The sequence below is a fragment of the Mustela erminea genome, chromosome 7 (assembly GCF_009829155.1).
Source record: "Mustela erminea isolate mMusErm1 chromosome 7, mMusErm1.Pri, whole genome shotgun sequence".
Lineage (NCBI taxonomy): Eukaryota > Metazoa > Chordata > Mammalia > Carnivora > Mustelidae > Mustela > Mustela erminea.
The window spans coordinates 27,541,015-27,604,161 of record NC_045620.1 but is presented as its reverse complement, the minus strand read 5'-3'; the positions used below and the strand labels follow the sequence as shown (position 1 = coordinate 27,604,161).

General features: G+C 44.4%; 1 protein-coding gene and 1 long non-coding RNA gene across 5 annotated transcripts; one reads left to right on the top strand and one right to left on the bottom strand.

The window, feature by feature from the left end:
• Positions 1 to 4,938: 4,938 nt before the first annotated feature.
• On the bottom strand, positions 4,939 to 53,312 carry PSMF1 (proteasome inhibitor subunit 1). Of its 4 annotated transcripts, none has more exons than XR_004287531.1 (9): positions 53,138 to 53,312; positions 50,200 to 50,343; positions 43,222 to 43,374; positions 41,384 to 41,466; positions 29,525 to 29,710; positions 8,500 to 8,553; positions 7,618 to 7,776; positions 5,820 to 5,953; positions 4,939 to 5,217 (listed from the first exon to the last, which is right to left on the bottom strand). XR_004287531.1 is itself a non-coding variant. In XM_032351147.1 (8 exons), the coding sequence occupies exons 1-8, from the start codon at positions 53,141 to 53,143 to the stop codon at positions 5,926 to 5,928; spliced, it is 813 nt and encodes a 270-aa protein (XP_032207038.1). In that variant the 5' UTR covers positions 53,144 to 53,312; the 3' UTR covers positions 4,939 to 5,925. The 4 variants fall into 4 exon arrangements, 2 of the variants coding, with proteins under 2 accessions (XP_032207038.1, XP_032207037.1); XR_004287532.1 differs by having other exon boundaries at positions 5,875 to 5,953; XM_032351147.1 differs by having other exon boundaries at positions 4,939 to 5,953.
• On the top strand, positions 37,707 to 41,389 carry LOC116595137. Its single transcript, XR_004287533.1, has 3 exons — positions 37,707 to 37,777; positions 38,328 to 38,443; positions 41,140 to 41,389. It is a non-coding gene; the product is annotated as an uncharacterized LOC116595137 (long non-coding RNA).
• Positions 53,313 to 63,147: the final 9,835 nt, after the last annotated feature.

The following is a 63,147-nucleotide window of genomic DNA, read 5'->3' as shown; positions in this document are numbered from 1 at the left end:
CCCAGAGCTCTGGATCAGTCAAGAGCAACTTGGGCATCTGGACATTGTGGGTAAAAAGAACCTCATAGGGATTATCCCATGGCCTGAGAATTGTAAGGCAACACTGAGGACACAGGAGTGTCTGATGAGATGCTGCCTGCTGGGCTCAAATATTCACCCCCTGCCCCCCGTCCAGGGCTTACTAAGTCACTCTGAGAGATAGGTACACCCTCATCAAGTGGACTGACCTCTGTCTCTTGTCTGGAGGCTGGAAGTACAAGGCCTGCAGACCACCCGAGTGCTGGCCATCCGAGGATCCTTCTTCGTTCATTCTTTTAACAAAGACTTGAGCATCAATTCTTTGCTAGGTTTGGAGATAAAGTACTGAACAGATGAAAAACATAGAGAGTACTCTGGAGAGGGCTGGAGATATATCTTCTGGAACTCAGGAGGTGTTCGTGAACAAGGAGATGAGGTCTGTCTTTGCCCTGGAGAACTTTGGACGTTAGAGTCCATGGAAATGGCCAGTGCTGGCTTTAAGGGAGAGTGGTGTTGGGAAGGAAGGGCAAGCCTGCTTTCCCTCCTGGTGTTCTGAGGTCCAGAAAGGTAGGCAAATGGAGGACCCTGTGACTGGAAGGGACCCAGTTGTTGGTGCAAGGAGGGGAGGGGAGGCTGGAGCTGTGGGGGGCACAGTGCCTGTGCAGCTGGCACATGAATTCAAGAAGCAGATGGGCTGTGAGCCTCTGGTGGACTGGACAGAAGCCCCTATCCTCTCTGAGGGTCCAGGACAAAGCTCTCATCAGCCCCCCCTCAAAATTATGCCTGTTTACTAGGGACCCAGCATCAAAAAACCCACCCAAATCACCCTGTATGAACTAGAGCAAGAGCATCTCTCCCCCACCCCCACATCATGCCAGGGAAGAGATACTTTGCTTTTGTTTTCCTTCTCCTCACCCTACCACAGAGGAAAAGCTAAGGTCTAAAAGGTCAGGGGAGACCTCTTGCAACTCCAGTTTTAACAGGACGAGACCAAGTCTGTGAGTCAAAAGAGATCAGTTTGTTATTGCCTGAGCTGTAGATGTGGAGATGAGAAAGGGGGCACAGGCAGAGGTCAGCTGGATGAAAGAAAACTTTGTGTTTCATTTCATTGAACTGGCTATGCATTACACGACGTCAGTTATCCCATTCTTAAGTGAAATACCATGTTCTCTTTATGCCAGGCCCTCTTCTAAGCATTTGCCTCTAACAGCTCATTTAAACTTCACAACCATCTTGCAGAGTAGGCGCTGTCATTCCTTCCATTGTGCAGATGAAGAAGCTGAGGTTAAGTGACTTGCCCAGGGTCGCACAGGGTGGTACCCTTCAGAGTCAAGACTCAAATTTAATAATATGCTATCATGCCTCTTACTACATTTAATAACATGCAGGCAAGGGCATGTTGGTAGGTGGATCTGGGCTGTGGGCTGCCACCTTGAGGCCTGTAATTTCAATGTGTTGGGAGCTCTGTGGGGGAGAGGATGAGGGAGTACTGGAGTACTGGCATGCGCGGGAGTACTGGCATGCGCGGGAGTACTAAATTGGGCCAGGCCCGTGGCCCACTTGGAATCGTGGATTCTCACAGACGGGCAGGATCTTAGAGACAGTCAGGTTGACCTTTAATTCCATTTTACCTATGGGGAAAGACAGAGAGGGGCAGAACTTGTCCAGGATCACCATGGCTCAGGCCCAATACCTGTCCCTCTCTTCTTCATAGGCTTCTTACTTGAATTTATGTCCTGGGAACCAAGAAGGCTACAGGATGAAACTGCGATCCCATGATTTTAGTCTGAAGGAGGGGAGGGCAGGACTGTCTAGAAGGGAGAACACCTAGCTCCAGGTCCCTTTCTCCTAGGGATGTCTGCCTGCCTGCCCCAGGAGTCTGCCATCCCAGGTTGGAGAGCCGCTGCCAGTCTGGCGTAATTACCCTGGCCCAAAGGCAGCTGTGCAGGATGGTGCTGACCAGGGTGCTGAAGCTGGATAGGCCCCTTCCTCAAACACTCAGTCTAGCTGAGGGGAGAGGGAGGTTGAAGGTAAGAGACTTATTCTTTTTCCCTCAAGGATAAAAATTACTGTTTTGGGCAGTTTAGTGGAGCTACAGTTTCTGTAGGTCTGAGGCTGTGGGAAGGGCACTCAACTGCTCTGGACATGCTTTTTCATCCGTTCAATGGGGAGAGCAGCTCCTATCCTACTAAACTTAGAAGGCAGAGGTGATCATCTCTTGGGGACAGGTGACAGAGCCCTGCACAAACCCCAAGCCTATCTCTGGGGCCTGGTGACGGCTCTCAAGAGCTCACCCTCACAGAGGGGCTTCATAGGCCGGTTTCTTCTTCTGAAATGGGGGTTGTGCTGGGTAACTTAAGATGCTCCCAGTCTGGGTGCTCTGGGTGCTGTGACTGTAGGTGGAAGTGGTCAGGAGCATGATACACATCGCAGACCTGGCAGTCTTAGCCCATCCCGGGGCTTATGTTGCATTGTTTCCTTTTCACACAAGTCCCTGACAATTTTCCAGCTTCAGGAGTGAGTTTTGCACAGGGATCCATGCTCCTCCCCTGGAGAGGGTGGGGGGCTCTGAGTATAGCAGTTCTTCAAAAAGAGCACTGGCTTTAGAACCAGGCTGACCCAGGTTCCCATCTTGGTTCCACCATCCCTAGTGGGGAAGCCGAGCACATCAGCCACTGCTGTTAACAGTTTTCACCCTGCAGGGCTAGAGTCCTACATGAGGCTAGGAAAAACCAAGTACCCCGTGGGCACCAGATAAATGATTGTTTCTTGCATTGGAGGGCAGCCTTATCCTAAGCCCTCGGCCTGATCCATCCATATGGCCTCAGTAATAACTACTGGTCCCCACTGAGCTCCAGGTATCTGTTTATAAGACACAAAGTTTGGTAGGACCCTGCAACAATCCTGAAGATAGAAATACAGCTGACTTTGCATAAAGCCACGTACCAGCGAAGGGAAGTCTGTGAGTCATACCCACGCTTGTCTGATTTCTCAGACTCCTGCTTGGCTTTGAGCATGGTGAGCCTATTAGACCTTTTCAAACCCTCTTTTTCTCGTCTAGAGAGTGAGGACACTACCTCATTATGGTTGTTATGTTCTGAAGATATAGTGTATGCTATTTTAAAAGGGTACATGCATATTTAGATGCATACATGAAACACATATTAGTGACCCATAGAGGCAAGGGAATGGAGTGGGTACAGGGAGCAAAACTTGAAAAACAAAATGAGGGAGTTCTTGCGTGCATGAGTCATCGTGTGTCATGAACCAAGAAGACTGGCTGAATTCTTTGCACCTGACAGCCAGGTGAAAGGAAGCAATGCAGGTATTACACCAGTGCGTCTCAAACTTTGCATGTGCATCACCTAGTGAACTTGATTCTCATTTATTATGTCTGGGGTGGACCCTGGGATTCTGCGTTTCTACCAAGTTCCCAGGTGAAGCTGCTGGGTGCAGCCAGTTTGAGCAGCAAGGATATAGAGGGTCTTCCCTTTCCTTCTTGGGAATTCTTAAACTTGTCTGATCATACACATCTGAGGAACTCATAAAACAAAACAAAACAAAACAAAAAACAGATTTAAAAGCCTGACTGAAGAGATCTGGATCCATGTGTTGGTTGGAGCAGGATGTACTGTGTACTTGGAGCAAGCACCACAGGAGACTGTTAAGTTCCTGTTCAGCCATGGTACTCCTCTCTACCCTGGCCCCTGGTACAGCTGGACCCAGGACACAGAGTAGACAGAAGCAAAAAGAAACATGTCCAGCTCTAGAAGTGGGAAGGAAACAAGGCAAAGGAACAGAAGATGGGGATGTGGGGGCTGCCAGAGGTAGGACAAGTGATCTATGGCATGTCACCGTTAACATAAAGATCTGGAATCAAACATTTCTTTTCCTTGTAAGCCACTGGGTAAACACAGAAAGTTCAAACCATGCAAAAGTAGTGCCGTGAACTACACTAGACCTGGAAAGGTCATGAGAATTTCCCTATAGCTCATCCTGACCAGAACCTTCCCAAATCAAACCCAACCCCTCTGTGGCATTCCAGCCACAGTACACCAAGGTGGCTACTACCAAAGCCATGCCCTGCTCCCTAGGGGTGACTGGTTCTGGTCCCCATCTTGCTCGGCCTAGGTCAAATTCTTTTTTTTAGAAAACAAACAGAAGACAAAACCACAATGAGATACCACTTCGCACCTACTAGGATGGTTCTATGCAAGAAGAACAACAAGTACTGGAGAGGATGTTGAAAAACTAGAACCTTCCTACCCAGATGGTGGGCATATAAAATGGTGCAGCCAGTTTGGAGAAGTCTAATAGTTCTTCAAAAAGTTAAACTGAATTGCCACACAATCGAGCAATTCCACTCCTAGGTATGTACCCAAGAGAAATGAAAATGTAGGTCTACACAAAGATCTGTACACAAATGTCCACAGCAGCATTGTTCACAAAGATGAAAAGTGGAAACAAACCAACAATTGTCCCTTAACTGCTAAGTGGCTAAAGAAAATGTGGTATATATTCACACAATGGAATATTATTTAGCCATCAAAAGGAATGCAGTGCGGACAACCTGCTACAGCATGGGTATGAATCTTGAAAATGCGAAGTGGAAGAAGCCAGGCACAAAACGCCACACATTGTGTGATTCTACTGAGAACTGTCCAGAACAGGCAAATCCTTAGAGAGAAAACAGACTATTGGCTGCCTGGGGCTGGAAAGTGGAGCCGTGGGGATGACCCTTAATAGGTACCAGGGGGTTTCTTTTTGAGGTGGTGAAATGTTTGGGAATTGATGTGGTGATAAATGCACAACATTGTGAATACACTAAAAACCACTGAATCGCACACTTTAAAAAGGTAAACTTTATGGGTATGTGAAGTGTATCTCAATAAAGCTGTTATATATAAAAAAAGGAACAGGTTATTAAGTGCTGATTTTATTGTTAAGGCTCCCACTTTCAAATTCCACAAGACATACCCGCAACCACTCCTGTTGGCTGCCTGGCGATTGCTGGCAGTTGGGAGGAGTGAAGTGGCCCAGACCACGAGCACAGACAACATGACCTGAAAGTTCCTGAAGGCCCCGTTCACTACCCCCGGCACAACTAAGACATTGTCTGTGTTCCTCAGTGTCCTTGATACAAGGAGATCCATGCAAAAAATGGATGGCTGATTCTGCAGATGACAGTCACTGAAGTTTCTGTTTTCAGAAAAGAGAATTATGTATAAGACCATCCTTTTGACCTTTGCTACTAGAAAACCTAAGTGGCAAATTCATTGTTCCAATCTTCTTTTCCTCGAATCATGGTTCTAAAGTGATCTACTTTCCCTGCTTGTCTGATGGTTTCTAGTATGGTGTTTCTTTAGATGCTTCCTTTCATGATAAAGGATGCCTGTGTGACCAAAGTGCCCCACGTCCTTTCCACAACAGGAAAAATCCAGTTCCAAAACAAAAACGTTCCACCCATGTGCAGGCCCGAGGAAGACTATGACTGATGGCTGCATCTGTAGCTCTGCCAAACCTCTGCATCTCTCTCCAGAGTAGAGACGTTCTAAAGCTGCCGAGGTGGTCTTTTAATAACTCGGTGCTTGAGATGGGGTCTGCCAGAAATGCTCACACTAGCCTCCCCACAGGCCCCAGCTCAGTTTATCCCTGACCCACACTCGGACAGGCATTCCCCAGCTAAGCATATTAGCAGACACCTCAGGAAGTCTCTGGTAGCCTACCCTCTGCCCATAGATAAACAGTATGCCCTAATATCAGGGAAAGAACCCAAGGAGCTGAGAAGTAAAAGGACCCACCCATGGCTGAAATGCTAGTTGTGGAGGGAAAGTGACTAATGCCTTGATCTCTTGCCTATGAGCCTGGTGCTCCATGGTGTTCTTTCCACTCCAGCACAGGGGTTCATCACTGACCACGTCTGTCAGGTCTCGGGCTGAAAAGGATCCGGAGAACACCAGAGGTCAGGCGGGCCTGGACAAAGGACACCGGCTTCCAGAGGCTGGGCTCCCTGCTCTTGCCAGAGTTCAATACCATACTCAGACAGAGCCCATGCTCCTTGGCTCTTCTTGGCCGGGCCCTGAGGGGCACAGAATTACTCTGTAGGTAAGTACCAGACAGAGCCTCGAAATTTCATTCCTTCCTTTGCCCCCATTCCTAGAGGTGGCCACACACAGAAGCAGACACCAGAATGTTTTAGAGTATGAAGGGTCCCCTCACATTTCATAGACAAGAAGAAGGCCCCGCAAGGGGAAAGCCCTTAGGGTCAACTCAGTAAGTTAGCGGCAGAAATGAGATCAGCCTTCAGGTCTGTTTATTCTGCTTCAAGGCTTCCACTGTCTAGGTACAGATGGACTGAGGACGCACACAGGCGGAACTAGGTCCCTTCTCGGAATGACGCAGGCTTTTTGCAATATGCCTGCCCTTGTGAAAGTCATCCTTGTGGCCCTACGGGGTTTTCAATCCCTCATTTTCGGCCTTGCAGCCACACTGGGACCCACCTGAGTGATGTCAGGAACCAGAAAGCAATTTATGAAGGGATGGGGCCTAAGAAACAAGAACAGACCCTGGGTAGGAGAAGAGTCATTTAGCCCCACAAAGATTTAAACTCTAAAGTCTCAGAAATGGAAAGAGCTGGGCAGTAAAGAACAGTGGGAGACTGGCAACATGATTTTTGTATTGACATTTGGTTCTTATAATAACATCCAAAATGTGTTCTGTTCTTATAGCGCTGCAGCTGGGACTGCATCGGGCTGAGGGCAGATGTTGCCGGAGTCTCTCTTGAGAAGTGTGGGGGAGCTGGTGGGGAGAGAGACGCACACATTGGTTTCTCTTTGGGACCTATATGCAGCTTGGTGGAGAGCTGCAGCAGGTGCCTTGGTTCTGACAGGGGGTGGGGAGGCAATCCCAGCCGGCCCGCAAACACATGGGCAGAGTCCCTCGCCCCCAGCCCTCAAGAACACAATTGCTGATGGGGCGGCGGTGGCAGCTCCAGGACAGTGGAGGGAAGGCTGGGATGTTACATTCTTGAGGCCTTCACAGGTACATGTCATCGAAGCCCGGCGGGGGGAGATGGTCTGGGTTGGGTCTGGAATGGAAAGAGGGGCTGGTGAGTTGGGAGTGATAGAGGGGCTGGGGCACACGGGCAGATGGGCCCTAAGAGCAGAGGGAGCCTGTCCTCCAGAACGAAGTGCTCTGTGGGCCGGAAGAGCATGTGCTCTACAGTCATGGCTTGAATCCTGACTCTCCCACCTGGGAGAAGTTAATTCATTTTTCAGGGCCTTGATTTCTACAGGATGTGAATGGAGTGTTGCTATCAGGATCCAGCGAGTTCCCGACACAGACTAAACTTCAGGAAGCGTGAGGAGCTCTTCCTCCTCTGAGTGCTCTCTGAAGGGGGCTGGAGGCAGGGAGGCACTGAGGGATGGGGAGCTCCAGGGAGGCATCAGGCAGGGGCCTGGATGAGGCCCCACTCCCTTGGATGGAAGGGGGATGGAGCCAGGGGCACCTCTGCGCCTGCAGTCAGACCCCTTGTTCCTGCAAAGCTGAGCGGAGCTGCCATCAGGCCCTGCTTCGCAGCAGGCCCGAGTAAGTACCTACCCAGATGGACTGGTCCCAATGGGTCCAAAGGGGTCAAAGCGTGCTCCTGGGGGCACAGCGCCTGGAGGAAGACGGTTTGGGAGGCCTGAGGATGGGTCAATGAGTGCTCTTGGGAAGCCAGTTCTCAGGGGATCCACAATCATGCCACCTCTCCGACACCTGAGGCAAGAAGAAAAGACAGGTGAGCAGGTGTGGCAAGAAGCTGCTGAAGAAGAGGCGAAGGAGGTGAGAGTGGACGAAGAATGCCCCGACAGCTCCTCTGGACAGCTCAAGCAGACAGAGACAGAGGTGGCTGGTTACCTGAGTGCCAGCAGGAAGCGGGCAAGAACAAGAGCACACCAAAAGCACACTTTTCCTGGAGCACGCGGCCTGTCCTTTGAGATCTCCAGGCTCCCTGAACCCACAAAACAGAGATTGCTGCCATACCCTACATCTAAGGGGGACAATTTGAACAAGAACAGGTGCCAAAACTTGCCAAGGTCAATGCAGAACATCTCAAGGCTCTGCAGGGCACTACTTTAGGTCTACAGACTAGTAGTAGCAGTGAGACGATTCATGACGCTGGCTTTCCTGTGGTTTCCTTAGAGGGCCTCCAGGTGATCCATAGATCACTCCACCACTAGGGCCAGGGGGGCCAGCAGGTGACAGAAGAGACTTGCCTGCCCAGCTTGCTCGGCCCTGCCCAGCAGCAGAGATCTCCACAAACCTCCAGGTACGGCAGAGCCAAAACAGGAGCAGGGACTTCACAGCTGCTCAGCAACAGTGGCCTCCTTCACCCCAAAGGAAGACTGACACAAAGCTCTAAGATTAGAAGATGAGCCGGGGCTGAAAAGTCACAACAGAAGTAGGGTGTGTTGCTGCCCCCTCCCCAGCAGCACTCACCCGAAGGGGTCCAGGTCCTCTCCCCCGACAGCAAACGGGCCCAGGGGATCACACCTGAAACAAACAAGGGGCAATTACCACAAGTCCCAAAGCAGTCAGGCGCCTGGGTTCCCAGGGGCTTAAAGCCAACGCCTGTGGGGTCACAACGACACTCCCAGGTATGAGGACAGGGGACACCCCTACCTGAGACCATTAAACAAGGGACACTTCAAAGTGGTCTTCCACACAGACTAACGCTGATAATGAACACAAAGCGAGGAGGATCCGCTTATAAATAATTAAATAAATAAAAATATTAACCATGGTATCCTCCAGATAAATTTTGTTTACACTTTTCTCAAGTTCCTAAACTTTATGTAAAGAACCAAGAACTTTTAGCTCAGAAAATACCCGAACACTAAAACCAGAGCTCCAAGACTAAGATTTGAGAGCTTTCAGGATGGAGTAAGATGGGTGACCACAAAGCCAGAACAGGGCTCCGCAGCCTTTTTCCTTGATGGCCTCTATGTGACACTTCAATCCCACAGACCCCGTGTGTCTGCTTACACATTGCAGTCCATGGAGGGCAAAAAACCACTGCCCCCCGAAGAGTTTTTCACCCCCACATCAAAAGCCCATTTTTGCTCTCACTGGGAATGCGCAGGCTAGGATCATTAAGCGAGGGCGTGCTTTCTGGAGGCTATTCTATACTGGCTAACATATAGATCATAATAAGCATCTTTCAAAAGTCTTAGGTATCTTTACACTTTTTGACACAACAGTTTCATATCTAAGTCTCCATCTCAAAGAACACATCATTCAAATTAAAGTATCACCACAGACTTTAATCAAGGGAACTGGAATTGGCCTAAATAGGGACCAGTTAGACACGTTAGTTTATCGCTGAATGCAATTATGGAGACAATGTTCTTAGTTTTAAACTGATATGAAAAAATATTTATGCTCTAGTGTTAACTGCGTGGGGGAAACGGACAGTCTAGGAGTAGCCTAGGAAATCAACCATGAGAAATGTGTGTGTGGGTGTGTATGTATAAATAAAACTAGAAAGAAGCACATAGAAAATATAAACAGCGATACTTACTCCTGGAATGATTATCTTTACTCTTTCCTGTTTTTTTCTTTAAAGGATATGGATATAATAAAACAAAAAAGATTTAGAATTTGCAGAATTATGCTTTGAAGTCTGATGGAGTCCTAGAGAGTGATATGAGCCAGGCAGTTCTGAGGTTGGTGGGGGGTAGGGGTGTTTCTGCCAGACCTTTGGAGCTAAACAGCAGCTAATATATGCTTACAGGTAAGGGACCATTATTAAAGAACTGGGGGAAAAAATCCAAAAGGAGGTGTTTCTTCAGTTGGTTTTGCCTAATACGCTGGAAGGGATACTGTGATTTAGGTAGACATGGCTAGGTTTCCAAGGGAAGTAATTCTTCCTGACCTAGATGACTGTTCCCAAGTCATGGTTCATGGAGCTGATGGTGGAAGTTTCTGGTGACCTCTGTTACCTGCCACCCTGGATACACCCGTGTGCTAGAGAGCTGTGAGCATCTTACCTACTATTCCCATGCCCTGCCCTGCTACAGAACAGCAAACAAAAGGAGCCTCTAATGACCACAAAAATGCCTGGCAGAACACAGCCATTATTCTTCTCGTACTTCAGACTTCTCTCTTTCTGTCCCTGGGCCACAGAGCGTGGGGCAGGGAGAACAATGGAGGCTGGAAAGGCAGCTGCTGGGCCCAACCTGATCACTGGGTACTTGAAATTGTCACAACACTCATGCCTCACTTCAGGTCAGGTTTTGCTAAGGAACAAGGTTTGGCACCAGTCTCATGGGAAAAAAAAACAAAAAACAAAACAAAACAAAAAACTTTGGTTTTCAGAGCTCTTTTGATATCAGAATTGTACATAAAAGATTGTAGGCCCACAGAAGTAAAAATTCTCCTTCTCATCCCTGTTCCCCAGGCTCCTAGGTCTTCTACAGATGACTAAGGTATCAGTTTCTTATATGTTCTTCCAAGGACACTCTGCATACAGAGTGAGCAAATATGTATCTCTCCTACTTTTTTAACAAATGGATGTGCCGAGCTCCTTACATACATTATCTTATTTCGTCTTTGCATCAGGCCTCTGAGTACACATATTTTTATTCTTATTTTACAGATGAGGAAACAGGCTCAGAGAAGCAAGGCTTCTTATACAAGGCCACAAAGGTAGTAAGGGCCAACACGATATTCATGCCAGGTCTGCCTAACTTCAAAACCCATGCTTTTTAAACTAATGTGTTGAGACCATTTATATTTAATGTGATTTTATGTGAGATGTTTAGATTTATATCTACCATATATTGTTTTCCAATCTTCTGTTTTCCTCTCTCTTTTTATTCAATTTGAGTGTTTCTGACTAGATCTCTTTGTAGACTTTTTTCCCAAATAGTTGCTCCAAGGATTGAATACACATACTTAACTTCTTCAGTCTACTTAGAAATAGTATTTTACCATTTCAAGTAGAAGGCTGAGACCATACAGCATATATAGGTCCATTTATCCTCCTCCCTTTATGCTACAGTTGATCCATATTACACAACATACATTGAGATGCCACGATTTTTGCTTTCAACTTTAACACATTTTTGAGAATTCAAGAGGAGAGCGGTCAATTACATTACCCAGACATTTACCATTTTTGGTAAATTGCTTTTCCTTCATTCCTGATGTTCCACGTCTCCATCTGGTATCATTTCCCTTCTATCTGAAGAACTTCCTTTGGCAGTTCCTTTTGCGAAGAGTTGTTGACTATGAATTCTCTTCGTTTCCTTTCACTGAGAATATTTTAATATCCTTCAGAAATAAAGTAAAATATTTGCTGGATACAGAATTCTGGGTTAACAATTCTTTTTTCTCCACACTTTAAGAACACTGATCTACTTCTTCCTGGTGTCCATGATTTCTGATGAGAAATCGATATTCAAGTTCTTGTTCTTCTATAAGCAAGTCATTGTTTTTCCTTAGACACTTTCATTTTTTCTTGGTTTTTAGTTTTCAGGAGTTTGATTACATTTCCATGCATGGAATTCCTTGGGTTTATCCTATTTAGGGTTTGCAGAGTTTTTTGAATTTGTGGGTTTATGTCTTTTGCCAAATCTGGCAAGTGTTCAGGCATCATTTTCTTCAAGTAATTTTTCTGTACTATACTCTTTCTCTTTTTCTTAGACTCAAATCATCCCAATGTTAGACCTTTCATAATTCACTCACAAATCCCTGAAACCTCATTTTTAAATCTTTTTTTTTTTTTTCCCCTCTGTGTTCAGACGGGATAATTTCTAGTGCTCTATTTTCAAGTTCACTCTTTCTTCTATTATTTAACCACTCATCCAGTGAGGTTATTTTGATTATTTTATTTTTCAATTCTAAAATTTCCATTTGGTTCTTCATCATATCTTATTTCTTCACTGAGACCAATTATTCCACTTATTTCAAGACTGTTTGCCCTCACTTGGAACATTTTTATATAGCTGCTTTGTATCTTTGCCAAATAATCCCAACATCTGTGTCATTTCAGAGCTGGCATCTGTTGTCTTTTTGTCCGTTGAAGTTTTCTTGGTTCTCTGTATGCCCAATAATTCAGGATTGCATCCTGCATAGTCTGAACATTTGTTATGAGGCTCTGGAGGCATCCTGCTATTTTTATTTTAGCAGGCAACCAACATAGCTGGGTTCAGGATCCAAATTCTCATTTTAATGTCAGTTGTTTTCAGAGCCTTTTGCTGTGCCCTTTAGTTCTATACCACGTATGTGCTACACTGTCTGAACCACCTTGGCAGTTCTACTCGAACTTTAATGTGCAGATGAATCAGTGTGGGATCTTGCTAAAGTGCAGGTTTTAATGCAGAAGACCAAGAACGGGACTTGAGATTCTGCATTTTTCACAAGTTCTCAAGTGACCCGATTTTGTTACTCTGGGGAACACAAATGTCTAGGCCCATCGGGGTACAAGTTCAGCTGGGAAATTTTGGTGTGTTGTATGTATTCTGTTCTGTTAAGTGTGGAAACCTAGGATTGGGGACATGGGGATGCTGAGAAGTGTAGAAAAAAGTGCGTATACATGCTCATGTGGAGCACAGTTATAGCATTCTAAGCAAATGGGCCACTAACCCTTTCCTTTTCCCCACCCTGAGGAAATCCCGTGAGTTTAAGGATGAACTGGGAACTGATACTGCATTTAGGCTAGGTGAACAAAGATTTTAAAAACAAAACAAAAAAAATGCACAAATTATACTAACAAACTTAGAAAAATGTTACCATAATCTAACGCAATGATTCTTACTGCTGTTTTTCTAGTCTTCTTCCATAAATATGCTTTTATGAAATTGTAATTTTAGACCCTACTGTTTTCCTCCACTTACGTCCTGTATTTCCCAAGTTGTCTGTCTTTGCTATTGACATTTTTAATGACCAAGTAATAATCATTCAAGTGAAGCAAATTTTTAAAAATTTATGCTTCTACTGTAGGTACTGGTATTGCTTCTGGTCTGTGTAACTATAAATAATGGTGTGAGTAATAATTTTTCTGTACATGTTTTTTTCCTGTCAGAAATCAGTAACTGTTATCCTCTGCCTGTCACACCACTGTGTGGTGGGGGCAAATCTGTTTCTCTGCTCAAAAGATAGAGGAGTTGTATTTAGGAGCCTCAGCTGCATCTGACTTAGACAATTTAGAAGGTGAGATCTGGGTCCTGCAAGCTGAGGAGATTCAAGTAAGATCTGACATTGAGCTGATGCAGGAATGGGGAACTCTTAAGAATCCTAGGGAAGGGAAGATGTATACTGCATTTGGGAGGCCAAAAGGTAGGCTGTGGTAGTAACATTTCTAGAAATGGCCCCTTTCAGTATTCCACACTGCCTAATCCCCAGAACCCGTGTTATGAGATGAGGAATCAATCTTGTGATTGTGTTATGTAAAATGGCACAGCTGACTTCAAAATAGGGATGATCTGAATGGGCTAATGTACTCATATGAGCCCTTAAAAAGTAGAAAACTCTCTCTAGCTGGCAGCAAAGGAGAAGTTGGAGGGGGAGAGTCAAAGCATGAGAAAGGCTTGACAAATTATTGCTGGCTTTGAAGATGGAGGAGGCCATGTGAGAAGAGATGTCGGAAGTCTTCAGGAGCTGAGAGAGAGGCCCTCAGCCAACAGCCAATGTTGGGGTTGGAATGGGGACCTCAAGTCATACAAAACAAGGAACTGAATTTGAGTTCAGTCAGCTTACAAATGTTATTGGGATCATGCATTTCTAATTAATTTGAAAGAAAATGGAGACTAATTCCAGCAATATGGCAAGGATAGGGAAACATCAAAATATAGCGGAAATGCCAAGTAGTTACAACTGTTTAGGAGGGCAACTGGGCAACATCAAAATCTTGAAAAACAGGCTTAGTCCTTAATGGAGTAATTCTACTTACAGCAATATATGCTATGGAAATAATTCAGAGATGTGCTCCAAGTCTGGAAGTACGTTCACTGAGGTGTTAGCTGTGGTAATCCCAAATCAGAAGTGACTTTGGCAAAAATACCCCAGATGCATCATCCTTGATTTGTCTCCCCTTTGTTAAGCCAACCCATCAGCAAATCCTGTCAGGTGTAGCTCCAAATATACCCAAGATCATCTGCCTTGTCTGCCATTTACTACCTACCACCACAGTTTCTTGCCTGAGTGCCTGTGTCAGCTCCTGACCTCATCTTCCTGTTTCTACTCTTGACCCTTTGTGATCCATTCTCTACAAAGGAGCCAGAGAGATTAAAAAATAAAATGTAAACAGTATGAAGCCTCTCTATTGTTAAACACACCCAGGGGTTCCTACTGCTTCTGATCTTGCCCCCAAGGCTCTGCATGCCCTGGTCCGTGCTTACCCCTACAGGGTCATCACCTATCTCTCTACCCCACCAATTTACTGAGCTCCAGCCACACTATTTTCTCTTTGTTCTCGGAACAGTCTAAGACAAGACTGTTTCTTTTGAAATGACTGCTGACATGCATGTTGCAAGGAGGAAATACTAGGGCTGAATCCTGCTCCAATGTCTGTGCTGTGTTGGTTTGGGTAAGTTAATTAACCTCTCTGTGCCTCAGTTTTCTTCTCTGTAAAATGGAGGAATTTCATTATGAGGAATTAGGAGTTTCATTAGGAAGAATAAGACAGATTACAAAGTAAACTTAATGTAACTACTTGGCACATAGTAAGGGCTTATTAAATATTAATAGTTGTCAGAACCTAACTTCTTCCTCAAAAGCAAAGTCAGTGGTTCAAGGGGTCCCAATCAGAATGCTTTCCACCCCAAATGTTCTGACGGCTCCCATTACCCAGGATCAAATATAGCTCCTTAGCCCACAGGGGCCCTCGTAATGTGTTCCTTACATTCCCCTATTCCTTCCACATGCCATTACAGGTAAATATAATGGCCCTATTCCCTCCCTTGCTGCCCCCCAACACACACACACACACACACACACACACACACACACACACACGAGATGATTTCATAGCCTCATTTATACCCACTGTCCCCACAACAATGCATGCCAATTACTCCCAATACCACAAAATTTGTATTAGTCCTTAAAATTTAACCCATCAAGCATTATCTCTGTGAAACCTTTACTTCTATCTTGTACCAATCAGTCCTTCAGAATAATCACCTTTTTCTGTGCTTCAGCAGACCTCAGAAATATGTCACTGTTTTTAAAAGACTTATGATCTGGAATGAACAGGGCCATCAGCCCGGATTGACTGTGAACTCCTTGAAGGCTGGGTCCATACCTCGTCATGTAATTCCAGTGCCCGGTACAGTGCTCGACACACAAGCAACATTTAAACAGACCTACTCGGAAATGAGAAACTGTGAGAAGGTCAAAGGAAAGGTTTTAGAGTTAGACCCAAGTTCAAATTCTGGCTTCACCACCTAACAGCTGTTTGATTTAGGGCAGGAAATGAAACTTCTAAGCCCTAGCTTTCTCTCCTGCGAAATTTGACAACACTATTTCTCAAGGCTGTTTTAAGTATTAAATGAGAATGTTTACAAAAGTGTAACACCTGGTACATAATGAAGAGTTTAATTAAGTGGTATCTAATATTCTATTATTATATCACAACTTCTGCTTTATACTGGTTATGATCAAGTTACTTATTATACATGAACATCAGTTTCCGTACTTGTAAAATAGGGACAGCCCTTATCAATCTCTCGGGATTAAGAGGATTAAATAAGAGCATATGGATGTTTCATATGGACGAAGGCCCAGCTTATTGCTTGCAATAGCTGACACTCAACTAGTAGAGGCTGTATAATTATTATTGAGCTAACCTGACCATCCATGGGAAAAACTGAAAAGATCAAGTTTATTTGGCTCTAAGAGGAAAAGCAAAGAAGGCAAATTTTAAGAACAGGAAATAATAGCTTCATGAGTAGTGAAAAATGAAAATTTAATTATTAAGGTGGCATAGGTAGAGGATAATTCTTTTCAAAATATGGTGCTGGATCAACTGGATAGCAATACAGTAAAATATCAACCTATCTTGTTCCACACATAAAAATTAATTTCAAATGGATTATAAATCTAAATACAAAAGGTAAAACAAAGCATCCAGAAAATATGAGAAATACTTCATGACCTTAGGGTAGGGCAAAGATTTCTCAACAGATAAAAAAAATTACCACCAAACTTTAAAGGAAAACATTGATAATCTAGATTACATAGAAATGAAAAACATTTTAATTTAAAAAACCACTGACAGGGTGAAAAGGCAAGCTACACAGGGAGGATATTTGTAATACATTTATCTGACAAAAGACCTAAAATCCAGAATATATAACCAATGCCTACAAATCACAGAAAGACCAAACAACAAAAGAGAAAAATGAGCAAGAGATGTGAAAGACTCCTCAGCAAAAGGGGATGGCTAAAAGAGCTTATAAACATTTTTTTAACAAGAAAAAGAAAGGATGCAAAACGTCCTCCATAGAATCCTGGGGGAGTGGTCCCTGAAACTCTTTCACTTCGGGGGGTCCATGAGATCAAAGCTATTTCATCTTAGAAGCTATGTACTTTTTTCCACTGTGTTGAATCTGCACTGATGGTAAAAAAGTGGTGGTGAGGAAAACCACTGAGGCCTTAGCATAAATCCCAGCAGTGGCCCCGAACTAGCTGTGAGTGTGCGCTCCCTGGTCAGCCATCAACGATGCACTATGCACATCCAGTGTCACTTTAGAATGTTCTCGATGAGGTAGTAAAAAATTACCAAGTGTTCTAAAACTGCCATCTTTGAACACACCTCTTTTTCCTATTCTATGTAATGAGATGGGAAACAGGCATAAAGCACTTCTGCGGCATAGAGAAGTACAATTGTACTTATCAATACTTTTGCACTTAGGCTGCCAGCTCAACTGGCCATTTTTTTTCACGGAAAACCACTCTTACTTGAAAGAATGACTAACAGAAAAACCATGGCTATTCAGAGTTTTTTTGTTGTTTTTTTTAAATTTAAGACATTTCTTAAAACAATGTGAGACTGTTACCGCAAGGAAAGCAACTGACATTATTACTAATGATAAAACGAAGCTTTCAAGTGAAAATCAGCAATTTGGAAGTTTGTATTAAAATCTGATGGCCTCCCAGTACTGATGGTGATGAGACGGGTAATATTAATAAATGTGATTTGATATTGGATAGTGGTCAGCCTTTAGCAGAACTATATAACTCAGTGAACCAGTATTTCCCAAATGATCAATATACCATCTTCCAATATCATACCTGGGTTAAAGATCCACTCAAAGGACATGACAGAGCAGTGGATTTAATTTTTTAGTGTTTAAGATTTCATTTATTTATTTACTTATAGTGTGAGTGAGCAGGGGGAGGGGCAGAGGGAGAAACAGAGAGTGAATCTCAAGCAGTTTCCGCACTGAGCACAGAGCCTGACATGGGGCTCGATCCCATGATCCTGAGATCATAACCTTGAGCCAAAATCCAGAGTCGGATGCCCAACTTACTGAGCCACCCAGGCACCCCTGAAAACATTATTAAACCACTCTTTTATCTAATAACTATCTTGATAAGGCTTCAACAAAAACGTCACTGCCTGCAAACTAAATGCAGAAGCAGAAATGAGAATCTTGTCTTCCATGCCGATGATAAAAAGGTCTACAACAACGTGAAAGTCATTCTCACCAAATTTTTATGTTTGAGGAAAAAAATAGGTATTTTTGTAAAAACTTGTAATGGGTTCATTATTGTTACTTTTAAGTGAATGAATAAATGTGTATTTTTAACATTTTAGCTATAATATCAAATATGGTAAAATGTTGACTGATAGAACCCAAACAAGAACTCTCTTTTTTAAAAGATTTTATTTATTTGAGAGACAGCAAGAGAGAGAGAGAGAGCATGAATGGGGGTAGGGGTAGAGGGAGAAGGAGAAGCAGACTCCCCACTGAGCATGGAGCCCAATGCAAGACTCGATCCCCAGACCCCAGGATCATGACCTGAGCTGAAGGCAGAAGACACTAAACCAACTGAGCCACTCAGGTGCCCCAAGAACTCTTTAATAATTCAAAATTTAATAATTCTTCCTCAATAATTCAGAATTCAAGAGGGTTTTCTGAGATGAAAAATGTTGAGATCTGCCACTATGGAAAATATAACTCAAATGAAGCAGAAGAAAAAACTATATACAGATGCATATAGCTTTACTATTTAAAATGAAAAATTGAACATGCTTAAAATATCCCATGGAAGTTAGGCAAACTATAGCATATCAGCAAAATAAAATATCAGATACTAAAAAAGATAGATTCAGCACTTTAGTAAACAGGTTATGAAATTTTAAAAAGAAAATGCAGAACACAAAATACTGGAAACATTAAAAGTATGTAAAGACAGGCTGATTGGTACTGAAAATGAATCTTGAATGACAAGAGCTCTGTATCTAAGGATTTATTTTTAGTGAAGCCTGTTAAGCGTAGGAAAAGCTGGTTTTTCAAAAGAGCGAATAGGATTTGGGGCATACAGTCTGCCTGAGGACAGATGGAGTAAAGGGAAATGGGTTAGAATAGCAAGACAACAACAACAAAAGTTAGGCTTAGATTAAAAAAAAAAACAACCAAAAAAACCTTCCCTTACAGATGGGCTGTTTTCAGTAATTCTTCCCCCTAGAGATCTCAGGAGTAGGACAGTCCTACTTTTCACCATCAACTCTCCACCACAATGGAATGTCCTCTCCACCTGTACTGCGGGCTGAGAAGCAGCCTGCGTCACGCCCAGTATCCTCTGACAAACTCCGGGTACACATCTCCACACATTTAGGGAAGCAGATCTCTTTCTGTCCCAAGATGGACACCCTATGTGTTTGCTTTTGGAGATTTCCAGGGGTGGGCTACACAAGATGGGGTGTGGAAAGCAAGCAGGGAGACATGGAACCGTGTCCTCTGTGAAGGAGGCAGAGGCTGACTATTTCCCACTCCGAGTACAAGCCTCGGCTGTTCCCGTGATGGGCTAATTAACACCCTGCCGCAGCCAGATGGGCCGGCTCCTGTGCCGCTCTTTCCCTCCTTCCTGCCCTACAGCCCCACCCCCCGCCAAATCCTGCATTTGAGGAAAAAACAAAAAGGTGAAAGTGTGAGTGCTGGTTGCCCAGCAACCTGGTGGGGGGGGCTCTAATAAAGGAATCGGTGTCATCACAGACATCTGTGCCAACAGAGGAGGAAGGGGGCTGGCAAGGAGGGCGGGTGGAGGGGGGTGAGCGGCTGACAAAAAGCCTCCTAAACATTCTGCCTCTTCTCTGACCATCTCTCACGTAATGCAGTGTCCCAGTCCTGGGAGAAAGACTGGCTTGAGAAAGACCTAATTGAGGGATGGCAAGGGGATGGATTTCTCTCCACACTGTGCACTCACTATACTGGATTTGTACATAAATTGATTATCGCATAAACTAAAACTGAAGGGTACAGTGGGGAAAGCACGGGCAGAGTTAGACCCACAGAAGGCGCAGACTGGGCCCAGCCTTCCCCCTTCCGGTTAGGTAAGGCTGGGAAGCCACGCTACTTTCTTATCTACCGACCCCTCCCGTGTAGTGCACGGATGCTACGGACCTTCTCACGGGCCTGTCTGGAAGATGAGTCACCGTAAATGAAAGCACCTGGTTCGGCGGTCAACACGGCCGACAACCAAGAAATGGCAATCACCACTCTCCTTGATAAATGCAGCCAATGTTGATGATAAAGAGACCATGTCTGTTAAGGGGCTGGGCCTAAACGCAGTCATCCCACACAACCCCAGGTCCATACTCTCACAGCTTAAGTGGCTCCACAGCATCAAATCCTTTTGTGGGGGTAAGATGCTAGGTATTTGGGAGGACCGTCCACTCATTACACCTTCAGTCTGGTTTTGATCTCCACTTGCTATCTGAATGGGGTCCACTGAGTATTTAGCTAACCTTTACTATATTCTGAGCAATGAATTCAACACATGACATCCATTACATATCAATCCTAAGAGACCCTGCAGACTGGCATAACAATTCTCAAGGCGCAGATGAGGAGACCAAGGTGCTCCCAGAGGCTACATGTGCTCACCAAGGGAGAGGTCAAGCTACAAGGTCAGGGTTTGAATCTAGCTGATCGACCTCCAAAGCCTGTGCTCCAGACTGCCATATAATATTCTCTCGTTGATATGGGGGAGGTGGGTGGGGTGGCAGGAAAAAAGGGACCAAGTCCCACATGCTAAGAGTGGCATGTGGAAACAATGAGTCTCAGCTTTCTGTCTTACTGCTGCCCCCCTCCCCACCCCCACCATTCCATTTGGCTCTACTCACTTCTTACCTTTCCAGGGCTCTGCACAGGCCAGGCCTTCATGCTGGGACACCCTCCCTATCCCACTCTGAACTGGCTAACGCATCCTCCTCATTCTTTAGGAGCCTGCCGAGAGGTCAGCCCCTCCTTGGGGAAGCCTTCCCTGAACACCAAGTGTGGTTCAGGCTCCTCTTCTATGTGCTCCCTAGTACGCTGTCCCTCCCTGATGAGAGGACAGCAGGAGCAGATGGCATCACGGGTCTTCACGAAGCACCTATGGCTGGATCTAGTGTCACACACCTAGTGAGCTCAAGAAATACTCTGGACTTAAGAACCTAAGTGGTTCCTTAGCATCTACATTTTCAAATACCTTTCATTTTAAAATAAAGAGTCATGAGAAGTTGGAAAAAGAGTGCAGAGAAATCCTGCGCACCTTCACCCAGTTTTCTCCAAGTGATACCACCGCAAAGCTCCCCTCATGCTACCTCGCCCACCTTCATAGTCGCACCTAGAGCCTGCCCCCATCCCTAGCCTCCTGCAAACACGGATCTATTTAGCACATCTACTAATAGTGTCATTCTGAAAGTTTTGTGAAGGTGGAATCATACAGTTTGTAACCTTTTGGAATTGGCTTTTTCTTACTCCTTTCTTTACCTTGTGGAGTATTCCTCGGGCAGCACCACAGCGTGCGTAACCTCTCACCAACTCAGGGACATCTGAATTGCTTCCAGTTTTTGATTATTACAAATAAAGCTGCTATGAACATCTGTCTATAGGCTTCTGCGTGGGCATAATTTTTGTTTCTTGACGATAAATGCCTAGGAGTGCAATTCCTAGATCTTCATAGGAAGTGTTTGCTTAAGAAACGGCCAATGTTCTTGAGTGGCCATACCATTTTACATTCCCACCACCTCAGTAAGAGACTGAGATTCTCTGCACTGTCTCCAGCATTTGGTATCATTTTTATTTTTAATTTTAGCCAGTCTAATAGGTGTGAAGGATTTCACTGCTTAATTTCCATTTCCCTAATGGCTAATGGTGCTGAATACCTTTTCATGCTTCACATGCTCTGTGCCATCTGTGTATCCTTTCAGTGTGCCATCTCTTCACATCCTTGTCCCATTTTCTTTTTTTCTTTTTTTTTTATTTCTTTTTTATTTTTTTAGATTTTATTTATTTATGGACAGACAGAGATCACAAGTAGGCAGAGAGGCAGGCAGAGAGAGAGAGAGGAGGAAGCAGGCTCTCCGCTGAGCGGAGAGCCCGATGTGGGGCTCGATCCCAGGGCCCTGGGATCATGACCTGAGCTGAAGGCAGAGGCTTTAACCCACTGAGCCACCCAGGCGCCCCCCTTGCCCATTTTCTGATTGGATTTTTTTTTTAAACCCATGGAGTTTTGAATGTTCTGTATCTTCCTAGACACAACTGCTCTGTCAGATGTGTGGTTTGTAAACATTTCTCCCAGCCTGTAGTTTATGTTCTCATTCTCTAACAGGGTCTTTCATAGAGCAAAAACATTTTTAATTTTGATGAAGTACAATTTAACCATGTCTACTACAGATTGTGCTTTTAGTGTCTTACAAATGCTTCAGCAAGCCCTATATCCAAAAGAGTTTCTCCTGTGAGTTCTAAAATGTTGTAGCATGAAGTTTCACATTTAGATCTGTGATCCTATTTGAGTTACCAGCTCAAATTCATTCTGAGCTCTGGGCTGGTAACCCTTGCTGAACTCATGATTATTACTGTTGCTACTGCTATTATTTGGTAGATTCCCTGAGATTTTCTATGTAGACCACGGTCATCTGCAAACACGAACCGTTTTATTTCTTCCTCTCTTATCTGTATCCTTTTATTTAATTTTATTTCTCATCTTAATGTGGTAGCAAAACTTTCAGTACTATGATGAGTAAGACTGGTAAGAGTGGATACCTATGCCTTGTTTCTAACGGGGGGGAAGTATTCAGCAGTTTATTTTAAATAAATCACTTCTGCTGGTATGATGATGAACCCATAAAATACAACTTAGGTACTAACAAACTACTCTCTAGTTGAAGGTAAGACACAAAAGTCTCAATCATGAGCAATTATCAATTTTCTTGTAGTCTGAACCCAGAGACCTCATTTCTGTTGTTATATGTTCACATTTCCAATAAAGCCAAGGCAAGGCTAGGACTTTTTTTTTTTTTAACAGTTTACTGAGATAATATTTCACATATAACAAAATTCACCAAGTTATATTATACAGGGAAATGGCCTTTAGATGTTCACAGAGTGTGCAAATATTCTTATTAGGATATTTTCTTCACCTGGGCGCCTGGGTGGCTCAGTTGCTTAAGCGACTGCCTTCCGCCCAGGTCACGATCCTGGAATCCCAGGATCGAGTCCCACATTGGGCTCTCTCCTTGGCAGGGAGGCTGCTTCTCCCTCTGATCTCTGCTCTCTCATGGTCTCTCTCTCAAATAAATAAACATAATCTTTAAAAAAAAAAAAAAAAGAATATTTTCTGCACCCAAAAGGAAACTCTGTACCAATTAGCAGTCATTCCCTATTCATGCCCACCAATCCCTCCACCTCGGTTCCTGGCAATGACTTATCTTCTTTCTGTGTGTATGGATTTGCCTATTCTGAACAATTCACATAAAATCATACAATATGTAGATCCTCTCACTCAGCAAATGTTTTCAAGGTTCACACGGGTTGTGACATCCATCAGTAGTTCATCCTTTTTTTACTGGTGAATAACTTTCACTGTACACACTTGTCACTTTGTAGATCTGATCATCAGCTGATGGGTATTTAGGCTGTTTCCACTTTTTGGCCAATATGAATATACTATGGACATTCACATACAGAAGTCGTACATGTTATTTCACTGTGGTGTGGAGTTCCATTTCCCTGATGATTAATGATTTTGAGCATCTTTCACATGCTCATGGGTTACTTTAGCTATTCTGAACCACTTTTAAACTGGGCTTTTTTATTACTGAGTTGTAAGGCTTATGTATTCTCGATACAAGCCTACAGTCAACTATGATTCATAAATGCTATCTCCCATTCTGTGGGTTATCTGTTCACTTTCTTTTATTTATTTATTTATTTTCAGCATAACAGTATTCATTATTTTTTCACCACTCCCAGTGCTCCATGCAATCCGTGCCCTCTATAATACCCACCACCAGGTACCCCAACCTCCCACTTCCCCACCAATTCAAACCCCTCAGATTGTTTTTCAGAGTCCACAGTCTCTCATGGTTCACCTCCCCTTCCAATTTCCCCCAACTCCCTTCTCCTCTCTATCTCCCTATGTCCTCCATGCTATTTGTTATGCTCCACAAATAAGTGAAACCATATGATAATTGGCTCTCTCTGCTTGACTTATTTCACTCAGCATAATCTCTTCCAGTCCCGTCCATGTTGCTACAAAAGTTGGGTATTCGTCCTTTCTGATGGAGACATAATACTCCATAGTGTATATGGACCACATCTTCCTTATCCATTCGTCCGTTGAAGGGCATCTTAGTTCTTTCCACAGTTTGGCGACCGTGGCCATTGCTGCTATAAACATTGGGGTACAGATGGCCCTTCTTTTCACGACATCTGTATCTTTGGGGTAAATACCCAGGAGTGCAATGGCAGGGTTATAGGGAAGTTCTATTTTCAATTTCTTGAGGAATCTCCACACTGTTCTCCAAAGAGGCTGCACCAACTTGCGTTCCCACCAGCAGTGTAAGAGGGTTCCCCTTTCTCCACATCCTCTCCAACACGTTGTTTCCTGTCTGTTAAATGTGGCCATTCTAACTGGTGTAAGGTGATATCTCAATGTGGTTTTAATTTGAATCTCCCTGATGGCTAGTGATGATGAACATTTCTTCATGTGTCTGATAGCCATTTGTATGTCTTCATTGGAGAAGTGTCTGTTCATATCTTCTGCCCATTTTTTTATATGATTGTCTGTTTTGTGTGTGTTGAGTTTGAGGAGTTCATTATAGATCCTGGATATCAACCTTTTGTCTGTACTGTCATTTGCAAATATCTTCTCCCATTCCGTGGGTTGCCTCTTTGTTTTTTTGACTGTTTCCTTTGCTGTGCAGAAGCTTTTGATTTTGATGAAGTCCCAAAAGTTTATTTTCGCTTTTGTTTCCTTTGCCTTTGGAGACATATCTTGAAAGAAGTTGCTGTGGCTGATATCAAAGAGATTACCGCCTATGTTCTCCTCTAGGATTCTGATGGACCTGTCTCACGTTGAGGTCTTTTATCCATTCTGAGTTTATCTTTGTGTACGGTGTTAAGAGAATGGTCGAGTTCCATTCTTCTACATACAGCTGCCCAGTTTTCCCAGCACCATTTATTGAAGAGATTGTCTTTTTTCCACTGTATATTTTTTCCTGTTTTGTCGAAGATTAATGGACCATAGAGCTGAGGGTCCATATCTGGGCTCTCTACTCTGTTGCACTGGTCTATGTGTCTGTTTTTATGCCAGTACCATGCTGTCTTGGTGATCACAGCTTTGTAATAAAGCTTGAAATCAGGTAACGTGATGCCCCCAGTTTTATTTTTGTTTTTCAACATTTCCTTAGCGATCCATACAAATTGGAACCAGCGATTCTGGTTCCAATTTGTATGGAACCAGAAGATTGCCTCTTCTGGTTCCATACAAGTTTTTGGATTATTTGCTCGAGCTCTTTGAAGAATACCGGTGGAATTTTGATCGGAATGGCATTAGAAGTATAGATTACTCTGGGCAGTATAGACATTTTAACAATGTTTATTCTTCCAATCCAAGATGGAATGGTCTTCCATCTTTTTGTGTCTTCTTCAATTTCTTTCATGAGTGTTCTGTAGTTCCTTGAATACAGATCCTTTACCTCTTTGGTTAGGTTTATTCCCAGGTATTTTATGGTTCTTGGTGCTATAGTAAATGGAATAGATTCTCTAATTTCCCTTTCTGTATCTTCATTGTTAGTGTATAAGAAAGCCACTGATTACTGTACATTGACTTTGTATCCTGCCACGTTGCTGAATTGCTGTATGAGTTCTAATAGTTTGGGGGTAGAGTCTTTTGGGTTTTCCATATAAAGAATCATGTCATCTGCGAAGAAAGAGAGTTTGACTTCTTCATTGACCATTTGGATACCTTTTATTTCTCTTTGTTACTGCTGTTGCTAGGACTTCTAATACTATGTTGAACAAGAGTGGTGAAAGTGGGCATCTTTGTTTTGTTCCTGATCTCAACGGGAAGGCTGCAAGCTTTTTCCCATTGAGGATGATATTTGCTGTGGGTCTTTCATAGATTTTATGAAGTTCAGGAATGTTCCCTCTATCCCTATACTCTGAAGCGTTTTAATCAGGAACGGATGCCGGATTTTGTCAAATGCTTTTTCTGCATCTGTTCACTTTCCTGACTATCCTTTGATGCACAAAAGGTTCTAATTTTGACAAAGTCCAATTTGTGCTTTTGGTGTTGTATCTAAGAAACTACTGTCGAGGTCATAAAGATTTATTCCTGCCTTCTTCTAGGAGTATTACAGTTCTCTTATGCTTAGGTCTATGATCCATTTTAAGTCCATTTCTGTGTGAGGAAGGGGTCCAACTGCATCCTTTTGCCTGTGGACATAGAGTTGTTTCAGCACCATTTGAAAAGACTATTATTCCCCCACTAAACTGTTTTGGCGCACTTGCTTAAATCAATTGCCCATGGATGTATGGGTTTATCTCTATTTTTTTTTAAGATTTTATTTATTTATTTGACAGAAAGAGAGAGATCACAAGTAGGCAGAGAGGCAGGCAGTGGGGGTCGGGGGAAGCAGGCTCCCTGCTGAGCAGAGAGCCCCATACAGGCCTCCATCCCAGGACCCTGAGATCACGACCTGAGCCAAAGGCAGAGGCTCAACCCACTGAGCATCTAGACACCCCTAGTTTATTTCTAGATCTCAATTCTATTCCTTTGGCTTTACATTTCTATCCTTATTTCAGTACCACACTGTCTTGACGACTTGTAGCTTTGTAATAAGTTTTAAAATTGGAAAGTGTGAGTCTTTTTTCTTTTTCAAAATTGCTTTGGTTATTCTGGTTCTCTTGGATTTTCCATATGAATTTTAGGATCAGCTTGACAATTTCTGAAAACAAAAACAAAAACAAAAACCCCAGAAAACAAAAAACCTACAAACAAGAAACTCTGGGATTGGGATTGCACTAAATACGTATATCAATTTGGAGAATATTGCCTATATTGATTCTTCTTATCTATGAACACAGATGTGTTTCCATTATTTAATCTTAATTTCTTTCAAAAATGCTTTGTAATTCTCAGTGTACAAGTTAATTTTTGTTAAATTTATTAAGTATTTTTTTTCTTTTGGGGGTTATTATAAATGGGATCATTTCCTTAATTTTCATATTATTCCTTACTCATGTACAGAAATACAACTGATTTTTGTTTTTTGATCATGTATCCTGTCACACTGCTGACATTGTTTATTTTAAAAGTCTTTTAGAAGATTCCTTCGGATGTCCTATATATGAGATTTCAGGTAAAATAGTTTGTTTACATCTTCCTTTTTAATCTAGATACTTCTCCTTTTTCTCAAGTGATTGTCTTGACTAGAATCTCAAGTATGATGTTGCATAAAAGTAACAAGAGCAGACATTCTTGTCTTACTCCTGATCTTTGGGGTAAAGCATTTAGTCTTTCTTCCTTAACTAGGATATTAGCTGTGGGTTTTCTGCAGATGCTATTTATTGAGTAAGAAACTCCTTCTATTGCTAAATGCTTTTATTCTGAAAGAGTGTTGGATTTTGTCAAACGCTTTTTCTCTACTGAAATGAACATGTGGTTTTGTCCTTTGCTCCATTAATGTGGTATGTTACACTAACTTATTTTCAGATGTTAAACCAACCATTTCTGGGATAAATTTCTTTTGGTCATGGTATATAATCCTTTTTCTACGTTGCCGGATTTATTTTGCCAGTATTTTGTTGAGGATTTTAAAATCTATATTCAAAAGGGATACTGGTTTGTAGCTTTCTTCTGAGGTCTCTGGTTTTGGTATCAGGGCCCCACAGATCCAGACAGACAAGGTCAAACACTGTATTTAGTTGATATAACTCTTTTAATAACAGCCCTGCTCTCCCTTTTTTCCTCATGCCATTCATGTGACAATGAAAACAAGGTTAATTTATCCTGTAAAAAATGTTCAGTTTTTTAAAATGTTCCAGTTTTGGCTGCAACACATGTATCCTCAGGTGTCTATTTAACTCATTCTTCTATCTCTCATGCTTCTTTTCATCTGAGAGTTAGATCTAAACCCAGGTTGCTGTGTACTTACTGCTGCATCATATCAGAAAGCACTTAATGTCTGGCTACACCATTTTTAGTGTTAAGATTGATCTATGGGCTCAGGTGTTATCAGCCTGGATCTATTCTTTATAAAGTTCTCCATCAGCCTGCTACCTAAGGGTTTCAGCAAACGCTGATGATTTGTGCCTAGGTACGTTCTTTCAGGAGATGTTGCAAAATGGTTATTTTTGATTCTTTCAATTCTTCCAAGGTTAGGAAGTTTTATCTTCACAATTAAAAACTCCAGGTCTGATTCCTAGTTAGGGTGGCAGAGCCTCGAGGTGCTGCTGTGGAAGCCCTGGGGGGATTCTTGCTTGCCTCTGTGGTTGGAGGATCCTCACAGCACTTGAGGTGGACGCCAGAGACAAGGCACATTCTACATAATGAGTTCTACATTAGAAAAATGACCTGCATCCCACACAACTTTCCAAAGTCTTGTTAGGTGTTCAGGGAAGTATAAAGCCTTCATAAAGTATCCAAGTCTAATGAGACACTCTCCATCTAATATTTTGTTTGCCATTCTCCTAAGAACTGTTCATCATTTCAGAAGAGTCATGTTAGTAATAGCAATGCAGTTTATAGTATTTGAATTTGGCTTGAATACATGTGTATATGCCAGCTTTTGTTGCTGTCAAATTCTACATAATTCCATATACAAGTGCAAATGTCTGACTTTATTTTCCAGTGTAACTCTGCTTAAGCATCTACATGATCAAACAGACATTATCTTATTAATTACTCTCTATTTCTCATTTATATTATAGTTAGGACTTTATACTGATTCCTTTTGAAGTGTGCATTCAGTTAGATTATCTATGAATATCATTTCAAGAAAAGTAAAGGAGATTTCACGAAGTATTTGTTTTGACATGGGCAGTGAGTCTGAGAGAGCTGAGAATTACTATCTACTTAAGGTGTAAAAATCCACCCCAACCTCTTGATTGCCATCCAGGGCTTGTTCTTAAATCTTGCCACCATATTTGGCCACATCGTAGCCACAGCACTACACTGGGATTTGACAACTGAACTGCAGCCCTGGCCCTGTCTCTTTATTAGTGGCTGGTGACCTTAGGCAGGTCATCTTACCTGTGGTCCTATCTATAAAATAAGGAGGTTAGATTAGACAAGCTGTTCCCAATCCTTCAACTACTTTTTAGTATTCACCCTCCCCACAGGATTTCTGAAGAGTGCCAAAGAGACTTACCAATTATTATTCATTGTAATAAATTAACTTCCCATTTTTTAACTAAACAAGGATACGTTAATTGCAAAACAGGATAAAATAACAATGGCAGTGAACACTTACTGAGTGCTTATTATGGCCCCATGGTGAAGCCCCAGGCCCCCATTACTGTTACACTGGGGATTCCAAATTGGGAAAAGCACTGTCTCAACCAGACACTAAGGTCTCCCACTGGTTCTCGTCTCCATCCTCAGAGCATGAGTCTCCTGTCGTAGATGCTCCCACCCTAACCTGGTAAGATCTTGGATGAGATATACTCATACCTCATGTTGCTTTGGAAAAGTTCTGAAGCTGTCAGAGGTTAGGTGGCTACCATGAATGAAATGGAACGGGAAAGACAGTTGGCCTCCAACCCTCTGGGAAGGTACTTCTGCATCTCTGCGTTTCCCTGAAATGCCCAGCCCCAGTCCCTGCAACCCAAAGAAGCTGGGTAGTAAGGGTGACTAGGAGCCGTATCAGAACTCAATGCTCCACTTCTGTCTCCAACCACCAAGACTCAGACAATCTGTTGCAGACACATGGAGGCCAGAGAGGGGGCCACGTGGCAGGATGGTTATGGCTAGAACCCTGCAGAAGCATGGGATGGCTGCCTGCTGGGGGCTCTGTACTCACCAGGGAGGCTGCCGGCTCGTGTGTGGGTGGTGTGGGTGAATCCGGAGCGGGTCCACCTCTCTGGCAGTGGCAGGCGGAAACTCCCGGGGGAGACTGCTGACACTAGCCTTGTCCCAGTGCTCATGGATAGGTGTGATGATTCCAGACACAATGCGAGACCGAAGTTCCTCACTGTTCTTGTAGGTCCTGTAGGAAGGAGACGAGGTGTCAACTGCTTGCACCTGGCTGGCAACCCCGTATACACTATTCTGGCAGCGGCGGCGGCGGCGGCGGCAGTGGCGGCCCTGATAGCTCTTCGCTTTGCGCTTGGACTGTTTGCAAGGGTGGGGACAGGCCGCCCGGCGGACCTGTGTGAGGGGGGCAACAGCCCGGTGTCGTCTCCGAGATTTGGGCCTAAGCTTCTTAGGCATCTGAGTTGCCCCTCCTCGCTTACCACCCCATTAGAAAGAGGTGACAGTGCAGGGGCACAGGGCCTGGACTGGCTACTCCTCTGTACCTGCCCAACCCTCTCCTCAGCCTCATTGTGTGTTCATCAAGGGTCATGGGAAGGGTCATGGACAGCCAAGGCTCTTGGGGAGGATGAACCAGGTTCCTGGTCCAGGTAGGCGGGGCTCTAGGGGCTCAAGGTCAGTTTTGTCACCAACTCAGAGCCCTTGGAAGGCTACGCTGGGCCTCTTTTCTCTGCCTGTGACAGCTAAGCATGGTGGGCTGTAGCTGAGTGTTGAAGCAGGCTGAGGTAGCAATGAGTGGGTAGTGCTCCAGAATTCCTAAAAATCTGAAATTTAAAATGAGACATATTCTGGGCCAAAAAGCAAATCTTACAAATTTTAAAAAACTGAAACTATATAGAGTATGTTCTCTGACCATATGGAATGATACCAAACATCAAAATAGAAGGAAGTCTCTAAATAATGGAAATTAACCCAATTCTAGAAAACCCTCAGGTCACAGAGGAAGACATGAAGAAAAATACAAAGCACTGAATAAAAATAAATATATAACATATTATATGGGGTAGGTGTGCCTGGTGTGTCAGTCAGTTGTGTGGCTGACTCGTAATTTTGGCTCAGGTCACGATCAGGGTTGAGAGATCGAGTCCTATGATGGGGCTCCCTCTCGGCAGGGCATCTGCTTGGGATTCTCTCCCTCCCCTTCTGACCCTCCCCCTACTTGCATACTCTCTCTTAAAATAAATTTTAAAATCTTAGGAAAAAATAGGCAGGGATATGGCTAAAACAGTGTTGAGAAGAAACTTCATTGCACTAAATGCTCACATTGGAAAAGAGGAAGGAAATCGATAATCAAAATTCTGACCTCAAGAACCTAGAAAAAGAGCAAATAAAACCCTAAACAAGGCGGCACCTGGGTGGTTCAGTGAGTTAAAGCCTCTGCCTTCAGCTCAGGTTGTGATCTTGGGGTCCTGGGATGGAGCCCCACATCAGGTTCTCTGCTCAGTGGGGGGAGCCCGCTTCCCCCACCCTCTGCCTGCCTCTCTGCCTACTTGTGACCTCTGTCTGTCAAATAAATAAATAAATTTTTTTTTAAAAAAGCCCTAAGCAAGGCTGAAGTAAGGAAATAATAAAGAATGAAAATCAATAAAAAACAGGAAAATGAGAGAGAAAATTAATTTAAAAAAAAGTTCTTCCAAAAAATGAATAAAATCAACAAACTTTTAGCAAGATTGGCAAACACAAAAAGAGAGAAGACACAAATCACCAATAGCAAGAATGACATGGGATATTACAACACATAGTATTGTCACTGGAAGGATAATAAGAGAATACTAACAACTTCAACTACTTAGAACACACCAATTCTTCAAAAACCACAAACTAACACTCAGCCAAAATAAAATAATTTGAAGAGTTCTATTACAGTAAAAAAATTCATACTTAAGCACCCAAAACAAGAAATCTCTAGAGCCAGATGATTTCAGTGGAGAATGCTACCAAACACTTAAAGAAGAATTAAGACTAATTTACAGCTATTTCCAGATAATAGGAGAGGAAGAAACATTTCCCAACTCATTTTATGAGGCCAGGATTGCCTCACATCAAAGCCAGACAAAAGAGCACAAAAAACAAAACTACAGACCTGCATTTCCCATGAACTTGGATGCACAAATGTTCAACAAAGTACTAACAAGCAGAATTAAAAAATATATTAAAAGAATCATACACCCCTAGGATTCACTGTTGGCATGCAAGGCTGGATCAGTATTCACAAATCCCTACCATATCAATAAGCAAAGAAAAGATATATGATCCTATCGACTGACGCAGAAAATGCATTTGACCAAATCCAACATGGAAATCCATTCATTATAAAAACTCAACAAACCAGGAACAGAAGGGAACCTCTTGAGCTTCATAAAGAATACCAACAAAAATCCACAGTTAACAAAATACTTAATAGGGGCTCCTGGGTGGCTCGGTAGGTTAAGTGTCTGCCTTCGGCTCAGGTCATGATCTCCAGTTCCTGGGATCAAGCCTTTCATACTGGGGCTCTTTGCACAGTAGGGAGCCTGTTTTTCCCTCTCCCTCTACCTGCTGCACTCCCTGCTTGTGCTCTGTCAGATAAATAAATAAAAACCTTAAAAAAAAAAAAAACAAACCAACCCACAATAACAATCATTTTAATAATGAAAGCCCTGAGCTGACTGCAGGATATTTCTGAAGCTAAGTGGGAGGGAAAGACTGGGGAGTAGGGAAGGAGGGAACAAAAGCTGAGCTATGACTTTTTCCCCCCTCTTAAGATTTACTAGAATGGAAAGAGAGGTAGAAGTCTTACAAATTAAGTTTATTTCCCTTTATCTGAGAAGCCACTGAACAGGTAAAAGTGGCAAATATGGATTGTATTCCCCTATGATTTAGGTCATTTGTTCTTGGGACCTTAAATATGGAGTTTTAGAAAAAGGCTGCTCATATACATGGAGCAATAATGATACAACAACTAATATTTACTGAGCACTTACTATGTGACAGGCACTGTTCTAAGTCCTTTACATACATTACCTAAGTAAGTTAACAGAACAACTATTAGTTACAAATCCAGTAAATAAAGTCAGAATTTGAATGAAAATTATAATAAAATAATGAAAGATTCAATGCTTTGCCTCAGACTGGGAATATCGCAAGGATGTTCTCTTTTACCACTCTTAAATAACATAACACTGAAGTTCTAGCCATTGCAATAAAGCAAGTAAATAAGAAAAAAGAAAAAATATAGATTAGAAGGGGAATAAAACTTCCTTTTTTTGCAGATGACATGACGGTCACCCTTGAAATTCCCAAGAAATCTACCAAAAAACCCTCCAAGAACAATGAGTTCAGCAAGGTGACTGCATAGAAGATCAACACGCATTTCTATATACTAACAGTAAATACCTGCAAATCGAAACTAAGAGCCTAATATAATTTATAATCATCCCCCTCCTCCAGAAAAGAAACAGCAAAAACATGTTCAGGAGCTACTTGCTGAAAATTACAAAATGATGATGAAATAATTCAAATAAGACTTAATAAATGGAGATATACCACGTTCATAGTGAAAATGTCAATTTTCCCCATAATAGGTTTAATGATCTACAGGCTTAATGCAACTCCCAGCAAGGTCTTTATTGACACAGACAAGCTTATTCTAAAGTTAGTACAGAAAGGCAAGGACCCTAGAATAGCTCGGACTCTTCTGACAAGATAAGTGGGAGGAATCATTCTATTCAATTTTAAGGTCTACTATGCAGCTACATTAATCAAAACTGTGTGATACTGGCAGAGGGACACACAGAAAGATCAATGAGAAAAAAAAGAAAACCTAAAAACAGGCACACATTAAGTACAGACAACTGCTTTTTGAAAAAGCTGCAAAAGCAGTTGAAAGAAAGAAGAACAAATGGTTTGGAGCAATTGGACATCCACAGGCAAGAAAATGAACCCCTATCCAAACCTCACATTTTACATAAAAATTAACTTAAAATAGACCACAGACTTAAATGTAAAATGCAAAACTATAAAAAGCTTAGGATAAAACATAAGAGAAAATCTTGGGGCTCTAAAGCTAGGCAAAGCATTCTTGACACCAAAAGCATGATCCATAAAGTTGATAAAATAAGTATTATCAAAATAAAAAACTTTGTGAAAGACGCTTTTGAGAGAATTAAAAAACAAACTATAGGCTGGGAGAAAACATTTATAAGCCATCATCTAAGAAAGGACTTGCATCTAAAGTATATAAAGAACTCTCATACATACAGCAGTAAAAAAAACTCAAACAATTCAATTAGAAAAGGGGAAGGGGCGCCCGGGTGGCTCAGTGGGTTAAAGCCTCTGTCTTCGGCTCAGGTCATGATCCCAGGGTCCTGGGATCGAGCCCCGCATCGGGCTCTCTGCTCAGCGGGGAGCCTGCTTACCACCACCGCCCCCCCCCCCCCGCCTGCCTCTCTGCCTACTTGTGATCTCTGTCTGTCAAATAAATAAATAAAATCTTTAAAAAGAAAAAAAAAAGAAAAGAAAGAAAATGGGCAAAAGATACGAACAGACACTTTGCCAAAGAAGATACACAGATGGCAAATACATACATGGAAAGATGCTCAACATCATTAGCCATTAGGGAAATACAAATTAAAACCATGAGATAATACTACATACCTATCAGAAAAACTAAAATGAAAAAGAGTAACACCACTAAATGCTGGTGAAGATGCAGAGAAATGGTATCACTCATTCACTGGTGGTGCACACGTAACACAGCACACTCTAGAAAATCAGTTGGAAGTTTCTTAAAAAACTAAACATGCAACTGTCAATGTGCTCTTGGGCATTTATCACAGAGAAAGAGAATTATGTCCACACTAAAGCCTGTACCTGAATGTCTCAGCATTCAGGTATGCATATGCCCATAGTGTTCATAGTGCATATGGCATTATGCAGAGTGAGAAAAGCCAATCCCATAAGCCTAAGCTTACATACTGTAAGATTCCATTTACTTAACATTTTTTTTTTTTAAGGCAAAGGTATTTTTTAGAAGATTTTATTTCGGGGTACCTGGGTGGCTCTGAGGGTTAAGCCTCTGCCTTCAGCTCAGGTCATGGTCTTAGGGTTCTGGGATCGAACCCTGCATCAGGCTCTCTGCTCAGCAGGGAGTCTGCTTTCCCCTCTCTCTGCCTACTTGTGATCTCATTCTGTCTCAAATAAATAAATAAAATCTTAAAAAAATACATTTTATTTATTTGTCAGCGAGAGTGAAGAGAGTGCACAAACGGGGTGTGGCAGGCAGAGGGAGTAGCAGGATCCCCACGGAGCAAGAAGCCTGATGCAGGACTCAATCCTAGGGCCCTGGGATCATGACCTGAGCTGAAGGCAGACCCTTAACCAAATGAGCCACCTAGGTAGGTGTTCCTTAACATTTCTGAAATAAAATGTTAGAGATGGAGAAGAAGTGGTTGTTGGGGTTAGGGATGGGGAGGGACAGTGGGTATGGCTATAAAAGGGCATCAAGAGGAATCCTTATGGGGGCAGCTGGGTGTCTCTGTCAGGTTAAGCATCTGACTCTAGATTCTGGCTCAGGTCATGATCATAGGGTTGAGATGGAGCCTCATGTCAGTCTCCATGCTGGAGCCTGCTTGAGATTCTCTCTCTCTCTCCCCCTTTGTCCCTTCTACTCCTCTCAAAAAAAGAAAAAAAAAAAGAAGAAGAGGAGGGATCCTTACAGTGTTAAAAAGACTTATATCAATGTCAATATCCTAGCTGTATAGTTTTGTACAATGTGATCACTGAGGTAAAATGTATAAAGGATACAAAGAATCTCTGTATTATTTCTTTTTTTTCCCCTCTGTATTATTTCTTACAACTGCATTTAAGACTACAATTATCACAAAATAAAATTTTTTGATTTTTTAAATTTTTAAGTAAGCTCCATGCCCAGCATAGAGCAAAACACGGGGCTTGAACTCATGACCCTGAGATCAAGATCTGAACTGAGCTCAAGAGTTGGGCCCTTAACCAACTAAGCCACCCAGGTGCCCCTCAAAATAAAACGTTTAATTAAAAAATACATTTTTATTAAATAACCATGAGAGGACTGAGAGATTTAGAGTAGATCAGTGATTTCAAATTTTCTCTTTCACAGAAGGGGGCCCAAGGAGGATAAAAGAGAAAGCCCAGGGACCTCTATTTCCTGCCCTTACCCTTTCCACGAGAACAATTTTACTTTTACCACTTTAATGTGTCAATCCTAAAGAACACTGTGAAGAAAGAGTTGGTGGTTCAAAAGTGTAACACGTGAAATGGCTTGGAAGATCTAAGGGCCTGTGGGTTCTACATCCCTACAACAATCAGGTTCTTGCTCAGAACACAGAACTTTGGGGACCTTGCTGCTTCCCTGACCAAGCTGGGTGGAAGGGGAAAATCTAAATCCTCTTTTCCTTTCAATCAGATGAGCTGTGTGTGATACAGCTAGAAGGCCTCTGATCCCTCTATGTAGGATGTGTGTTTATCTGCAGAATTCCAGTCTGAAATTCTTGCACAATTTCTAAGCCTTTGTAGCACTGCCATTTTGGTAGCAGCAAAGACAGCCTATAGGCTACCATCCTGCAAGGGCAGAAATAGAAGGGGCACGGCAGAGAGGAACTGGTTTCTTACTCCTTAGGAAATCAGGGTTTGCTCAGCAAGGGACACAAATTTCCCCTGTAGCGTGTACAAGACAAGCCTTGAGCACCTACCAAGGAGGGCTGGATCGGGGAAGGTGACTAGAGACAGGCAGTTCAGTGTCGCTGACAACAGGACAGAGCAGGGAGGGTGCGCCTAACGATCAGGAGGCAGATCCATACCCCAGCTCTCAGAGCCTCAGTTTCCATGGAGATGATTCCTGGTGATGAGATATTTTTCCCTTTGTATGTTTACTACAGGCTGCTACACCCAGCCCTGAGCACTCAGTGCTGACATCTCGTTTTGTTCTCACAACACTCCAAGGTAGCATTGTTGGTTCCGCATTTCACAGTCATCAAAAACCAAAACAAAACACTCCCCCAGCACATAACCCCAAAAAATGTATTAAAACAAACAAATAAATAAATACATGGAGACACTGTCATCATTTCTCGCAGTACTGCTAAGGGGACTAAATGCTGGAATGGGCATGTAGAGCCTAGCACGGGACCTGGGTTCCTGCACGGATTTCATCATCATCTCCTGCAATACAATTCCAGAATGAAGAAGTCAAGAGAAAGGCTCCACGTCCTTTCCTTACCCACCTTAGGGGTGCGGGGCTCACACAATGTGCAGCGCCCACTCTGGCTGCGGCTCTGGGCTGGCCTCACTTCACTCATTCCACTGGCCACTATATGCAGAACAGACCCAGGCCCTGCCCTCAAGGACATCACAGGCGAGGGTGGGGGTGACCAACTCTAACCATAAAACACCGACGTATCAAATGCTTAAAAGGGTGTTATGAAACCTCAGATCTGGTGGGCGGGCAGGAAAGGCTTCTCTGAGGAACTCAAGTTTCAATGGGAACTGAAGGAAGACCGGGAGCTGGCTGCGTGAGGCGGTCAGGGAGAGTGCTCTACGCACAGGGGAGAGCTCAGAAGCAGGGCAGCGGTGTGTGTGGCACACTGGCCAAGGCACAGCCACTGGGGGGGGGGGGCGTGGTACAGGATAAGGTTGCCAGGGTTAGGCTTGAGGCCTCATCGAGGATTTTGTTTTTATCCTAAAAGCAGACAACATTCACTGAAGGGTTCTGAGTATTTTTCAGAGTAAAAAAAATGTTTTTAATTGTGGGAAAATACATATAAAATTTAGCAGCGTAACCATCTGTAAGCATAGAGCTCAGGTGCAGATTACAGTCACCACCACTAGCCATCTTCTGAGCTCCCCATCTTGTAAAACTAAAACTCTGTATCCAGGAAATAGTAACTCCCTATTCACCCATTTTCCCAGCCCCAGCATCCACTGTTTTACTTTCTGTCTCTAGGAATCTGACTACTATAGGTATCTCATCTAAGCAGAATCCTAACATGTTTGCTTGTGAGTGGTTTATTTTGCTTAGCATAATGTCCTCAAGGTTATTCCATGTGGAAGCCTATGTCCAGCTCTTCCTCCCTTCTTAAAGCTGAGTAACTGTAGGTACAGACCACACTGCATGTATGCCACTGTGCATCTATACTACGTTCTGTTTATGCATTCATCTGTTCTAGGTATTCATGGATACCTACGTGGCTTCCACCTTCTGGCTACTGTGAATAATGCTTCTATAAACGTGAGTATACAAGTATGTATTCTGGACCCTTTCAATGTTACTGGGTATATGCCCAGAAGCAGAATTCTTGGATTCTATGGTAATGTAATTTTGTGAGGAACCACAACACTGTTTTCCACAGTGGCTGCACCATTTTAAATTTCCACCAACCATGCACAAGGATTCCAATCTGCCCACATCCTGGACAATACTTGTTATTTTGTTTTGTTTTGTTTTGTGATAGTAGCCCTCCTAATGTATGGGAGGTTGTATCACTGAAGGATTTCAAGCCAGGGTTTTAACCATGACCATGTTTTAAAAAGGCTGGTCCGACTCCTGTGTGGGGCATCAACTGAAGGGTGGTGAGCCGAGCAGAAGTCGGGAGCTCCTCACACAAAGGCTGCTTGGAAGAGGGGCAGAGATGAAGGGGTGGCCTCAATCATGGAGGCAGATGGTGTGCAAGTTTGAGAGGAGTGGGGTGGGTTCAAAACGGTTATTCCTGATTAGATATAATAAAATGCAATAGGGTTTCTAGGCTGTTCTGATGACTGTGAATTTATACTCATGCCAGGTTTCCTCTAAAATCAAGAAGGTCAAGGAGGATGGCAAAAAAGTCCCTACGATGCAAGAAAGTGGAAATAGCTGGGCCTAACCATGTAACAATTTCATCATACTTACGGATAAGGAGTAAGTACCCTCTGAACATAATACTCTGACTATGTACATCCTCAGCGGGACACAGCTGAATAAAAAGAACCAGAAAGAAACTGTACTTGAAACTTTATTTGGTTGATTTGTTCTTCATTGATACTGATGTAGCAGTCAGAGACTGTGTATTTTAGGATCAAGCAAATGAGTACATACGTTGATGCTGTTGGAAACTGGAATTCTCACCACAGAAGAGAGCTAAAGTACAAAATAAAAGAGTAAGAATCCCATGGTGTTAGATTAAAAATGAAGGCATCACTTTAGAATAAGAAAAGACTTTAAGGAAAAAGATTCTAAGCTCTATTCACTCACTGAAAGGACCTGGAAGCAATGGCATCCTTAGTATTAAAGAGCATATTCAGGGCTCAGATTCTGGTTTTTAAATATGATTCCCCACTAACAGAAATCATGGCTCCTTAGAAAATCAACTGATTTCAAGGCAGGGGCAAGAAAATTACAGGGTAAGGCTGGGACATCTTTACTGTGTCAGAAAGTATGAAACACTCTATGAATGATGGGTACATGTCAAAAGGACAAAGAAGGCATTCTAAAAGGGTTCCCACTGGGCATCCAAAGAATGACAGAAATGGATCATAACTTAGAATAAAAAAGAAGCTTTAAGTCTACATGGGTATTTAAAAAAAATAAAAATAAAGGAGACAGGAAAAAACTTTTTTTTTTTTTTAATGATGATAAATGTAAAAAGAATGATTAAGACAGAAAATTACTGTCTTACATTTATCTCTGTAATAACAGACTCAGGGGAGAATCATGGATAGATGCCAAGACTGCTAGATGGAAGACTGCTAGGAAGCAGAGTACTCACGGTCTGCTGGTATAATCCTGCAGATGACTTATTAAACATAAAGGAAAACAGACACCCTTACCAGGGAAAAAGCTGGCAGACACCAAGTGATCGCCAAGTGATCAAAATGATCAGAGTCAACAAGACAGACGTCTGCACCTGAAGTGAGACCCTGAGGAGAACACAGTGTCATCTATGCAATGCTCTTGTCAAAAATGATCAGTCTGAATCAAATGATGAGCAAATAACCTAATAAATCTGATCGCTAGGAAACAATCTGAACATTCTACATGATAATGGATCTGGAGTCTTTGAAAATACCAAGGTCGTGGAAAACAAACATTTAAGAAACTGTTCTGGATTCAAGGGAATTAAAGGGCCATGAAGATAAACGCAATATGGGATCTTTGGTTGGGTAAGAAAGAACCCTCAAAACCAAAAAACCCAAACACTAGCTAAAAAGGACACTCCAGGATGACGGCAGAAATATCAGCATGGACTGTGTATTCAGTGATACTCGTGCATCCGCTCTACGCTTCCCCAGTGTGACCACTGTGCTAATGTCATACAGGGGGACGCCCTCATCTGAACAAGGAGATAAAGATGCTGCTGGAGTATTTAGGGGTGAAGTTTCACAAAGTCTGGAGATAATTCTCAGCTGCTTCAAGAACAGAAGAGCACACAGAAAAATTAAACAAATGTGGTAAAACATTAAACACTGGTAAATCTAGGTGACAGGCATATGGGCGTTCACCATATTTTTGCAAACCATCTTTTCTGTGGAGTAGCAAATTTCAAAATAAAGTCAAAGGAATGAGAAAATAAGCCAGACAGGGAAAAAATCTTTGCAAAACATCTATGATAAAATATCATTACCCAAAATACACAAAGAACTCTTAAAACTTAACAGCAAGAGAATAAACAACCCAATTAAAAAATGGACCAGAGATCTAGACAAACACCTCACCAAAGAAGATATGCAGATGGAAAACAAGCATATGAAAAGACGCTCCAAGTCGTGTGTCATTTGGGAACTGTAAATTAAAACAAGATACTACTACACGCTTATTAGAATGGCCAAATCTGAAAAACTAACACCACCAAATGCTGACAAGGATGTGGAGCAACAGGAACACTCACACATTGTTGGTGGGAATGTGAAATGGTACTGCCACAATGGAAAACAGCAGGGCAGGTTCCTACAAACAGAAACATGTTTGGGGCTCCCAGGTGGCTCAGTTGGTTACGTGTCTGCCTTCAGCTCAGGTCACAATCCCAGGGTCCTAGGATTAAGCCCCACATATCATGTCGGGCTTCCTGCTCAGTGGGGAGCCTGTTTCTTCCTCTCCCTCTGCCCCGCCTTCTTGTTCACTTGCTCTATCTCAAATAAATAAATAAAATCTTAAAAAAGAAAAAAAAAAAAAGTAAACACTCCCTCACACACTGCCAACAATGAACCTGAATGTAAACCATGGAATGCGGGTGAGAACGTGTACTGATGCAGACACTTCCATTATAACTATACAGAATGCTGATGGCAGAGGTGGGAGTGGAGGGGGAGGTGTTCATGGGAACTCTGCACTAGCTGTTCGATTTTGCTGTTAACCTAAAGCTGCTCTAAAAAATAAAGCTCATTTAAAAGAAAAAGTTGGAGGTGGAGGTAGGCACACCTTTTCTCCAGGAGCCCACTGTAACTGACCCCATTGGCCTGACTCTACTTCTCCCCTGAAGCCACTGCAGCACGTGTGGATCCTCGCTTCTATCATTGTATTTCACGTAGCATTTCCCACGTGAATCTTCTCTTAAATTAAAAATAGAAAAGAGAATTTAGACCTTGCAGATAATCTAATCCCATTTTCTCATTTCACAGATGAGGACACGGAGGTCAAGAGAAATAAAATGTCCAAGTTAGAGGTCTGAGACCTAGTCTCCAGACTCCTGCTCTGCTGCTTCCTGCCTTGTAGCTGACTGCCTTCATGACCTAGTACTGGAAGTATCTGTGCCCAGAAGACATAGATCATTTTATTAACCTTTCTTGACTCTCTGGACTTCTCCACCCCATTCCATTGTTTCTCTCTTCGTTTTCCCAAGGAAAAGCCATCACTTAGAAGTACCTGTGGAAGTCAGCCAGGTGTTCTGAATCGATATAATCATCCAAATTCAGGGTCAAATCTGATACCTGCTGTGACCCACTTTCCTAGAAAAATGAAAACAGAAAACGAGAGACTGGGGATATTTCTGGGCTAATGGGAGAATAGTTAAATATTCAGGTTAAAGAAATATACATACACAAAGAAACATACCAGGAATGTCTGTAATATGTGGAATACTATTCCGGTGCTTGGGGTCTGCTCTGATTTAGAAAGACTGCCTTTCTGAGGCTGGGCCCAGTAAACCTACCTGCCAGGCTCTTTTGCAGCCTGGGCACAGGCATGTCACTGGTGTGTCAAATGGATGCACATCTTTGACTTGGAGGTGGGCAACATGGAAAAGAAAAGCAGGCCCAACAAAGGGTAGATGTCTTTCTCACAAGGTTGGTAGCAAAGGCATCAGCAGCTCATGGGAAGGGGCTCCACAACCAAGCCAGCACCTCATGTCTGGGGCAGTGGCAGCAGCAGTGGTTTTCATGGTGTGCATCTGAGCACTGACTTGAAAGCCCAGCCTTGAACCTGTTTCTCCAGCCCTCCCAACAATTCAATGGCTATCCCAGTTCTTTTAATAAACCAAATCTGTTTGAGTAACTTGAGGGAATTTTGTTATTTATAACTAAGAACTCTGTCTGATACACGATCTAAGTCTTTGTCAAAACAGAAAGGGTAAGATGAACATAGGGGAAGGGAAGGAAAAATAAGATAAAAACACAGAGAGAGGCAAACCATAAGAACTCTTAATTCCAGGGAACAAACTGAGGGTTGCTGGAGGGGAAGTCAGTGGGGGGAATGGGGTAACTGGGAGACAGATATTAAGGAGGGCATGTGATGTAATGAGCACTGGGTGTTATACACAACTGATAAATCACTGAATTATACCCCTGAAATAATAATACAGCATATGTTAATAATACAGCATATGTTAACTAAACTGAATTTAAATAAGGGGAAAAAAAACCGGAAAGGGATAAATTATGGTACTATAAAATACTACATACTAGTTAAAATGAATAAGGTATATCTACATGCATTCGATGTAAAGACCCCCAAAATATACTGAGTGAAAAAGCCAGGTACAGTGCAATACAGACTGCATGCTACTTTCTGATGAACACACAGAGACAACAAAGACTAACTTAACAGGAGAGTCACTGCCCTTGGGGGGCTTAGAGTCCAGCAGCAGAAGATAAACATCAAATCAAAGGACAACTAAGTACATAATTACAAACTGTGGTCAGAACCAGCAAGGAAATAAAATGATGAAGTAGAAAGGCATAATTTAGATTTTTCTGGCAGGTGAAGACTAGGTACTAGGTAGGCAGAACTACACTTTTTGAGGAAGTGAAAAATGAGAAGGGATCCGCAGGAGCTGAAGGGAGGAGGGTGTGTGTGAGGCAGCCCACGGTGGTGGGGAGAGTTTTCCATCCCTGGAAATAAGACATGTAAGGGCACTAGGATAGCAGAGGGCTAGGTTTATCTAAAAAATTAAAAGTAGCCCCCGCTAGGGCCTACAGTAAGCTTTTTTCCTTCCCTGTTGTCATTGAAAGGATGATTTGCATAATCATTTACATAATCATTCCCCTGTGATGAAGTACCCCCCTTGGTAATACCAGAAGGTGAACGTCTTTGAGCACAAAGCTTTTCTATATGGAGGATTCCTGTCTTAGTTCCAGAAGTAGGGTCACTGGGTAAAGTCCTCACGAACATTTAAGGCTCTTGATCTGTACTGTTAAATGGGCTGCAGAAAGGGGATCCCAACGTCCGCTCCCACCAGCAGGTGCCAACATGTCCCTGAGACTCACCAGCACATTGATGATCATGCTGTTCTCCACAGTGACAGCCTTCACAAGGAGCTGTCTGGACCCATCCTTAGACTCATACCGGAGGACATACAGGTCTTTACTGCTATTCCATTCGGCCGGCAGCAGTTCTGACTTCTTATCATTGGGACCTGGCTGAGAAGACACCGAGGTTGAGAGGAAGATCACAACCTCAGAACACAGAGGTATGAAGGACCTTGAAGACAACCTAATCCCATTTACTCATTTCACAAATGAGGACATGGAGGTCAAGAGAAATAAAATGTCCAAGTTAGGTCTGGGACTCCTGCTCCAGTGCTCCCTCTGTTGTAGCTGACTGCCTTCATGACCCAGTGCGGGAACCGTCCAGTATCTGCAGCCTTGGTTTGGTAAGAATCTCCTCTCCACCCCCCTGCCAAGAATAAAGCCAATCGCCTGAAGGGTTGCTGTGAAATTCCAAGACTGTTTTTCTAAGTTCAGGACCTGAACTAAGCTCAGGACCATCAGCAAGAGAAGCACTGAAGCGTTGACAAAAAATAAAAGATCCTAGTGTGCTCCCCTCCAGACTACTGCAGTGGGTTCCCACAAATGACTGACAGTTTTCACACACACACACACACACACACACACAAACGGAGCACATGTACAAGAGAAAACATCAGTGCACACCTCTGTGCCTCCTGCTTCAGAAACAGACCACCACCACTGCCAACGCCTTAAGTAGGGTAACTCCTAATGAATCTCTTACTCCTCTCACAGATAATCGCCACTCTGTTATTTTTTAAAACGTCTTTACTTTTCCTTATAGCTGTATTACTACATACACAACCCTAAAAGATGTATTGCTTCAGGTCTGTTTGAATTTATAGAAATGGGATCACCTTTAACGCTTCCTTTTTCATTCGAGATTGTGAGGTTTCGCTGTGTTGACACATTTAACCACACACGGTCCACTACCTAGCGCTCCGCGGCAGCACAGCTCACAGCTACGCGATGTGGTGCTGTACAAGCTGCCAGGTACACACTCACTTGTTGAAGCCTATGTGAACGGTGTAGAGGTTTGCTATGACAAATGCTGCTGCTAGGAACACTTGTGTAAACACCTGCTGGTACAAAGGTGGATAAACTTCTGCAGAGTATGTGTGGGGAAAGAACTTTCAATCTGTGAGATAAAATCAAACCGTCTTCCGAAGAGGTACTGATTTACACTTCCACCAACGTGGTAGGGGTCTCCTCATAGTTCCGTGTGGCCAGCAACATTGTCACTGCCCAACTTTAAAACTTGTGCTCACCTGGTGGGTGTAAAAATGCATCCCTGTTGAGTTGTGAGGTCTTTCTTTTTCCATCCTGGACTTCCCTTTTACACACTATAAAGTTTGCAAAATCATCTTTAAATTACTTCTATAGGAAAAGGTAACAGAGTAATTTCCAGGTGGGGAAGGATCTCTTAAGATCCATGAGAGAAAAATAATACTGTCTTTGAGACTGTTCCCCAAACTGAAAGCTTCTGTTCAACAACAGGCACTGCAACATTAACATGCAGCTGCAGGCCAGGACGAGATGTCTGCCATGGCCACAGATGAAAAAGAATGGATAACTAGCACATTAAGGGAATGCCTGGAAAATGAACAATAAAAATTGGGAACCCATTTGAAAAACTAGCAAAAGATATGAACGAGCAAAAGAGCGAGTAGATAATGGTATACAGAGGGCTGTTCAACTTCACCAGCACTCAGACAAGTGCAGGCTGAAACCACAAGGTTCCACGTCACACCCATCTCACTGGTATCATCCATTTCTCTATTCCTCTTTCATGTGGGTGTGGGACAATGGGGACGCTCAGACACTGCAGGTGGCCACTTACACTGCTGCAAACCCTCTGGAAAGGAGTCTGGCAGCATATGGTACACTCGGGTAAGCAGACACCCAGGGACCCCAAACGTCCATTCCTGGAGGAGACCCTGTGCACAAAGACACAGGAGACATCACAATCTTGCCATGAATACCAAAGTGGAAGTGAAATGAAAAAATATGCTCATGCTGGAATACTATATAGAAGTGAGAAGGAACAAATTAGATCAAAGTGTAGCATCACAGATAGGGTAAAAAATATAACTTAAAATGCAACTTAAAAACTGTAACTTAAGGGGCACCTGGACGGCACAGTCTATTGGGAGCCTGACTCCTGATTTCGGCTCAGGTCTTGATCTCTTGATCTCAGGGTCATGAGTACAAGCCTCACATTGGAATCCAAACTGGGCTAGGAGCCTACTTAAAAAAAAAAAATGTGTGTGTGTGTGTGTGTGTGTGTGTGTGTGTGTGTTTCTGTGTATATATATTTGCATTTATATGCGTATATATATACACGTATACACACACACACACACACACACACACACGTATAGAACTTAAATTTTTCTTAGAAGTTAAGAAAAAATGTAATTTACAGCCTGGTACCATTTATGTAAAAAATTTTTAAAACACATGAAAATAATCCGTATATTTTTTTCATGGATATCTACTTATATGGCTGAACACGAAGCAAAATGGATTGGGAAGCTTCATACTCAGGAGACTATGCTGGGAGGAACTGGACTAAAGATGAAGAACCAGGATGCCCAGGTGGCTCAGTCAGTTAAGCCACCGCCTTCGGCTCAGGTCATGATCCCAAGGTCCTGGGATCGAGTCTTGCATGGGGCTCCTTGCTCAGTGGGGTGCCTGCTTCTTCTCTCTCTGCCTCTGCCTGACACTCTGCCTCATTGTGTGTGCTCTCGCTCGCTCTCTGACAAATAAATAAGTATCTCTAAAATAAAAAGACGAGGAACAACAGCAAAAGACAAAGGTCCAGCACCGCAGCCCTTACACACAACAAGGACAATGGGAGGCCAAGAGTGGAGAATGAGGGGCCTCTCCTCTTTGGTCACCCTTGGTGCCCAGGAATCCAATGGGGGAAGTGGTCCCAAATGCAATTCAAGATGTTGCAACTGGCATGGTTTAAAAGCTGGCAGAATGACAAGGAAATTCACAAGCCTGAAGCAAAGAAATGAGAGTGAGGAAAAACAAAAGTGAAAGGACTCAAACTAGTCTGCCAAGAGAAACAATCCCTCACCACCAACTTCATACATTTCCTGTAACAGGTTTAGTGGATTCAAGGTTTCCTTCGGAAGTTTAGATTTTGATAATGTGCCTTGTCTTTTTTCTGTCCGAGGCCTTTGAATTTCTATGTATATCCTCTGCATATAGCATTTGACCCACCAGAATTTTCCTTGGAATATAGATAATTTGGTCTCCTCACTCTTTCACAGACTCTGGCTTCTAGGGCAAGAGAGCACTCTGGGGTCAGGTGAAGCTGATACCTCTTGCTGCAGGCGAATTGATGGTCCCAGCCCAAGGGCTGCCCTGATATGGGGAAAACCAGTGGGACTAAGAGGGACTGGTCCTGGTGATATCAGGCCAAATTTGGCATTTCAACTGTGTTCTGGGCCCTGACATCAAATATCAGGCCCCCCAGAAAGCTGCAACTGGAAAGCAGCCAAAGCATATGGTTGTGTGGTTTAATACTCTCAGATGAAAAATTTAAGGGCTCAGAGGAGCTGAGAACTGCCTAAGGTCACAGTAAGTCAGAAGCAGACCTAGGTTTGGCACTCAGAGCTCCTGGCTGCTTGGTATATGGCTGGAGATTTTTCCCAGCCAGATCCACTACTCTTTTTTACCCCAAAAGAGTAAAGATAGTTGTCCACTTAGTCCACCCCAGTCCTAGGGCTGACAGCATTCTTCAGTGGCCATGAGTTCATCCCTGGGTCTCTGGGCTAAAAAGCACTCAAAGAAACACAAACAGATCATTTTGGGCATTCCCTCTCTTTTGTCATAACCTTTAGATTCCTACAACAGAAAACAAAATTCTCAACCTTACATCTATAGCCATCTATAACCCCTTGTCACCTAACCCCCTTGCCACCTCTGTAAAGCTCTTAGGAGGAGTGGTACTGACTCCAAAAAGGTAATCCAAATTCAAATACTGGATTTTTATTGAAGCCAGTGGCCTCACTGCTCTTCTGACCAAGTTTTACATACACAACTGCTCTGTGTGCACGGGACAACATAAAATCAAAGAGAAAAACAGCCAATTCAGCTTTCTATTTAACAGTCAATATATTATATGATGAAGCACATACTTCTGGGAACTTCCTCTCTCCTTATCACCCCTACAAGGATGGGGCGCAGGAGGAGGATGGAGAGGCAACATAAATATTCTCTAAGCATGGTAAATACTCTTGGTCTCAGCAGAGTTTGCTGGTCCCAGGCCAGAAAATTAAACCCTCTCTTAAATAAACTAATAGATGCCTCTCTAAAAGGCTTTTATTTCCACAGAAGCTGACTCAGCAGAAGTCAGAGGAGGACAAGTGCAACTCAAGCCTGAGCAGCTCTTCAGGGAAAAGGCACAGAAGCAAAAAGACACACCAAGGAGCAATACGAACACCCAGCCCCAGAAGGCGTGCATGATTTAGCGCTGGGGTGGACACCGTGACGGACAGTGGACAGTGCCTTTCAAAACCCTCCTCCCCACCCTCTCTGGCCTCCTGCCATACATCTGGGGTCTGCATCTTTTTCTGGCCGGCATGAATTCAATAAGTGGCACCATAAACAAAGTGGAATTAGATGGACCTTTAGGAATCAGTCAAGCATCTTTTATGTCTTTTTAATCTGTATTAAAATGAGATTGTATTCTTTTTGCACATTTCACCTGAAAAATTGGGACCCCGAGTATCTGGCAAGGGGATGATGCCAAAGGAGACAATGACCTATATGAACTGATGTCCCTAAGCTGTCAGAACAACTCAGAGACAGGAGTGTGAAGGACGGGCAGTGGGAGCAGGTCTGCAGTGCTGATATGTCCCTGTGAAATGGGGAGAAGAGGAGTCGCACAGGCCCTCGGGAACAAGTTCCTGTTTGAGGGGAGAGATTCCAACTATATCAGAGCAGTAGCTAGCTGGGAGTAAACAAGGTGAGGTCCATGAGAGGCAGAGAGCAGGGCAGACCTGTTAGATCTGAAGGGCACTGTAAAGGGTGGGGACGAGCCCCAAGGGCAAGAACAAATAAGTCTTCCTCCCCTTTCCAATCCCACTTCACACCATGCCATTCTATACGTCCGCTTTCTGGAATTCCCGGGCAAAGTTGAAATGAAATGACTGGGGCAAGTGAGAGAGTCATTCAGGATTGGAAAGGTGAAGTGAGGCAAGTGAGGAAACAAAGTTTCTGTTGGGGACACTATACACTGAGCAGGAGCCCAACACTCATGAGTGGAGACCCCATCTCTACCGGGTCCCAAGGCCTGAGATGTTGAAAGGCAGGGTAAGTGGAATGCAGAGCAGGATGGGCAGAAAGGCCAAGAACAGAGCTATCGGGGAGGAAAACGTGGTTCCTGCTTCCAGGTGTGTGTGTGAGGCCCCTTCTTTTCCAGCCTTATATCCAGTCCTAGATTCTACAAGAAGGAACAAGGATGTGTGAGCCTGGAGAGGGGTGGGGATGGGGGATACTAAGTGTGTATCTGGGGTCCTTGTGAGATACTTGAGGTCTGGGATCGGGCCGGGGGGAGGGGAAGCCAAATATCCAAGACAGTTCTTATCCTCCTCATGTGACTCCTGTTGGTGGGCGTTAAGTATGAGAGGGGGTGGTTGTTTTGCTCACTGCTCTGAAGGACAGAGGAATGGGGCCGCAGGGAGTGGAAGGAAGTGCCTGGCTCTCGGGGCTCAGGATGTGTAAACTGTTTGAGGAGGGATCCTTAAAGCTCCGTGTCAGGAGAGGAAAACTTAAGACACTGGGTGTACATCTGAGAAACTAAGAAAGGACTGGGGAGTTTGAGAACTGAAGCAGTTAGAAATGAGAGTAAGGTTAAAATCTCACCGTAAGAGATGCAAGGGGTGAGATGAGATGCCCTACTCCCCAGAGCTGGTACTGGTTTTGAGGGTGAGACGAACGTGACAGCGAGGGGCAGGCTAGGAATCCCGTGTGTATGTGGGGTGTGTGGCTGGGAGGGTATTTTCCCTGATGAAGTAGAAGAGAACTGAAGGGGCAGAAAGGGGGCCAGGCCCAGTTCTCACAGGAACCTAATGTGCAGGATGCTGTGGAGGGGGAAAGTCACGGGAAAGGGAAAGGGAAGATGAACAGTTTCCCCCCAAAGAATTACACAGTAGGCAGGGCCCAGCAGTCCTGGGAGATCTGTGGGTGTGACACGCCCCCCGGCTCCGAGGGGCAGAGCCTGAGGATGGGAGAGTGGGAGGGGGGGCTGACCCTGTAGGGTCAGCTCTTGGGGAGGAAACCTTACCTGGTTCTCATCACATCCAGGGTGCAAGGATGTACCTGTGGGGCGGTGCGAGGCGGGGGGGGGAAGGGGGGGAGGGGGGAAGGGTCCCAGAACCTGAGCTGGGGATGGCAGCGGTTGAGTGGGCTGCACTGGGCCCTTCAGTAAAAGGTGAAAGGTGTGTGTGCTCTCTGGGCCCGTGCTGAGGAGTGAAGGAAGGGTCCCTGAGTGGGGCGGAGTAGACCGAAGCTCGCCGGTATAAGCGCGCTTGGATTCAGATGATCCGGGGGAAGCCCAAGTGAGTACCACCTCCCCCGCCCCCGCCGCTGTGTGGGGAGGAGCTTGGCGGAGTTCAGGCAGGTAAGCCGCGCTCAGGGGAGCTAAGCCCCGTCTCAGTGTCGGTCCACACGATCCTGGCCTGGGAGACTGACAGGCTGTGCCGAAGCGAGCTTCTCTGAGTTTCCAAATCTAGTTGCCCCAGCTGCGTTGTGAGGGGCGCTGGGCCGGGCCAGCAGAGCAGCTCCCCGACCCGCACACCAAACCGAAGGTGCCAGGAGCCCCAGCGCCGGGACTCGGGCGGGGGAGCGGCAGGCGCTCTGGCCCAGAGCTCCGGCCCTTGGATCCGGGCAGAAGACACCTCACCCCCACCACCCTGGCCCCGGGCCCGCTCTTTGGAGTACCTGGTCGCCGACACCCAAGGCGTAGTAGCCGTGCGTCACCACCTCCCAGTGCAGAAAGCAGATGAGCGCGTCCTGCGCGCAGGTGATGGCCGGCGCCGCCGACGCGTACAGTACCTCCAAGCCCGCCATGGGCACCCCAGGCTCCTGCGGGCGGAGGAAGGAAGGGACACAGTGCGGTGAGCCAACTCGGCCCTGCGACTGCTGAAGACTCCCTCCGCTACTCCTCCAGGCCCACCTGCGGCCAAAATGGAGACGCCCGGGGGGCGGAGCGCGGCCGCCGGAAGTAACTCCAATTCGGCTCAGTAGCGCGAATGCGCCGGCTGGAAACTAGAGCCGGGCACTTAAGGGTTCCGCAAGACAACCTGCGGGCGGGGCGGGGGCGGGGCGGGGCGGGGCGGGGGCGGGGCGGGGCTGTTTCAAGCGGGAATCCTGCTTTTCCAGGTAGCTGCAGCGACTGCCATAGGCGGGACGTTAAATAAGGTCACCAGGAGAGGCCACCTTGCTCTGAGCCACAGACTTCCCACCTGCACAATGGGGTGGGCATATGTTGTGGCGAGAGAGTTTATGAGATGCGGCTAAAATATATTCATAATAGTTGGCACTATGCAGTTGGCACTTAATTCTAAATGCGTTACTTGAACTCATTAATTTAATCCTCACGACCCGACCCTATAAAGTTGGTATGAATGATAGCCCCATTTTCTAGAGGGGTGAATTTGACCGCCATGACACAGCCAGCCAGTGAGTGGCCGAGACGGTGCCAGAACCTAGCAGTCTGGCTCCCAGGACAACGTTTGTGTGCTAGATCCCATGCCCAAACCTTTACACGACCCTATCCACAGCTCCGTGAGGTATGTTCCATTATCATCCCCATTTTGCAGATGACAAAACCAGCTCAGAGAACTGAAGCCCCTTCCTCCAAAAAGACAAAGCTGCTGTGGAGCTCCTAATCCACTACCAAATTTCAATCATTTATTTGCCTGTCTCTGTGATTTTTACTACCTATTATTCCTTCCACACATTTTTCAAATCCACTTTTTGTTTTTGCTCAAATTAATTTAGTTTTCCCATCCCAGTCAGCACCGTGTGGCAAGCCACCATCATCTTTCAATTGGATGACTGCACCAGCTTCTGAACCACCCCAGTTCATCTCTGTCTCCCAAAAGTCTGTTCTACACTCTGCATCTAGAGATTCTGTTAGGACACAAGCCAAATGACATCCTTCCTCTGCTTAAAATCCTCCCGGGGCTCCCATCAGGGAAAGTAAAGTCCTCCCCATGGTCTGCAGAAACCTGCATATGGTCTGTGCCCTCTCCCCACTCACCTCTCCGACATCATCTCCTCTAACTTTTCCCTCATCCCCTGCACTCTTGGCTGCAATAACCTGGACCACCATCCTCTTGTGCCCACATCGGATCCACAAGCAAAGCCAATCAACTTTATCCTCAATATGTATTCTGAATCTGACCACTTCCTACCGCCTTCACTGCCTCCACCCTGGTCTGAGCCTCTGGCATCTCATACTTGGACTAATGCAGTAGTTTCCTAACCAGGTTTCCTCTTCCACATGTTTGGTTCTCCAGGTCTCTGAATGTACTGCTGTCTCTGCCTGGAATGCTCTTTCCCCAAACACCCACATGGTTTGCTCCTTCAATTTTAAGTGACTCCTTCTCTCATCTCCTACTGGCCTCAGCAGACACCTTCCCTGACCCCCAGGCAAAATAACCTCATCTACCCTTTAATCCCTTCTTCACACTGCTTTCTTTCCTGCAAAGCATTAATCATAACCTGACCTTCTAGCAGGTATCTCTTTGCTTGTTTATTTAACGACTGTCTCCTCACTAGACTGTGAGAAGGGAGCAGAGGCCACATCTGTCTTGTGCACAGGTATACACCTGAGGGTCTTCCTGGCTCAGGGTATACTTGTTGAATGCTGACTGAATGAATTTTTGGTGTGGGCTCAACTTCATGGAGCCAGTCTCATCCCTTTTGCAGTTCCCCACTCACTTTGTTACCTGGCCCCGTATCACTCCACATTTTGTATTCCTGGGACTTTTCTAGGACACCCAGATTCCTGAAACCCATCTGCAGAAGTTGTAGCTGAGTGCCTGTGGTAGAGTGCAGGCATGCTGACCATACTCTGGGTTGTGTTAATGCTGGTGGACTCCTAAGACACTTTAAATGTCCCTCCCCAGTTATTGAAAAATTGACCGATCATTCCCTCATTCCTTCACTTATTCATCCGCTAAACCTCTCTAGGGTGTGTTGCCAGGGATGGCCATGCTGGCTGCCCAGGGGCGGTCCTGTTCCTAAGTACCTACTGTGAGCCAGGCCCAGGTGAACAAGCTGTAGTTAGTTCCTTCCATTCTGGAGCCCACTGTCTAGAAATAAAAGAATTACATACAAAGGTAACCCAGTGTGAAGACCATCATGACATAGGGGTACTTGGAGGTCCGTGCAAGCCCAGAAGAGGCATCTAATTCAGGCTAGAGGTCAGGGCGGGCTTCTTGGAGGAAGAGATGCCCAACATGAAAGCCTTTCATGCCCAACATGAAAAGCCCTCAGGTAGGGAATTGCGCAGTTTAGAGGAAGTGGCTCTTGGTGCTTAGAGGTGCCTGCTAAGGAGTGAATTGGACACCATGGCATCTGCTATTCCCCAGCCATGCCCCCCTCAACCTGTTCCCAAGGGTGAGCCATGCCTTCACCAGTCTGTGGCCCAGCAGGCAACACGGAGTAGTTCCTAGCATCTGTGTGCCACAGGAATGAGGTAAGCTTTATCTCTTGCACTGGGCTGTGTGCCCTTTGGGCCAGTACTGTGTTCTATTCACCCCTGATCCTCAGGGTCCTCCATGGATGAGAGCCCACGAGAGGATCCTCTGGGACAATAGGTTTGTGTATATCCTGCCCCTGGTCCATCCAGCACTTTCTGGGCACTTACCACCATTGACAAGGGTCTCAGTTGTCCCTGTGAGGCCTGTGATTGACTGAGAAGGGAAGCAGGTGGAAGATGCCTCCCCAGCTGGGCCCTCGCTACCTGGGCAGGGCAGAGCCCATGCCAGATATGAGGGCGAGGGCCCAAGATGATGAAAGGAACATGGGCAGTGGCTGCAGCCACCAGTTCCTGGTTGCCAAGTGACAGCAATGTGAGGATTCTAAGCTCCCTGGAAACTGTATCCCTGGAAACCATGAAGAGGTGAGCTGAGGGGCAGGGCCCAAATGGGCACTGAGATGGAATTATTCCACACTGGAAGCCTTCTGCTTTTTTGGCTTAGCATCATTCTAACAAACTCACCTCCTCCAGGAAGCCCTCCATGATTAGTAGTGTTCAGTACAGGAACCCACTGGATGAGTTGGAATGTAGAAATGGGGAAACCTGCCTCTAGATTTCAGGGGGTCTGAAAGTTGTAGGAGAACACCAGCAATGATCACAGCTGCCTCGTGTCCTAAGGCAGCATTCAGGGGGAAGATCTGCAGAGGCGGCTCCAAACCTGAATGGAAACTCTGGACCCACTGTTATTGGAGAAGCAATAAGGTGCTTCTGCTGCCTCACATTGCCTGGATCTAACCCAGAGTCCCACCAACAAGTCTTCTGAAAAAGGGTGGGTTGGACGGGGATGGTATTGAGACTCTCTCTCACAGACAAATTGGTCAATATTCTCTTACTTAATTTCAGTAATTCTTTAAGGTAGAAACTAATATGACCCTCATTTTTTTAAAGTGAAAAGAGTAAGGCACAGGAAGGTTGTACCATGTCTCCTCAGTGACACAGGATCTGAACCAGATGGTATCTCTATACATCACCACGTGACTTTGCCCCATGACAGCGTCCAAGGGGCTTGCAGGCCTGCAAGCTCTGTCTGAGGTCTGCACAGGAGATGGTGAGAGAGCTGTGACCGAGTTTTTCAGACTTTGGCTAGTGGCTGGTAAGGCTGGGAACACGGAAAATGGTATAGGCTGGGGACTGAGAAATTGTCCCCAGAAATGGTCTAACCATGGGAAGTCTCTCCAACCACAGCCACCCAGGAGGGCCCATGCAGAGACAAGAGAAGCCACAAGAGGGCGCCCGGCCCCACCCAAATGCCCACCGAGGGCAGCCAAGCGCTGTGAGGTGCCTATTTCTTTTCCCTTCTCCTCTTTCTAAGGCTTCTTCAGGGGAGCCCTAGACTGGGGACGACAGTGCGGTCAGATTTTTTCACAAATGGAAATGCCTACTGGTAGCTCTGCGCACTGTTGACCCCAAGGGGAAACCGTCCTCGGGGGACCCCAATCCCAGCGGTCAAAGGGCCTGCTCTCTCCTCCTTATTTTGTTTTACATTTTATTTTATTTTATTTTATTTTATTTTATTTTATTTTATTTTATTTTATTTTATTTTATTTTATTTTATTTATTTTTTTATTTGACAGCATAAGCAAGGGGAATGGCAGAGGGAAAGGGAGAAGCAGGCTCCCCGCTGAGAAAGGAGCTGGATGTGGGCTCCACCCCAGGATCCTAGGATCATGACCTGAGCGGAAGGCAGACACTTAACCGACTGAGCCAACCAGGTGCCCCTGCTCTGCTCCTTTCTGAGGCCATTCTTCTTCTCAAATACCCCACTTCCTTCAGCAGACATCTTTGTATCCATCTTTTCACAGACTTGGCCCTATCCCCTCCCCCACAACCTCAGCCCCTTCCATCTCCAGCCCTGAAGTCCCATCAGGCCCTTGCCCCACCTGGTGTGGCAGCTGGCATGGGTGATCAGCCTGATTGAGAGGCCAGTTGCTCCCCTAACTAGAGCATCAGCTTCATGAGTACAGGAATGGCATCTGTTTGGTTCACTGCCCTCCCTCCAGCTCCTAGAACAGTGCCTGGCATACATAGTGCATCCCAATAAATATCTGTTGAATTAACAAATAAAAGAACAAATGCATAGATTGGAAAAAGTGTCTAGATCTTGGAGTCAGGCAGCCTGGGTTTATATCTCAGTCTCAGTGCTTACTCTCTGTGCAACTTGGGGGAGATGACTTATCAAATTGTCAAACAGGGATTATAATTGTGTCTCCAGTGGGGTTGTCAGAGAGGATTCCTGGAGATGATGTCACGTAAGTGCCTCCCATGGTGCCTGGCCCATGGCAGGGGCTCCTAAGTGGTGCCTCATTATTTGAGCTAATGAGCCCTTGGAAAGCAGCTGCTATTTATTGAGAATTTACCATGTGTCTGGCACTCTTCTCACGTTCTCCAATTCCATTTTTGTAACTACTTGGTGAGAGGTTGAAGAGCTCAGAGGGGTTCAATAATGTGCCCAAGGTCATACAGCTGAGAACAAACTTGGGTTTCTCCCCGGAAGTTGAAGACTGTAGCTTGCAAGGCCAGACATCTTGGGTTCAAGTCCTGGCTCTATCACTTTCAAGTGGTTTGACTTTGGGCACGTTTCTTAGTAGGGAGATGTCAGAAGGGACAGTAGGGGGCTGCTGCATAGGCCTGGGTCCTTCTTTCAGATTTGTAGGAGTCAAAGACACCAACTGTAACGTTGCAGTTTTGTTCCCTTGAGACTGAGGCACCAGCCAAGGCCTCTGGAGCCCTTTTTAGCTCCAGCCCCACCCGGACGCCCATTATATACTGGGCCATTTCTTTGGATTCCACCTAGAGCTGGAGTCACCATGTAGTCAAGTAGGCAGGACACACACACAATCTCTCTCTCTCTCTCTCTCACACACACACACACACACACACACACACACATAGCTTCAGAGGAAGAAAGTGTTGGCTTTAGCTGTGTAACCTGGGCTCCATTGCTCTGCCTCTCTGAGCCCTAATTTCCTCATTACTTCATTGTAAAGTGAAGGGCAAAGGGTACTGTCATATAGGAGCATCATCTAGAAAATACTCAAGACAGGGCTGAGACCTGAGCACTGGAGGGAAGCAAGGAACCATAGGAAGGTTGATCTATAGGACTATTGCCGCAGGATCTGGCACTGATTTCTACAGCTCTATTAGAGGTCATTTTCAGAAAAAGGTAAAATCCTGATTTTTGTATGTATCTGGAAGGAGCACGTATTAAAGACTTAATTTTACTTGTTAAACAGTGAAAGAATCAGACAGATGTTAGAACCGGTTCAAAGAAAAAATAAAAAATGCATGAGTTCGTATGGACAAAAAGAACTGAACAAGAACTGGAAGCAAAGCTAGTTTTCCCACAAAAGGGAGGGAAGTGAATTCTACCAGTCAAGAGAGAGTTTGCATGCTAATGAGTTAGTCACCGAAGAGGAGCAAAATAGCTCAAAGACAGTGAACAGGGTGAGAATCAGACCGCGGGAGGGGGTTCTACCCTTTTCTCTATGGCCCATTTTGGCCCAGAAATTTCAGGCCCAGAGTCTCATGCTGGCAAGTGCAGGGCTTCTCAGCCCTTCTGGGATCAGTGTTCTTATCTGTGAAATGGGGTCACTAACCATCTGGCCTCCCAGGGATGTCATGTAGGTGACACAAGCTGGTGGAGTTGAGTGTCCAGATGGGACCTCGTGCCACGGAGTGGATTGCACCCTCGGTTCGTCCTCCTCACAGTTCGATCTAAGACAGATCGTTATAGCCTCTGACGAGGGGACCAAGGCTCACGTAGGTAGTTGTGCTTGCCCCGCGAATGGAAACTGGCCTCACAACCCTGGGATGCTGTTGAACACCAGTGTGACCTGAGGCAGGTCACTGCCCCTCTCGGGCCTGTCTGCGCATCTCCCCAGGAGTGTTCGATCCACTGAATTCTGAATGCCACCTCCCAATCCCTGCGCTCCATGGGAGTGCTCCAAGGCTGCCAAGCTGACCAGGCCAGAGCAACTGTGGGAATGGCCTGGTGAGCAGGTGGTGTGAGTAGGGCAGTCAGGGACACTGATGGCCAGGGACATGGCGGGGATGAAGTCCAGCCTCCGGCATGCAAACTTCAGACAGGCCAGAACCACCATAGTTTCCACCTTGCTCACCAGCCTGGTAGAAAGGGCCTGTCCTGGCTGGACTCTAACAAGGGGAAAAAAAAAAAAAAAAAAGATGTTTCCCAATTGCTGGGTCAAACTCCAGGTTGGCGAGAATGAGAAGGATGAGGCCCAGGCCAGCTCATCAGAATCAATGTTTTCCCTCTGCCTACCCGTGGCCTAGCTGTCATCCCACACACAGCTGTCCTCTGGGAGCGTCTCTGTGGCAGCTGCAAGGCAGGCTGTCCTCCTTTGGGTCAGGGCCTCCCATACACCCAGCTCTCTGCTAAGTCCTTTGGTGGAGTTAAGGGAGGGGCCCCTGTCTTCGGAGGGTTTCATTGTCAAGTTCTCCATCAGGGATGCGGTGCTTAGGATGCTTCATGTGCAAAGGAAGGAAAATCCAGTGCAAACAAGTTTGGGCAAAAAACCCTCCAATTTATAGGCTTATGTAAACAAATGAAATGAGGAGAAAAGGAAGTAGGGGTGAGGCAGGCATATTCTGCCTTGGGAGGACACAGAAGATCTCCCAGACAAGAGACATTTGAGCAAAGACCTGGAAGAGGTGAGGAAGTGAGCCAGGTGGAAGTCCCAGACAGCCAAACGGCAAGTGCAAAGGCCTTGAGGTGCAAGTGTACCCAGCATGTATGTCCAGAGCCTAGGAAGGGAGGGGGGAGGGGGGAGTTGAGGTCTAAAGGGTCACCTAAAACCAAATATTGGGAAAAGACTTGAACAAACAAACGAAAATGTTTTTAAAGAAAGCTCTTTATCCCGTGGCCTGAAACTCAGAGTCTGGTTCCTGCAGGCTTTGGTGGGGATGAGGGTTGAGGTGGGGGAATCAGGTGGGATGATGAGGAGGATGAGGCAAGGACCACCCCTTTCAAGCTCAGCCCTCTTTGACCTTGGGAGACTCAGACTAGGAGCTAGAAGAATTCATGGCTTAGCTCCACAGCACAGCTAATTAACAGGTCCTATCATTAGTGAAAACTTCAGCAAACAAAGCCTACTCTGGAGTTGCCTAAAGCCACTCCACCCCTGCAACTGGGCTGGGCCAGAGCTGTGTGTGATAGGGGCTGGCCCACCACGGATGGGCTCTGGTGCACAGAGCACTCTCTGTAGTGGAAGTGTCCAGACCTGACCCCCATCCAGGGGTCATAACTTCATGGGAGAGTAAATGATGGGCATTCCAGGCTCTGAAGACACTCAAAATCTTGGGAGAGAACAGGAGATATCAGCCAACTACTTCGTTTTATGTATGGGGAAACTGAGGCAGGGGGCGAGGAGTTGGTGCACCCAGGGTCAAACAAGGGGATAACCACAAAGCTAGGACTTGAATTCAGACTTCCTGATTCCAGTACTCCTTTCTTCAAACAGGGAAGACTGAAGAGCCTAGACTAGGGCATGCCAGCCCCACAGTTAACCGTGTGAATCCTGGCTTCACCAGTTGTTGGCTGCGTGCCCTTGAGCCTGTCACTTCACCTCTCTGTGCTTCAGCTGCCTCATCTGTAAAATAAAAGTGATGCTAATAACAACACTTAACCTCATAATTGTGGCCTAAAGGAAATTAGGTGCTATCTGCAAAAGGGTTAGAAAAGTAAAAATGGTAGTGTTGGGCTTCTGAAAATTCTCTCTTCTATAAAAGCACTGAAAACATGGGCAAAAAATGGTCAGAATCAACATTTTCAGAATTGTTGAATTAATCAAAGGCTCACAGGAATCAAGGAAACAGTTATTCAAGGCAAATGGTTAAATCTTATTAAGACATGACCCTTCTGCAGCCCGCCCCCAACTCCCGCCATGGTAGACCTAGAATCCAGCAGCCTGGTGGCCACCAGACATGACAAAATTCAGTTGCATCTCCTTCAAAGCCTTGTTCCCAGAGTATTGTCATTATTTGGCCTGTCTGATGGTTCCCTGGAAGACCCCACTTGCAAGGTGGACTCTATTTGACCTGACCAGGAGCTCGCCATGAAAAGCAAAAAGCTCCCCCCACCCCCCGGGGGTGGGGGCATTTTACAAAAACCGTTTAGAGGCAATTGTTTAACTTTGGGGCAGCCTGAGGCGGTGGCTAATGGTTGGCAGAAAACAACAGGCTTACCTGGGCTAACCAAAAAGCTTAGTAGGAAAAGCTGAGGAGGCTGTGAAATGCTCTGACATATTCCTGGGAATCTGAAAGGCTGTGTGCATGTATGTGGAGGGCTCCGTGCACCCAGGGCTGTGCAGATGTGTAGGAAAGATCTGAGAAGGTCCTAAGCTCTCCCCCCTGGTTATGCTTAGGGCCATGCTCAAGCTGGAAGAGAAGGCAGAGGCAGAGTTATCCAGCCCTTGGCCTGAGTCCTGGGAGCATGCCCAGACGTGCACAGATGGCCCCTCAGCAAGGACTGGGAGACTCACCCATTCCCAGTGCTTAAGAACATCTCTGCTCAACCATTGGCTGACCACCACAGTAACTGAACAGAGACATTTCAGTCCTGCAAGAGAAAGAATACAGACTTTAGAGAATTCACTCAGAAGTCACTAGAACAAACAGCAGCAACAAAAACCTGTGGGGATGGAGAGAATCTGGCTTCCAGATTCTATTCTATTCCATACTATTACATGTTATAGTATGTAAAATGTCCCACTTTTCACCAAAAAAAAAAAATATATGAGACCTGAAAATAAATAAGAAGCCATGACCCCTACCCAGGAGGAAAACAATCAATGGAAACTGTCCCCAACAAAGCCCAGACATCAGGCTTGAAGCCCAGACAAAGACTTTGAATACTCTATTTTAAATACATTTGAAGAGCCAAAGGAAACCATGTGGAAAGAAGTAAAGGAAAGTAAGAATGATGTCTTGCCAAATAGAGAATTCTCAGAGAGATAGAAATTATATAAATAGAGTCAAATGGAAGGTTTGGTGTTGAAAAGCACAAAAATGGAAATGAAAAATTCACAAGAGGGGCTCAGCAAATGACCGCTGGTAGGAAAAGGATCACTGAACTTGGAGTTAGGTCAACTGATGATCCAGCCTAAAGAATGGAGAAAAAGGAAAAGAGCTGCAGAGATTTATGGCATAACATCAAGCATAACATTGTGTGCATGACAAGCATCCAAGAAGGAAAGGAGAGAGAGAGTCAGAATATTTGAAGAGATAATTTGATGAAAAACATGAATCTACACATCCAAGGGGCTCAACAAATTCCAAGTAGGATGAACTCAGAGATCCATGCCTAGACACATCATAATCAAACCAGTGTACATCAGAGACAGAGCAAGAATCTTGAAAACAGCTAGAGAGAAGAAACTCATGAGCTGGAAAGACCTTCAACAAGTTCACAGCTGATTTCTGCTTAGGAACCACTAAGCTCAGAAGGCAGTGAGATGTAATAAGCACTGAAAAAAAAAAAAAAAAAAGATTGTCAATCAAGCATTCTACATCCAGCAAAACTATCTGTTAAAAAATGAAAGAGGGAGGTGCCTGGGTGGCTCAGTGGGTTAAGCCTCTGCCTTCGGCTCAGGTCATGATCCCAGAATCCCACATTGGGCTCTCTTCTCCGCAGGGAGCCTGCTTCCCCCTCTCTCTCTTCCTCTCTGCCTACTTGTGATCTCTCTATCTGTGTCAAATAAATAAAGTCTTTAAAAAAATGAAAGAGGGGTGCCTGGGTGACTCAGTCGGTTGAGCATCCAACTCTTGATTTTGGCTCAGGTCATGATCTCAGGTTCCCTGCTTCTAGTTCTACAATCAACACGGAGTCTGCTTGAGATTCTCTCTCTCCCTCTCCCTCTGGCCCTCCCCACTCTCACTTTCTCTCTCTCTCTCTCAAATAAATAAAATCTTTTTTTAAAAATGAAAGAGAAATTAAGACATTCCCAGATAAACAAAACCTAAAGGAATTTGTTGTTAACAAACCCACCCTTCGAGAAATACTTGTAGGGTAAAAATGAGAAGATGTCATTGAATGAAATTAAAGACCAAAATAAATGGAAAGACATCATGTGTTCATATATTAGAAGATATAATATTGGCAATACTCTCCCAATTGAGCTACAGGTTGATTGCATCCCTATCAAAATCCCAGATGATGATTGTGAAGATACTGGTAAGCTGATTCTGAAATTATATGGAAATGCAAGGGACCCAGAATAGTGAAAATAATCTCGAAAATAAGGACAATGTTAGAAGGTCCATACTTCCCTATTTCAAAATCTACTACAATGTTATAAAAATTGTGTGGTACTGGTATGAGGACAGGCATATGGATCACTGGAATAAAACTGAGAGCCCAGAAATAAAGCCATATGTTTATGGGCAACTGATTTTTGACAAAGTTGAAGATAACTCGATTGGGGGAAAGAAGAGTTTTTTCAACAAATGGTACCAGGACAACAGAATATCCAGGTAGAATGGAGGTGGATCTCTACCTTGATCCATATATATAAATGAACTAAAAACAGATCAAAGGCTTAAATCTAAGAACTTGCACTAGAAAAGTCTTAGAAAAAAATTTAGGGGTCAGTTGATTACTTAGATGTGACATCTAAAGCATAAGTAATGGAAGCAAAAATTTAAAACTTTTGTAATTCAAAGAACATGACCAAAAAAGTGAAAAGACCACTAACGAAATGGGAGAAAATATTTGCAAATCATTTATCTGGTATGGTTACAGTATCCAGAACATACATAGGACTTTTATAACTGAATTTAAAAATCCCCCAATGGCTCGATTTAAAAATGGACAAAGAGGGGCACCTGGGTTGCTCAGTCAGTTAAGCGTCTGCCTTTGGCTCAGGTCATGATCCAGGGTCCTAGGATCGAGCCCCGCATTGTGTTCCTTGCTCAGCAGGGAGTCTGCTTCTCCCTCTCCCCCCTGTTTGTGTTCCCTCTCTCACTGCGTCTTTTTCTGTCAAATAAATAAATAAAACCTTTAAAAAAATTTTTGAAAATGGGTGAAGGACTTGCGTAGACATTTTCCCAAAGAACATATACAAATAAGCACATGAAAAGATGCTCAACATCCATTAGTCATTAGAGCAATGCAAATCAAAACCACAATGAGATAGCCCTTCATACCCATTAGGATGAGTCAAATAAAAAAGGGGACAGTAACAACTGGTGGCAAAAAAACACCAAGAAATTGAAACTCTCATACATCACTAATGGGAACGTAAAATGATGTTACCCCTTTACAAAATCATTTGGCAGTTAAATGCAGAGTTACCATATAATCCATGAATTCCAGTCCTAGGTGTATATTCAAAGGAACCAAAAACCTATTCACACTCAAACTTGGACATGAATGTCCACAGTGGTAGTATTCATAATAGCCCCAAAGTGGAAAAAAAATCCAAATGTCTATCAACTGATAAATGGATAAACAAAATGTGTTCTATCCATCCAACAGAATGTTATTCAGCCACCAAAAAAGAATGAAGTACTAATCCATTAGATCACACAGATGAACCTTGAAAATGCTAAGTGAAAAAAGCCGGACTGAAAAGGCACATATTGTATTCTGTTTCTAGGAATTGTCCAGAATAGTCAGAAACAGAATAGTCCTCAGAAGCAGAGAGCAGAGGAGTAGTTCCCAGAGGCTGAGAACAGGGGCAATAGGGAGTGAGGGAGTGATGCTAATGGGGATGGGGGTTCTTTTTTCCCCTTTTAAAAAACAGACTTTATTTTTTAGGGTGGTTTTAGGCTCACAGTAAAACTGTGCAAAAGGTACAGAGATTTCCCATACACCCCACACTCCCACATCAACACAGCCTCCTCCTCTTTCAAAACCCCACACCAGAGTGGTACATTTGCTACAATCTGTGAACCTACATTGACCCAACGTTATCACACAAAGACCGGAGCTCACATGAGAGTTCACTCAAAATAATGGGTTTTTTTAGAGTGATCAATATGTGCTGGAATCAGATTGTGGCAATGGTTGCATAAACCACTGAATTGTACACTTTTCAAAAAGGTGAATTATGTGAGTATCTTTTAATGTGCATCTTTTCTTTAAAAAAGAATGGTGCCAGACA

Bases quoted from the DNA above. Each gene is read 5' to 3' on its own strand.
- PSMF1 (XM_032351146.1), bottom strand. The intron at 29,711-41,383 runs GTACTTCTAAGT...TCCTTCCTACAG, and splicing joins CACCTGGCTGACTTCCACAG to GACCTACAAGAACAGTGAGG. The intron at 7,777-8,499 runs GTGAGTGCTGCT...TTCTTGCCTCAG, and splicing joins GAGGACCTGGACCCCTTCGG to GTGTCGGAGAGGTGGCATGA.